We start from the raw sequence: 71,784 nt of genomic DNA, 5'->3' as shown, positions 1-71,784 counted from the left end.
TCATTTTTAAAAAAGTAATTAATTATAGTTGCTAGATACTTCTTGGCCTCATCAGCGACAACGATGAGACCGCCTACAGGGAGGAGGTGGATCGTCTGGCTGAGTGGTGCAACAGAAACAACCTGCTGCTTAACACCGAGAAGACTAAGGAGCTCATCGTGGACTACAGGAGGAATGCTGACCCACATCCACCCATCCACATTAAGGGGACGGCTGTGGAGCGTGTGAGCAGCTTCAAGTTCCTTGGAGTCCACATCTCCCAGGATCTCATCTGGACGACCAACTGCTCCAAGCTGGTCAAGAAGGCTCACCAGCGCCTCTTCTTCTTGAGGACTCTGAGGAAGAACCACCTGTCCTCAGACATCCTGGTGAACTTCTATCGCTGCACCATCGAGAGCATCCTGACCAACTGTATAACAGTCTGGTACGGGAACTGCTCTGCCTCGGACCGGAAGGCGTTGCAGAGGGTCGTGAAAACTGCCCAGCGCATCGCCGGAGCACCACTTCCTGCCATAAAGGACATCTACAGGAAGCGGTGTCTGAAAAGGGCTGGGAAAATCATCAAAGACCCCAGTCACCCATCACGTAGACTCTTCACCCTCCTGCCCTCTGGGAGGCGCTACAGGAGCCTCCGGACTAAGACCACCAGGTACCGGAACAGCTTCTTCCCCGCAGCTGTCAGACTCCTGAACTCTGCCTCCTGACATCTGACCCACGTTAAACACATGGACTGAACATACACACACCCACAACCACTAGCACTTTATCACTATCACAATTATCCACATATCTCACTTATCTTAACTGCACTACTGTATAGTTCTGTGTAAATATAACTTGCATAGTTCACATTTCTGTATAACTGTATATCTCAGATTTCTGTATAGTTTTTATTTCATATTTATATCCTGTTCATAGCTTGTACTCACTACAGCCTGTACATACTTATAGTTATAGAATATTCATAACATACTTCACACCGTGTACATTATAACATACCATAATAGACCCATTTCTGTAATATACTTACATATCTATATTATTGCTAATATATATTGTAATATATCTATATCATGGCTAAAGCACTTCTGGATGGATGCAAACTGCATTTTGTTGCCCTGTACCTGTGACATGTGCAATGACAATAAAGTTGAATTCTATTCTATTCTATTCAAATAAGTCACTTAGTTAGTAACTGAGTTACAAGATTTTAAAAGTAATGAAATACTTGAAAAGTAACTATTGTGTTACTTTAAAAAAAACATTTAACTCTCTGGGCTCGAGGGGATAATTGGCCATTTTTAACTACTTTTGATTTTCCCTTTAAAAATGATTTACTTTGCCTTCTTTGGCATCATTCTTTTCAGCACAACCTCAAGTGGTTGAATTTACAGTCATGTTTTCATTTTGACATACTGTGCTAACACAATTGATCTAAAATCAGACAAAAACATAAATTCCGGATAGAAAAAGTTATTTTACTGTAACAACCACAAACATATTTAATGAATCATACTTCATAATTTTAAATGCAAATATAAAATGACAATTTTAAAATTATATGAAAAAGTTTTGCAAACAACAAAGTTATTTGCAGCAATTTACCTTTTACCCCTTTTTTATAACCATTTCAAACTATTTACAGACCAATCAGCTGTTCTGCATTCAATAAGATGCCATACAAATTATTTGTGTCACTCCAAATCAGGGGTGGGCAATTCCAGGTCCTGAGGGCCGGTGTCCCTGCAGGTTTTAGATCTCACCTTGGGTCAACACACCTGAATCACATGATTAGTTCGTTACCAGGCCTCTGGAGAACATCAGGACATGTTGAGGAGATAATTTAGCCATTTAAATCAGCTGTGTTGGTTCAAGGACACATGTAAAACCCGCAGAGACACCGGCCCTCGGTGCCCATCCCTGCTCCAAATATTTCTGTCCACTATAAAGGAGAACATCACAGCCTGATACCTGCAGGTCTGACAGCAGCAGGTGTATCACTCCTTTTTCTACCTGGAGACAGCAGTCGCCTCATTGTTCTGACACACAAAACAAAACTATCCACAACACTACACAAGACAACACATTAACTACACACTCCAAACACGCTAAATGTCACAAATCTCTCACATCTCAAAACGCGCTCTCTCTCGCCGTCATTCCTAAAACTTCCCTTTTGCTTTTTTTGCTCATAAGCAGAGAGGTCTCGCTGCGCTGTCCTTAGACAGTAAACGTGACAAAACTATTGAGGAAAAAACGCCGCGTATATATTGTTTATCGTGACTCTGGTTTTACGTGGCCTATCAACACAATTTAAAACTGGTATATATCACCTTGTTGCTTTGTCTTTAAGTGGTCATGTAATTGACTTACCACGACTACTTTATTCTTCCTCAGTCAAACAGCAGCACTCATGCGATTGTTTTGCCCCCTGAGCTCCAAGTGTTGTGCTAGACAGTGATCGTGATTACCGTCCGCGGGAGCGCGCAGCTGCTTAAAGCTGTAGCGTCCAGATTACTTACAGCTACTTCCGTGCAACTGATATAAGATGCGGTAAGCTGAACACAGCTTCAACCGTCTGTTTGTTGAAAAATAGTAACGGACCACATTTTCTTGTTAGTAACTGTAACGGCGTAGTAACGCTAGGAATAGTAATTAGTTAGATTACTTGTTACTGAAAAAAGTAACGCCGTTACTTGTAACCCCGTTATTCCCATCACTGGAGATAATACGATAAAGATTGAGGGTCTCAAAAAGACGATTGATTTCGTGTGCGCGGAAATGAAAGACATGAAGGGGAAAATTTTGCGACCTGGAAAAAAAAAACTAACTAAAGAGGAAGGCCGGGTGGACAATGGCCATCAGGGAATATCTGAGCTGGTAAGATATTCCAGGAGTTGGAATCTCAGACTACATGGAGTCAAGGAGACTGAGAAAGAAGACGTAAGAGGAAAGGTGATAGAGATATGCTGATCTGTTCTGGCAGAACAAAATCACAGGCTGCCTGACGCCATCGACACCATACACCGACTCGGAGCCAAGCGCCAGAATAGCACCAGTCCCAGAGGCATCATTGTGCAGTTCACCCCCTGAGTCTACAGGGATGCAAAACATCCCCCTACCTGCAGGACAATCACTACCTTCGTTCAATAATTAGACACAATAACAGTACTTTCATTACAGTTGTTGCGGCTCCTCCAACCTACGGCCGTAGCAGGCTAAACATGAGGACACAGATGACGCGCAACAATAAACGCATAAAATACACGTCTGTACCATTTGCTCCTTTTATTCTGCATGCAACTGTCCAATATACAAATCAGCACATGGGATTAACAATTACACAAATGCACAGACTGCACAAACAAATAACTGCAACTCACCACCAATTACCAATTGGCACCAATTAGTATGCCAAATAACAACTTGGCCTATGGCATCAATTAGTGCACAAATATACAAAAAATCATCAAGTTACAGTCAAAATACTTCAAAATCATTCAAGCTGCGGTCAACAGAAAGTTTTGCCTCATGCTCACCCTACCTTTCTGCTCATCAACATCAGGTGTGGTGAACAGGTGAGTGCAACCACATTTATCCTCTACCACACCCATGAGACACGCCCCACACCCGTGCACCAATACAGTGAGTCCATTTAAACCAACCCACTTAGTCAAAAAAGAGCAACTCATGGCTCCTACAACAGTAAATATATGTGGTTACAATAATAAAACTGAAAATGGTAAATTACTTGACTCCTTAGAAGAAAGAATTAATTTCTGTCTCAGATGGCACAGATGGTTTAAATGCAGAGTTTTATAAATCATTTTCTAATCTCCTGGCTCCGTTCTTACTGCAGGTTTTCATAGAAAGTATAGAGAATAACACCCTCCCTCCTACTCTTACTCAGGGTCTCATAACACTTATTCTAAAGCCAAACAAAGACTGACTTCTTATTGATGATTGGAGACCCATCTGTCTGCTCAATAATGACTATGAGATTATGGCTTTAGTACTTGATAACAGAATTAAAGAGTTTTTGGATAGAATTATCGATGAGACACAATCAGGCTTTATGAGAAATAGACACATTTCTAATGACATTAGACTGGTTTTGGATCTACTTGATTACTCTGATTTGGTATCTGACAATAGCTTCATTCTCTTCCTGGATTTTTAAAAGGCTTTTGATACAATTGAACATCAATTTATTTTTCACACGAATGGCAATAGCTCAATTAAAATGATTAACGGCTCCACGCCGAGATTTGACCTGTTATAGAAGGAATCACCATAGCTGATAAGGAGCTCATCATCAGCCAGCTAGCTGATGACACCACACTCTTCTTGAAGAATGCAAATCAAATCCGTCCAGCCCTTAGTGTTATTAGTGATTTCTCTGAGGCATCTGGTTTATGTCTAAATCTAAAAAAATGTGAATTGCTAGCAATTAAAGGCTGCACTGCAAATGCTATCTGTAACATATCTGTTAAACAAAAAGTCACATACCCAGGACTGTTAATATCCAAAGACCAAAAGTCAAGATGCTCGTCAAACTTCACTCTGATTATACAAAAAACATGACAAAAGTTCAACCAGTGGCTGCAAAGGGATTTATCTCTGACAGGTACAGTGTTAATTACTAAAGCTGAAGGGATATCCCGACTGGCATATGCTGCTCTATCCTTACATCTGGATAAGAAAATTAGTAAAGTCACTGACCGCATGCTCTTTAATTTTATATGGAAAAACCATAAGCAACCATAAGCAGGTCCTCTTAGCGTGGACCCTCATTTATAAACACAACTTCTCACCACACAAATACCTCATCTGGAACAACAGAGATATTTTATTTAAAAATAAAAGATTTTCCTGGAAACTTGGGTCCAAAATGGGATCCTATTGGTGGCTCAGCTGGTTAATAAAGAGGGAGTACTGCTTATTTACAATGAATTCCTTACACTATATAATTTTCCCATCAGTGTTTGGGAATTCTCAATGGTGCTTGGTGCCATACCCTCAGGTACTTTAATGTTATTTAAAAACACTGACAACTCAATATCTACATCAGTCACTCTCCCTGATCCAGCTGAGTCAGCAGTGGGAAAAATCTGCTTTTTACAAGAACTGGCTAACAGCGATAAGGGAATACGTAGTTTATTCCAAGAAGATTTCGTGTCTCTCCCATATATATAATATCTTACTGGAACCGACATGTTCCAGATATCACCTGGAAGACAGTCTGGATGATCCCATAAATATATAATTATAAACAAGGTGAAGGAAATCTCATATAAAATTCTTCATAAATGTTACCCAGCCAGTCACTATATGGTAACATTTAAAAGAGACATAAATACTAATTGAACTTTCTGTGGGGATCATCCAGAAACTGTGGCACATCTTTTTGGTACTGTTCCTCTACACAGAGATTCTGGAAGGAATTTAGCAGTTTTGTTATTGTCCATATTTTAAGGGAGTTTTCTTGATGATGGGAAAATGTTTTATTCTGTTTCTTTAAGTTCTCCAGGAAGAATGATAAATGGGTTTTTAGAATAAATTTGTTAATACTTTTAGCTAAAATTTTTATCCATAAATGCAAGTTTATTAATAAAACACCATATTTCTGCGTTTTTATAAGGATTTGGAATTGTACATACAATCAATATCAGACTCAACCAACAACAAGCCTCTCAGAACAATATACATATGTTGATTTTTTTCGCGTACTCATATGATAATTTTTTTACTCCTGGTTCTGTATGTTCATGGTCTGTTCTTTCGTAAACGTCATCTGTTTGTATGTTGTATACTCATTGTGTGTTCAATAAAGTTCAATAAAAAAAAAAGTACGTTCTAAATGAAGCTTCAGACGTCACTAATCACGTGACTCTGGCCAAACGAATCAAGCCTCGACACAGTGCTTCTGAAGCAGCGTGTTGATCTTTTTGACACACGCACCGGAGCGTCAGCTTCAAGCGGACCATCACTACCTCTCACATCTAAAGGTAAGTGCCAAGGTAACTTTGAACTGAGTTCAGTCAATCTCGAGTTTTTCGAAGTTTTCTGAATGAAGTTTTCTGTTGCTGTCTGTGAGAGAAGACCGTTAAAGGCGAGGCTCTCCAGAGTGTAGCAAAACAGGAAACCACAGCTGGGTGTGTGTAAGTGTGCAAACGAATAGATTAGAAGTGCAAGTGAGCCACGAGTATAGAAAGGTCAAGTTTCGTGAGTTGTTTTTCTCACCACTGATCACGCGCTCAACACTCTACACATACTTGCATCACACGCGCGCTCTCAAGCATCAGTATTGTACAATTCTGGGCGTCACGTGAGTTGCAGGTGTTACCATATAACGGAAATCTCCATTGTTCTGTAGCAGTGGTTCTCAAACGTTTCACAATGAGTTTCACCCTTACGAGCGACATCAAAGCACAGTAGTATAGGCAGCACAACTAAAGCGTGCAATTTACTTTGTGTGCACTCAAATGGAGTCGAGTCAACCAGCGCCACCTGTGGCCAAGTACCATAGCCTACAGCCAGATTAACTTGTGACACACACAGTAGCGGTTTTTGATACGGGCGACACGGGCAGTTGCCCATATCAAAAATCGTAACTTTTTCTGGATAGAGAAATTAAACTATTGCGATAGGCCTCATCTCTCTTGTCCTCTTAAAAAAAAAGAACAGCCAATCCAAATTAAGTATCGCAGAGCCTAACCAATCACAGCCGCAGCCGTGACTTTTTACGTGCAGCACAAGTGCCAAGGCGCACATGTGTATTTGTTTGGGTAGCAGCCAGCAGGGCTGCCCGGGTAATGAAGGAAATGAGTTTGCCGACTAGAGAAAAATCAACCGAGAGCGTGAGCCAAGGTTACCGAAGAAAAAACAGATGATGGTTCCAATGCCGGAGAGATTGTCGATCGGAAGGGCCATAGAAGTTCCGTAGTGTGAAGGTATTTCGGCTATTTCAAGTCTGACAAACAACAGAGTAGCGCGCACTGTAAATTGTGCCGAAAGAAAGTCTGGAAATACAATAAAGCGGTGCATGCTCAATCTCTGACTGAAAGCGCTAATTCGTCATTCGGCTTTTATCAGACTAAAGTAACTGTTAAAACTGTTTGAAAAGCTAAGCTATACAACAAGGAGAGATTGAGAATTTCCTTTTAGTTCTCAGTTTATTTGATATTGACAAAAGTTAGTCAGTTTTGTCTGTTCTTCTGTTATGTATTTATTTTTAGAATTAATATTTTGTTTCTAAGTGGAATTGACAATTTAGTAGTCTGTTTTGTTTGTTCTATTTTGACACTTAAACGCTTTAGCGGCTGCGTTTTGTGTAGTTTGCAATATTTGCCTTTATTTATCTGAAACTGAAGTCTCATTTTCCTTAAGTACATCTACCCTGTTGAACTTATTATGGGAAATAAATATTTAAATTAAAACAAGCTGCTAATTATTTCACATTTTACTTGTGAGCAACGGCACATTTAAATTATTATTATTATTATTATTATTATAGTTATTTGGCTTATATCATGATATATATCGTTATCGCCTGAAATGAAAAAAACATCGTGATATGAAAAAATATTATATCGCCCAGCTCTAGGTGGGGGTTAGTTGTCTTTGCTTAATGATTGGTTTTAGTCTTGACAATCCACATTGCTGGCATTGCATCTTTCAATGCCAGCAATGCCAGGTTTCAGTGCTCAAACCTTTTGTGTTTGTTTCCAATAAGTTGCCCACCTCGGGAAACAAAAATGTGTTCTTTTACTTGTCAGATGAACATATGAGACACTTTGACTCTTCAGTGCAGTGTGGAGCCTAACAAAGATCTGTTTTGTGTCCCAGCTGATCAGCAGGAGGAGAAGAGTCTGACGGAGCAGCAGAGGAACATTTTCAGCTACTTGGACTCAGCTCAGCCACTACAGAGAAAACAATGAGCTCAACACAGAAGGTGACAGACAGAGCAGGGCGATATGACCAAACACATTTAAAATTTGTGATAACAATATAACTGATGATATAATTGACATTAGACAAAATACTTTACAACTCCACAACTTTATTAAAAAACCCGTCAATGTATTTTCACTTAAACAAGCAGCTGTTTTTTATGTGCATTAAAGTTATATAAAAATTTAACAGTGCAAATGCAAATTCCTTGCTGACAGTTTAACCAAAAGGCATTTTCAGTGGAAATTGGCCGACATATCCTGAGCATAACCATGTATAATATCCACAAAACTTAAAAAGAGGTTATACAGTCGTGGCCAAAAGTTTTGAGAATTGCATAAATCCTGGAAATTGGAAAAGTTGCTGCTTAAGTTTTTATAATAGCAATTTGCATACACTCCAGAATGTTATGAAGAGTGATCAGATGAATTGCATCGTCCGTCTTTGCCATGAAAATGAACTTAATCCCCAAAAACCCTTACCACTGCATTTCATTGCTGTCATTAAAGGACCTGCTGAGACCATTTCAGTAATCGTCTTCTTAACTCAGGTGAGAATGTTGACGAGCACAAGGCTGGAGATCATCATGGCTGTATCCCAATTCAGGTTCTGCAGCTTTAAAGTACGCAGCCTCAATGGTCCTCAAGGGCCACGTACTCAAAGACCGTTAAGGTCAGAAGTGCGAGGCTTGTAGGCTTGTGAAATGGGACGGTCTAGCCTCCATCATGCTACCCAGGTTGCCTAGCAACCATGATACTAACAGCTGGAAACGTTTCATACAGCTTTGTTTGACAGAAATGAAGGAGAACATATTTTGTTCACTTGTTTCTACATGAGCTCTGTGTGATTTAATAAGTATCTGAGGCTGAGACCACAAGACTGTAAAACATGATTGTTGGGCTTCATTTCTGTACTGAACAGTTTTAAGATTAGCTAGTAAATAACAATTAGTTAATGTTGTTCATGAGACTAAAGTCATCTCACTTTGGTAATGTAACTATAATATGGCCAATATTATAGTTATTATACTAATCACTTCACTTAAAGACAAGTATCTTTGACAGTGTATATACAGATGTATTATATATAAGAGACAAATATTGTTCTTTCAATATGTTGGCATTACTAAATTTGGCTCAGTGCTTACATACATGTGTAAAAAGGAAAATGTACGAGCTGTGATAACTGTTTCTGATAGAATGAAGAGTAGACTGATACATTAAATATCCCTTTTTTGGGTGAGAAAATCAGACCATGTCATAACTGCTTTAAGTCATACAGAATAGATATCAGAGCCTTAAACAGGCTGACTTCTGCTAAATGGGTCAAACTGGGCAGAAAGTATACAAACACATAACATCCTTATAGAATATGATGTAACACTATAGATCAACGTACCTCAGAATATATAAAGCATATAAACAATTACAGCAATATGATACAACAAACACAGCAGTGCTACTAATCCAAAATACTCAAAGCTTCATAGAACTGAAACAAACATTTATTTTTAGCTCCATTCTGCTGCTGATACATACTTTAGGTTTCTGAACATTAAACTTGTTGCTGCCTTTCATAGTGTGTAACTTGAAGGCCCTGAGTACTTTCTCCCACACTGAAAACACTGGAATGATCACATTATTTGAACATTACCTAATAAGACTGATTCAGGACAGACAATTAGTTATGTTAAACTTTCCTAGCAGTGCTTCACAAACAGGGAACAGTCTGTCTATTCTCTCCATCTGTCAGCTGCTGCTGGCTCTTCCTCCTCCTCTTCCTCACACACTGCTCAGTTTGTCCTGGTGGATCATCAGGGGTGCAAAGCCTCACAGATGATGTGCAGCAGTGGGTCCCTCAGTCTGTCCTCACTCTGGACACTTGCAGTTGTCACACATGGAAATCAAATGTGTGATAAGCTGCAGGATTCAAACACAAGTGTAACTTATAAATACATGTTCATACTTTTATTACACAATCAGAGAGAAAGAAACAGAGAGAGAGTGCAGGACAGACAGACAGGTGACAGTCTCAGGTGTACACACTGCTACAAAACAGCACAAGAGAAGGAGGATTTAGTCTTTGTGTTATTACGAGTGCTAAACAAGAAGAGTTCCCAGATGGTCCAGTGGACACATGTGTGACTCCTGTGATTAAAGCATCTTTCTTTCAGCTTAACGAGTGAACCGTCAGCTCGTTCAAACACACGTTAAAGTCCGTTTGGCTCGACACCACCGAACAGAGGCAGCAATATAACATAGCTAACATTAACAGTGCAGTGAATCCTGCTTGTGCCGTCATATTCAGGACTGCAAACCGAGCAGCATCACTGACTTTCAGCTTGTTGTGTTTTTGGATATATGACTGACTTTAATTATCCATAAAATCATCACATTCTCTGTAAGATTAAGGTCGACCAGCTGGATCCTGACCAGCTATTCTATGGCTTACTTGTAGTTATAAAGAAAGCAATTCTGTTAAACACACCACATTTATTCTGCTCAGCTGCAGTATCCAGATGAAATACATAATGATATTACATGATTTTCAACAAACTGTAATTTAGTAAATGCTCGAGTTAAAAGTAACTTTTTGTAAAACTGTTATATTTAGAGCAACTTTTAAGTGGAATAAATTGCCTTATAAGATTAGAGAATTAGCAAATATTCAAAACTTCAATGAACACTTAAAAGCCGATTTACAGAGTTTTTAGTTGTTGTAAATATTGTAAGAGATGATTTGTTTTTGAAATTTGTATAATGTGTCTCAATGTTATTGATATTATTTTCATTATCATTATTATTATTATTATTATTATTGATTGCTTATATTTTAACAATTGTGAAACCTCACTGTGGATGTAAGAGCCAAATTATGTGGATATCTTGAATCCACTTTATTGTGTAATATTTTATGTGATTGTATTTGACGAAAGACGAGCAACATCTGTTGTGGAAGCTAATGGGGTTCCTTTTGAATAAACAACAAACATAGGATTTATTATCAGTAAATGATAATATATAAATCTATAAAAAAATTATAGAAACAGGAAAACACAAAATAATGTAAATTATAAAATAATATATCTGTGTGTGTGTGTGTGTGTGTGTGTGTACAATCAGGAGGGATGGGCATGATTTTAATGTTTGAACAGTCATGAATTATTTTTAGCACCAGGTTGGATGTAATGTGTTAGAACTACCAGCAGGTGGGGATAAGAGACCTTTAAGGTGTTTGGTGCCACACTCCACCTTCAGGTTTAAAACTAGTGTTAATGGAGGGAGTTTGAAGGTTGAGTTTGTTCCACGACTGCATTTCACTCACTGCCTCTGTTTGTATCTCTGTCACTGCAGGACCAACATGGAGCGAGAAGTCAGCGCTCTCAGGAGGCCGACAAACCTGACAGAAGAAAGAGAGAGAAAACATACACCTGTGACGAGTGTGGGAAGGATTTTACTGTGAAGGCTTCACTAAAACGTCATCAGTTCATCCACACTGGAGAGAGACCGTTCAGCTGTGACTTGTGTGGAAAGTCTTTTTCCTGGAAGGGTTCCCTAAAACAACACAAACTCATCCACAGTGGAGTTAAACCGTACAGCTGTGATCAGTGTGGCAGAGCTTTTACTCGCAGTAGCAACTTACAGAAGCATCTAGTTACCCACTCTGGAATTAAGGCATACAGCTGTGATCAGTGTGGCAGAGCTTTTACTCGCAGTAGCAGCTTACAGAGGCATCTAGTTACCCACTCTGGAATTAAAGCATACAGCTGTGACATCTGTGGAAAAACGTTCAGCCTGAGAGGGAACCGAAGTAGACACCTACGCATTCACACCAGACATGATGTGTACTGCTGTGAACAGTGTGGCAAATACTTTGCTACAGACGCAAACTTACAACAACACATGTTTACCCACACTGAGGAACGACCTTATAAATGTGACCTGTGTGAGAACACTTTTAAATCTCCACTTAACCTGAGACGACACCAACAGATCCACACCAGAAAGAGACTCTACAAGTGCAGTTACTGTGAGGTATGTATTTATATTGTTATCTTGTCATTTTAGCCTGACTGTTTGGAACAACTCTGCTCATTAAACTGTGTTAGCATGTTAGCAATTCTACTGCATGGAAAAGCAGCTCTGAGTGATTATTCAGATTTTCATGTCAGTTATGATTTTAGTATTACTGTAGTATTATGGTGGTAGTATTGTAGTTATTTCAGCCCAGTAAACTGAGTGTGTTAACTGAAACAGTAAAATGTAATTGGACGTCTGCAGAGATGCTCTTTATTTCAGGCGACGTTCAGGATAAAAGTGTTGAAGGACTGACTTACACTGTCTTTGTGTCTTTGTTTAGAAGCAGAACGACACAGATGGATCCAGTTATCAACCCTGTCATCACTGTGGTGGTGGGAAAGACTTTCATTGTGACCTCTGTGGAAAAACTTTCAGTCGGCAAGACAGCCTAAAAATACATCAACGTAGACACACTGGAGACAAACTGAAATACTGCAAAGAATGTGGGAGAAGCTTCACCACATCATGTGACTTAAAACGACATGAACTGATTCACAGTGGGGTTAAAAAGCACCTCTGTGATCAGTGTGGGTCATCCTTCACCACTGCAGGTCAGGTTAAAAAACACAAACGAGTCCACACAGGAGAGAAACCATACAAGTGCAGACACTGTGACAAAAGCTTCTCACATTCAACTACTTGTAACAGGCATGAACGTACACACATGGAAGGAAACTACAGCTGTGACCAGTGTGACAAGAGCTTCAGGAATCTCAGATCATACTCCACACACAAACGATCCCACGTTACTAATAAACTGTTTCACTGTTACCAATGTGCCAAAACATTCACCTCATTGTCTGCTCTGTGCAAACATCAGCGTGATCACTCAGGGCTGAAATCACTCCCATCACTGGATCACAGTGAATCTGAAGAGACAGAAAGATCCTCTGGTTTCAGTGTCAGACTCAAAAAGCTTGAGATCAGGCTCCACAGAGTTCAGATAGAATCATTTAAACTTGTGTTGAACTGAACTGGTTGCTGGGCTGAACTTCTACATAATACAGATTTACATGGGATCTTATTTTCTGTCATTTTACTGAGTCAGTTTTGTCCTTTTTTCTCTGTCCTGGTTTTGCTCGTCTGTAAATAATTGAAACTCAGTCAAATAGTTCATTGTTCTCCAGTGAGGGGTCTGACAAAATGCTTTTGCCATTATGTAATCTGTAACTTCCACATAGTATGCTGATCTGTGTAAGTTTCAATGGTTAAACTGTAGTAGAGATGAGCAAACAGATTGGCAGGTCTGAGAAGAGAGAACCTTTGTTATGAAAATGATTTTAATCTTTTATACATGATTGCATTTGAGCTTATTAAAGAGCTGTGGCTCCTGGTCAAGTGAAGGTCAGAAACTCTTGGCGGGGGTGAATGATCAGCCAACACACGGTGGGGATGACCGGAGCTCTGAAAGGAATTGCAATACACCTGCTTACATGACATATCCCTAGAGTGATGTTTATTTTTATTACATATATCCTTTAGAGCTAAGATTTAAGTTCATCATTTATACTGTATAGCCTTTTGAGTAAGTTTAAGTTTCATTTGATGTTTATTTTAAGTAAGTTTCCTTCATGGGTTGAGGAGCATTTTTTGAGTGTGACATTTAGCCTAGAAGCCACACATAGTTCAGCTGTGTATGTGCGCAGGCCTTATGTCTGGCTAGGATGAGAGGTGTGAGGTGAGCCGAGGTGCCGGAGAGGTCATGACACATACATAGAGTATATAGCAGACACCCACACACTCACACACACACACGTACACACCATAGTAGATTCATTTTAGTAGGTAAAAAGTTAAGATGTGTTTTTGCTGCAATTGCAAGTTCTGTTGGCGTACTGTCAGATGGTTACAGGAAGTGCACCTGATACTCGGGGAGATAAGCCTGCGTTCATGGTGCGACACCGGGATGGAGATGAGACGTAATGTTCTTAAAACTATGTTAAAAGTTCGCAGGAACATTTTGTGGTTTGGGTTGACGTATGTTGTATTGTTTGCTTTGCAAAAGGGGGGGGGCTTTGTTGTCTTACCCATATAAAACCTTTGTCTAATTATTGTAAGTTTTAGTTCGATCACTGACTTTGCCCAGTGGTGGAACTCCGCGCGTGTGAATAATAAATCTTCGCTTTGATCACATCTCCTGGACCAGAGTGGTTATTTGCTTGTGAGCCCTCCGTACTCCTTTTCTCCAATTTTTGAACCTTAACACCAGCAAAACGTTTTGAAAACTCATGTTTAACCTTTAAAACTCTGACATGTTTTAGCACACAAGGCTTCACTCATGATGATGGCCAGAGGGGCCGATGGCGTGACATGGCAGCCTCGCTTCTGTCAGTCTTCCCCAGGGCAGCTGTGGCTACAACTGTAGCTTGCCTCCACCAGTGTGTGAATGTGAGAGTGAATGAATAGTGGAATTGTAAAGCGCTTTGCGTGCCTTGAAAAGCGCTATATAAATGCAATCCATTATTATTATTATCATTATTATCATTATTATTATTATTATTATGATTGGACCATGAGATTAAAGGTTTTTAGTTCTTTCAAAGAGAGTCTTGGAGCTGTTTGATGTTTCTGTTTTTTCTACATAAAGGAAGAAACTATTTTTCTTCCTTTATGTAGTGTGGAAGTTTTTAATTTTTCTTTCATCTGTGATGTTCTTGAATGTGTTCACATGAAGATGGTACAAATAAACTGTCCTTTTAGCTTTAGCTCCTAATTTATTCATTATTTATGGATGTAGCACAGCAGCAGTTTCTTGATTAACACATGGAGGGCTCGGGATCTGATGGTAAATAATGTTTTGTGTCCTTGTACACATCATACAGCTCAGCTGCTCCACAGATGTCAGGTTTACACAGTGGGATGGTTTGTAAGAACGCAGCTCTCCTGTGGATAAATCCTTACTCTTAGCCTCAGGACCTCACACAGTCCCAGCAGGTTCGGTCAGAAGATTTATCCCTTATACCAAAACGTCACAGAGTCTCCTTTGCTGTGCTGTTTTCACACAGAAACGTAAACTGAAGACCTGCACTTACAATGTTTTAATTAGTTTAGCAGATTCAGTGTCTCCATGATCGAATCTGCTGTTTTTGTGCTGCTGTTGGTAGAAAGCTGGTTAATACTGAAATGAACTGGCTGCATGCATCTCTGAATGTAAATTGGTGCACTGTTTAGGATTTCTGTGACTGAAGTAAAGTTCCCTCCATCCATCACTGATCCCAGCTAACCCAAAGTAAAATAAAGTTTCACTCATCTTAAAAAAGCATTACAATAATGGGCATTACCAATGCAAACTGAATAATACAGAAGATGAAAGAATAGACTTTGATCAGTTAATAAAGCTCATGATCTTGATTCATTGTGGCTGCTACACAGATACTTCTGGGTCACTTCTCTCAGTTAGGAACCTTCCTCACCAAAACTGACTGTTGGACCACACCCCTGGTTTCATGAGAAATTGTTTCAGCCATGATTTCTCTTCCTGTATTTCAGAGTAAAGACTGAAGTGACAAATGGAAACATGTTTAAAAAACGCAATGTGAGAGAGACGTTGGGGTCCTTAGAAGTTACCCTGGGTTTTTCTGTCACCCTGCTAGATGTTACACACCTCGTTATTGGACTGATTTCTACTGCTGGACTACTCCTGGGGAGAGCAACAATACTCTTACTAATTAGCTCCCTTTCACACCTTTAGGGATATTTGTTTTTGTGCTTGCAGCGCAGATATTAAGTTCACTGTTTCAGTTATTTGATATGAAATTAGATAATCAGACTCAAATTTACATTTGTCAAAATATGATGCTCTAAGTCAAATGCAAGTTTGAAAAATAGTATTTTTAAAATTCCTTTTTGAAAACAAATGATGTCGTTTTAAATGTCGCAGCACATTTTCACAAAAAGTAACTGAAAATTAAAACCAGTTAAACAAAATAAAACAATTTAAAAATCAAATGTTTTTGAATCATGCTTAACCAAATGCCAGGCTGGAGAGCTGAACCTAAAGTATATGTAGAAGGATTCCAACATTTGAGCAGATTGTCCAGTTTTTAATGTTTTTATCACATATAAATGTCACAGTAGTGGGTCCTGGCCCAATGCTTTGTGTTTATGGTTTAATATTTTTTGACTATTGTTTTTCTTTGTTTTTGTTATTCTTATTTACCACGCTCTCCCTGCTTCAGTGTTCATTTTAACCTGTGTTTAGTTTCTGTTCCCGTGTCCCACGTTTCATCATTTCATGTTGAGTCTCCCCAGTCAGCCGTGCCTCCCTCGGCCACTCATGTTTGATAGAGTAATAAACCTGACTACATTTGCTACACTCTCTTTATTACCTGTTACTTTAAAATTCATACACTAATTATGTCTGCCCATCCCTCTAATGTAAAGGTCAAAGGTCAACTTCACAGTGACGTAAGGATAATCCCAAAGGGGCAAAGGGAGCGGTTAATTTAGCATATTTACCATTAAGGGTACAGCAAGGATATATTTTTACTTATTGTGGCAGGGGTGTGGTCTCTGGCCTGCTGCAGTGGAGAGTGGTGGCGGGACGTTGGACGGCACAGGTGAGGGTGATGGGACTCATGACTCTCCCCTTTATAGTGACTGAGGAGACTGGCGTGGGGGAAGCGTGTAGTGGAGGAAGCCGAGGAGAGAGCTGCTTTCTGGCTACAAAGACGGCGTCAAACCAGAAAAGATCGCTTGAGGTCAAATAAAGTGTCAATCACCTCTGAATCAAACCCTATGTGGGTCAGTTCATTTCACAGTATTGTTTAGTATATCTCCAAAAGTTGATTCTGTTCATCTGGACGTAGTGTTTTGTGGGAGAAACGTTTCGTCACTCATCCAAGTGACTTCTTCAGTCTCAGCTGACTGCAGGTTTCCCCAAATCTTATAAACAGTACATTTGCATAATGACTGAAACCAGCCCACTGAAGGAACAATGGGCTGTGAGGTCAGTTCCTTAATCATAATTATGCAAATTCCCATGACCATTGATCAACAACCACTGACCAAAACCCACTGATCTAAGACACTGATCAATGGCCATGAGTACCATTCACAGAGAGTTGGGGAATGGCTGCAATCACAGCATTGTAAGATGGCGAAAGATGTACCCTTAGGCCCCCTCCTCGATTCAGAGATGGTCTTTCCCTTTTCACGTAAATGGCCTCCTTGACTTCGCGCTCAAACCAGCGTTCCTCCCTGTCCAGGATGTGTACATCCTCATCGTTGAAAGAGTGTCCACTGGCCTGTAGGTGTAAATAGATTGCAGAGTCCTGGCCTGATGAGGTGGCTCTTCTGTGTTGTGCCATCCGCTTCGCTAGAGGTTGTTTGGTTTCCCTGATGTATAAATCCTGGCAATCCTCCTGGCACTTAACAGCGTACACTATGTTACTCTGTTTGTGTCGGGGGACCCCATCCTTGGGGTGGACCAATTTTTGGCGCAGCGTGTTTTGGGGTTTAAAAGCCACAGAGACCCGGTGTTTAGAAAAAATGCGTCTCAACTGCTCCGATACTCCTGACACATATGGGATCACTACAGGTTTTCGCTTGGGCAGCGGTTGTCCTTCTCTCCTGGATCAGCTGGAGCTTTCTTTAGGTGCCTTTCCCGCTTTGACAAAAGTCCAGCTGGGATAACCACATTTACTCAGGGCCTTCTTGATGTGCTGTTCTTCTGCCTCCCTGGCTGCTGTGTCAGTGGGGATGGTGTTCGCTCTGTGTTGTAGCGTCCTGATGACACCCAGTTTGTGCTCCAGTGGATGATGAGAGTCAAACCTTAGATACTGATCCATATGTGTAGGTTTACGGTACACGTCAGCTTTTAGATGTCCCCCATTACCCATTACTCTCACAGTCTGAGAAGGCTAACCTGCCACTTTTCATATCCTCCCTGGTGAATTTGATGTGTTGGTCCACCGAGTTAAATTAAAGATTGTTTAGTATATCTTCACTTGTCTCACCCTCCTTCTGTTCTGTGTCCATCAGGACGATCCTCAGCGCTTACACAGATCCTCCATCGATGTTTTGGATCCAATCAGTGATCAGTTCTACGAGGAGGCCTGGATGTTCACCAGCGCTCGCTACACCTCTATCTACCAGAAGGTGAGTGTACTCCTTTGTATTCAGATGAACTTTCTTTTTTTTAAATACATTTTCATATATGAGCTTTCTATTATTTAATGGACAATTTAATCAGTATTAAAATTATAAGCATATCAACAAAGGTAAAGCTGATAGTTTCCACTTGCTGTCACACAGTCACTTGCTGTCACATAGCACATGAAAAAAAACTCTTAATACACCAAAGAAACACATGATAAGCAGCAGGGGTGGGTAAAGGGTGAGAGACAGCCAATGTCGACAGTACATCCGGGCCTGCAGCCTATGCGCTGGTCTCCATGATCCACCGTCAGCATCGGAATGGAATAAGCATTGAAGGCATTTGGAGGGGGGATGAGTGTATATCTGCATGTGTATATGTCTGTGTGCATGTGTGTGTATGTGTCCAGAGTTCAGCTGAGACAGTGTCCTTCGCCCTGCCAGGCTAAGTAAACAGTCTTCCAGCCAACCCAGGTGCCCTTGCATAGAATGGGAAGAACAGTCTAAATACAGTCAGTAATCAGGGTGTTGTTGTTAAGCTCCAGCCTTGAGACCGCAGCTGGCGCCGAAGGGGTCTCCGTGTGAAGTGATGGTGGTTTTTACTTTATTGCGAACAACTCATATGAATTTCAAGCTGTTCTAACAGTCCAACACTGGTCTCTCAATCTCCCGTTGGAGAGCCGTGAGCTTTCTATGATGTTATCAAACTTACGCCCGTGGTGTTGTCATTCTTGTGCTCAAAGAGCAGATTCTGAGAACTCACGACCGCAGTGAGCTTCCCAAGATGTGATCCAATTTGCACTCAGAGGTGTTATTCAGAGCGAGCCCCTCAAGTTGTAATCCAGTTTGCACTCAGAGCTCTTGTTCTGAGTATTCACGGCAGCCGTACGGTTCTCCAAGATCTCATCTGTGTAATACAAAAAACACGAGACTAGACAAGGACACAAGAGGCTAAGCAGGGAAGCTAAGGGAGAGGAGAGGAGGAGAAAAAAAAGTGTGACCGCCTTCGCCGAGAGCAAGAGAAGAACAATGACATTAAAAGAAAAATGGCCTGTATTTCTATAGCGCTTTACACAACCAGTCATCCACCCATTCACACACTGGATGTGTGTCACATTCACATGACATTAAAAGAAAGTTTTTAAAATCTCTTTTTCACCTAATAGATTAATGTTCATGATATGCATGTTCGCAAGACAGCATCTCCCCAAGGTGAAACTCTCATGAGACATTTACTCTGTCACGGTTGACGATGGCCAACTGTGGGGATGTGGGGAAGGAGGACCCAGGCGCAGAGCTCTGTGTGAAAACAGTGCGTTTATTTACAGACAGAACGTGTCTCTGTGCTCTCAGCTCCCGTGTCTCAGCACTCCCTGTGCTGGCTGCTGGCTGGCGCTCCACACTTCTCCTGGGGAAACAACAGAAGCAGCCAGTGTCCAGTTCTTTTTTTATAGCTGTTTGAATTCTCTGTATGTTTGACCCTGTAGACTGTTTAATGGACTGCTTGTCTTCCTGTTTGTAACCACTGCCTGTTTACGACTAAAGATTTGGATTTTTGACTTTAATACAGCCTCTGCGTGTCGTCCCTCTGTGACCTCGTACTCTGTGAATGTGTCACAGATGTTTTCATTATAATAACACAGCTTTCCCACAGTGGCTTGCAGCAGCATTTATTCACAGCACATTTGAGAAAGGTTCAGATTAACTCAATGATTTTGTATTCAGAATTATTCTGACAGTGGGCCACTGTGAATTATGATCTTTCATGAGGTCAATTTTAAAGTTCAGTATTTCAAAGCAGGAGCTATGAACATGTTAAGATATTCATTTGTGTGTACTCATGTTGTACAGTGTGTTTAACAGTATTATGGTTACTGTTGTTTAACAGAGAGAGAGTATTTTAGTTGTCACCACAAGGAGGCACTGTTTCATTGTAAGGGCACGTATGCTGCGTCATCACGCCCCTAAGAAGAGAAAGTATACAACGAAAAAAATGGCACCCATGAGGAAAGTTTTGCCGCGTGTTGGTGTGGAATAAAGTTCCCAAACTATTAAGGTCATTTTTGCCTTCGTCGTCATTTTCCTTCGAGTTGATCGCTGTCGATGCTGCAATACTCAACAGGTTATGGGCCCAGAGCCGACTCGAAGAGGAGTTTTTTCTTATGAAGATCCGGAGCCGCAACCGATAGCGGGCTAACGGCTAAATAGCATGGATCAATGAGGAGCAAGCAGGCTGCCTCGACTCATGTTTGACGGAGATGAGACCAAATATGAACTTTGGGAAACTAAGGTGCTAGGATATTTGCACTTGTTGGGATTTGCACTTGTTTTTTATCTGTTGTTTTCAATGTCTCTGTAAAGCACTTTGAATCACCTTGTTGTTGAATTGTGCTATATAAATAAACTTGCCTTGCCTTGCCTTAAAAGACACTGTTCTGGAGGAACCGAACAGTGAGGCTGAAGTAGCGGCAGACGGTAAGAGGAACGCTGACGCTTATGCAGAGTTAATCCAATTTTTGGACGATAAAAGCCTCTCACTGATTATGAGAGATGCCCCTGATAATGGGAGAAGAGCATTAGAAATATTGAGGGACTACTACGCTGGAAAGGGAAAGCCCCGAATCATCAACCTGTACACCACGCTGACATCGCTTCAGAAAAAGAGGGAAGAGACTGTCACAGACTATGTCATCAGAGCAGAGGCCGCCATTACAGCACTGCACAATGCGGGTGAGACTTTAGGTGATGGATTATTGATTGCTATGGTTTTAAAAGGACTACCTGAAAGTTTTAAACCATTTGCAATACACGTTACCCACGCTAAAGATGATATGACATTTGCTGAGTTCGAAACAAAGCTACGAAGTTTCGAAGACACTGAAAAGTCAAGCGCATCGGAGTGTAGCGACAATGTAATGAAAACAGGAGTAAGAACCGGGCGTGAGCACACGAGATCCAGCGCACAAGGCAGATACAAGAGCGATGTGGACATTGTGTGTTTCAAGTGTGGACTAAAAGGCTGCCGAGCAAAAGTGTGCAGACGGAGGACGTGGTGCAGTCATTGCAAAAGCAACACACACAGTGATACCACATGTAGACATAAAGACAAACAAGATGGTGCGCGGGAGGTCGCAGATGAGAGCGGCAACGGATTCAAAGCAGAAACGCCGGATTATGCCTTCAGGATTAAGGGCGCAGACATCAAAGTCCAGCAGTCAGCATACAGCATTGAGGAGAAAGGCCTGTTGGTCGACACTGGGGCTACCTCACACATCATTAACGACATCGCCAAGTTCAAGAGCTTCGACGACGCGTTCAGACCGGAGTCACACAGCGTGGAACTGGCAGACGGTACCCAGTGCAGAGGCATCGCCCAACAGAGGGGGGACGCAGAGGTGTTCCTGATTGACAATAGAATAGAATAGAATAGAATGCCTTTATTGTCATTATACAGCTGTACAATGAGATACAGAGCATCTCCTACTCAGTGTAAACATGTTGGGGGGGGGGGGGGGGGGTACAGTTCTGCAGCACTATATACATATGGACAGTATTAACATAGGGAAGAAGATGTATATATATATAAAATGTACAATTTACAAACCGTAAACAATATGTAATAAATAGTGTTATGTATGTACAGTTGAGTTATTGCACATGGAATTGGTATAAATAGTGTTTATGTATATACAGTTATTGCACATAGAATTGGTATAAATAGTGTTTATGTATATACAGTTATTGCACATGGAATTGGTATAAATAGTGTTTATGTATATACAGTTATTGCACATAGAATTGGTATAAATAGTGGTGGTCCATAGAGGAAGTGGGAAGTGGGGGGCTGTGTTATCGGTGCATGTGTGAGTTCAGGGTGGTTATCGCTTTGGGGAAGAAACTGTTTTTGAGTCTGTGGGTTTTAGTGTTGATGCACCTGTAGCGCTTCCCTGAGGGAAGCAGGCTGAACATGTTGAAGCCAGGGTGGGAGCTGTCCTTGATGATGTTTGCTGCTCTGCTGAGGCAGCGGGAGGAATAAATGTCCATCAGGGAGGGGAGAGGGCAGCCGATGATCTTTTGTGCTGTCTTGACCACACTCTGAAGCCTCGCTCTATCCGCCTTGGTGCAGCTGCCGTACCATACCGTGATGCAGTAGGTTAGCAGGCTCTCAATGGACGAGCGGTAGAAGGTCAGCAGCAGGTTGGAGTTCAGCTTGTACTTCCTGAGGACTCTCAGGAAGTGCAGCCGCTGTTGGGCCTTCTTGATGACCGCTGAGATGTTTTCCGTCCAGGAGATGTCAGCAGAGATGAGGACACCAAGGAACCGGAAGGTGTGGACCCTCTCCACACACTCCCCGTTGATGTAGAGGGGGGCCAAGTCAGTGCTGTGTCTCCTGAAGTCAACAATGAGCTCTTTGGTTTTCTTGGTGTTCAGTGCCAGGTTGTTTTCTGAACACCATGCTGCCAACTTCAGGACTTCCTCTCTGTACTCTGCCTCGTCTCCCTTCGAGATGAGTCCGACTACCGTGGTGTACAATACAGGCCAGCGACGCAAAGCAACGCTGAAAGATGCGCTGTTTATTCCATCATACCCCCAGAACATATTCTCCGTAAAGTCAGCCACTGCATTAGGAGCAACAGTCACCTTTAAACAAGGGCAGGACATGTTGACCCACAAAGACGGTACTAACTTTAACATTCATGTGTATAGCAAGTTGTACTATTTGCAGACTGAAGTTGAGGGTAATGATAAGTGTAACACCTGTCATGACATACAGGTATGGCATGTGATATTAGGTCATTGCAACTACGAAGATGTAGTAAGATTGCAAGGTATGGTTAATGGTATGCAGATTAAGGGGAGAACTGATAGACCTGACCAGGAATGTGAAGTGTGTATCCAGGGGAAGTTTGCACAAACTCGAAACAGAGATCCTGATACAAGAGCAAAGGCTCCTTTACAGATGGTACACACAGATTTAGCAGGTCCGATAGCCACTGGATCTATTGATGGGTACAAATACGTACAGTCATTCATTGATGATTATTCAAACTCAGTGTTTGTATGTTTCCTGAAGACGAAAACTGATACAGTGCAGGCAACAGAGAAATTTCTAGCAGATGTTGCACCATATGGCAATGTAAAATGCATTAGATCAGACAATGGGACAGAGTTCACATGCAGAGATTTCCAAACCCTGTTAAGAAAAAATGGCATTAAGCATGAGACATCAGCCCCGTACTCACCCCATCAGAACGGTACAGCCGAGAGGGGGTGGCGTACTCTTTTCAAGATGGGCAAGTGCATGCTAATTGAGAGTCAGCTACTGAAATGCCTATGGAACTATGCCATTCAAACTGCTGCTGTAACACGGAACAGATGCTTTAATAAGCGAACAGGGAAAACACCCTACCAAATGCTGACAGGTAAAAAGCCAGATTTGTCAAAGATGCAGAAATTTGGGTCTGTGTGCTATGCTTACAAACAGGACAAGGAGAAACTTGATTCAAAATGTGACCAAGGTTTCTTTGTAGGTTATGATAAGAACAGTCCCGCCTACTTAGTTTACCACCCTGAAACTGAGAAAGTTCAGAAACATAGACTTGTTAAGTTTGTGAGCAAAGTAAATGTAGAAAGACAAACACAGACAGATGAGGGAGAACTAAATGATGACTGTAGCAGAGTAAGACAGCCTATGGCTAACAGACCTTCAGAGAAAGGTGACAAGGACAATGAGGAGGTTTCAGAACCTATTGTGAGGGACAAAAGTCCACAAAGTGATGAGCGTGAACGAAAAGGCTCAACTGCGGCAAGTGATGGATCTGTCAACAAAAGGTATCCTATTAGGGAGAGAAGAAAACCGGGACATTTAAATGACTTTGTAGCTGCCAACAGTGGCAGCGATGAGATCCACACTACCATAGACTACTGCTACAGGGCAGTGTGTGGTGTCCCAAACACATTTAAGGAAGCCATAGAATCAGCTAACTCAAAGAACTGGATCAAAGCCATGGATGAAGAAATTCACTCGTTACGGGAAAATGACACTTTCACCCTAACCACTTTGCCAAAGGGAAAGAAAACAGTGGTGGGGGGGGGGTTATTCTGTTAAGAGTGACATTGAGGGAAACGACAAATACAAGGCAAGGTTCGTAGCCAAGGGTTACAGCCAACAGCTGGGGATAGATTATGGAGAGACATTCTCACCAACAGCCAACTTAACCAGCATAAGAGTTTTGTTACAGAAAGCAGCGCAGGAGAACCTGTTACTCCATCAAATGGATGTGAAGACAGCGTATTTACACGCTCCCATTGATTATGAAATCTACATTGATCAGCCAGAAGGTTATGAAGAGGGAGAAGGGTTAGTCTGTAGATTACAAAAATCCTTGTATGGGTTAAAACAATCTGGTCGTAACTGGAATAGGATCTTGCATGAATACCTAACAGCGAACACTTTCAGGCAAAACCCAGCAGACTACTGTGTTTATACCAAAGAGACAAAACGTGGCATGGTGATTATGATCATCTGGGTGGATGACCTGATAATTGCTGCTGGCAATGAAAAGGTAATGAAGGATGTGAAAGAAATGCTTTCAGTCAAATTTAAGATGAAAGACTTGGGCAGACTTAAGCATTTTCTGGGTATTGATTTCAATCAGTCTGATGGATGTGTAACAATGTCGCAAGAAACATATGTCAACAAGATACTGATGAGGTTTAACATGCAGAACTATAAACCCAGAGAAACTCCCTGTGATCAGAAGTTGTGTTACACAGAAGGTGCTACTACGATGAGAGATGTGAGGATGTATAGAGAGGCTGTAGGCAGTCTTATATACCTCGCATCAGGTACCCGTCCTGACCTGAGTTTTGTGGTAAGCAAGTTATCACAACATTTCCATGAGCCTACAGAAGAACAGTGGGGAACTGTGAAACATGTGTTGAGATATCTCAAAGGGTCCAAAGATAAGAAGTTGTGTTTTAGGAGAAACACAGATGAAAATTTGGGTCTAGTGGCCTACAGTGATGCTGACTGGGCAGGTGACACCGCCGACAGACGCAGCACTACTGGTTACTGTGTACATCTATGTAACAACAGTTCTTTAGTTTCATGGAAGACCAAGAAACAGCCCACTGTGGCGCTCTCTACCTGTGAAGCAGAGTATATGGCTCTGGCTTCCATAATGCAAGAGTGTATGTCATGATCCTGGGTCTTTTGACCCAGCGTTTTAAGTTTATTTTGATATTTATGGTTTATGTTTAAGTTCATTAGGTTATCTAAGTTCATTTGTTTATTAGATTCCCCTTGTGTATCCAACCCCTGTTAAGTCTCCCTTGTTCTTCATGTGTTTCATGTCTGTGTTTCTTATGTTGTCATGTTTGCGCTTCATTATATTTCCCATTTTATTTTGAAAGAGGTCCTGTGTTCCTGTATTTTGTTATGGCGTTATGTTCTTGTTGTGTCTACTGTGCCTTTCTGTCCCATGTTTCAAGTCCCTATGTTCTGTCTCCCCAGTCTGTTAAGTTTACATTTCTTGAGTTCAGTCAGTGTGTTTCCTGTTTTACTTTCACAGTCTGTGTCCTATGTTAATGTTTCTAGTTTTGCTTCCCTTGTCTCGTCCTGCCTAATTACTCCCAGCTGTGCTCTCCTCCTGTGGCTCATTCCCCCTCGTTATCCCACAGTGTATTTTAGCCCCATGTTTCTCTTTGTCAGTGTTGCGTCTTCCAACAGCTGTGTGATTCTCCCTGTGTTTCCATGTATGATTTAGTATTAGTTTTCCCAGTTTAGTTTTATTTTTTGTTTCCCTTCCACGCCAGCAATAAAGCTGTTTTTTGAGTTTACTTTTTGTCTCTGCGAGTTTGCGTTTGGGTCCTACTCTTGCCTGCACACAGCCGGATTGTGACAAGTGTATATATTTAGAACAGCTTTTGAAAGGTATAGATGACTACAGATACACTCAAACAATAGTGTACGAAGACAACCAGGGAACAATTGCCCTGGCTAAAAACCCTGTGAGCCAACAGAGGTGCAAACATGTGGACATTAAATATCATTTTGTAAGGTCCATTGTAAACGAAGGGAAAAATGTGTCTGTTATATTGCACTACTGAAGAAATGGTTGCAGATGTTATGACCAAACCGGTTTCTAAGCTAAAACTTGGAAAGTTTGCTGATGTTATGTTTGGTGCTTAAAAGGAAAAAAGAGAGAAAAAGAAAAAAAGGGAAGTGTGGTAGAGATTGTACAACTGTTTATTGTAATTTTCTTGAGATTCCAGCAACCTGAGTACAAGAGGGGGTGTTAAGATATTCATTTGTGTGTACTCATGTTGTACAGTGTGTTTAACAGTATTATGGTTACTGTTGTTTAACAGAGAGAGAGTATTTTAGTTGTCACCACAAGGAGGCACTGTTTCATTGTAAGGGCACGTATGCTGCGTCATCACGCCCCTAAGAAGAGAAAGTATACAACAAAAAAATGGCACCCATGAGGAAAGTTTTGCTGCGTGTTGGTGTGGAATAAGGTTCCCAAACTATTAAGGTCATTTTTGCCTCCGTCATTTTCCTTCGAGTTGATCGCTGTCGATGCTGCAATACTCAACAGAACAGTCATCATGTTGGCATTAGAATTATTATTATTTTTGTTATTATTAATAATGCTGTTACTCGTGTATAACTTTTATTAGTATACATGAGACACCCGAGCACGAAGAGCCTTCAAAATTTATCAAATTGTTCAGATGCGAGAAGAATCATATAGAAATGAAAAAGTATAAATATAAATCCAGAGCAAAGATATCGTCTAAATCAGCGTAGCACATGTGCAGCTGCTGGTATCCACTTAAACATTCGGCTCGTTGCTGTTGCAGATTTTTCTCTCGCTGTTCTGGCTCACAGCGCTGCAAGCACAAAAATAAATACCCCCAAAGACAGAAAACTCATAACAACTCTGCCTGGTTGGAATTTCAACACACAGAGAAAACAGCAGCACAACTGACGTGATTATTATAACTGAGATCAAATATGAAGAAACAGATCAGACACAGTTTAGTGATGGAGCTGTGAGATCAGTCACCCAGACAGCAGCAGAGTCCAGATCCACCCTCAGTTAGTTTTTAATCATTCCAATAATAACAAACATGATAATAAAGATTTACATAATATCTTCTGTTATTGTACTGAGTCTATCTCTACCATCCATTGGAGGTAATAGCGCTTGACATCCAACCGGGAGTAGTTGTAAAAACATTACAACAACACAAGAGTAGAAAGAAATGTTGACCAGTACTATACTTTTCTGAGTTATTATATATTTGAGAAGTGGAAATGAGCAGGGAAGGTGACAGCTGAATTCACCGGGAGCAGGAGAACTGTGAAAAAACTCCAGAGACCAGAAACACAGCATGAAAAGCAGAAACAGTGGCTGCAGAGGACACGATTCATTGTTTTTAACACTTGGTTTCACTTCAGCTCTGTGTTTGTTATAACTTTACTCTTCTGTGCGGCTGACAGACCGACAAGAGCACATGCAAGAGAGGCCCACAGACCAGCTGGACCACATATGCTGTATGCTGCCTTCATCAACACCAGAGCTCTAGGCAGGTAGACGGGCTGTCCCCAGACTGCCAGCAGACTGCAAACGTGCTCTCCACACTGAGCCATAAATTATGGCTGTACAACTCATGCTACAAAGGATATTATGCAAAAACATGTTTCAGGCATTGCAGTTGATGAAATTGAGTCAATACAATTAGAGAAGTCAGAAAGACCGATTCATCTTTCTTATTAATGTAACTGCTGCATTTACTCACTGCTCTAATCTCACCCTTCTTCTTCTGCTGAGGCTGTACAACACGAACCTTTTAGATGTGGAAGAACAGGAAATTCTCATCATAGAAGATCCAGGGTTTGAATCCGGTCTAGGGCCTTTCTGTCTGGAGTCTTCCCATGTCTGCTTATGTTCGCTCTGGTACTCTGGTGGCTTCTCAGTCCAAAAACATGCATAGGGTTAGGTTAACTGATGATTTGAAATTGACCATGGGTGTGAATGGTAGTAGGAAGGTTCCTAACTCAGAGAAGTGACCCAGAAGTATCTGTGTAGCAGCCACAATGAATCAAGATCATGAGCTTTATTAACTGATCAAAGTCTGTTCTTTCATCTTCTGTATTATTCAGTTTGCATTGGTAATGCCCATTATTGTAATGCTTTTTTAAGATGAGCAAAACTTTATTTTACTTTGGGTTTCAATTACTTTGAGTTTCAATTATTTACAGATGAGCAAAACCAGGACAGAGAAAAAAGGACAATTCTGACTCAGTAAAACGACAGAAAATAAGATCCCATGTAAATCTGTATTATGTAGAAGTTCAGCCCAGCAACCAGTTCAGTTCAACACAAGTTTAAATGATTCTATCTGAACTCTGTGGAGCCTGATCTCAAGCTTTTTGAGTCTGACACTGAAACCAGAGGATCTTTCTGTCTGTTCAGATTCACTGTGATCCAGTGATGGGAGTGATTTCAGCCCTGAGTGATCACGCTGATGTTTGCACAGAGCAGACAATGAGGTGAATGTTTTGGCACATTGGTAACAGTGAAACAGTTTATTAGTAACGTGGGATCGTTTGTGTTTGGAGTATGAACTGAGATTCCTGAAGCTCTTGTCACACTGGTCACAGCTGTAGTTTCCTTCCATGTGTGTATGTTCATGCTTGTTACGAGTACCTGAACATGAGAAGCTTTTGTCACAGTGTCTGCACTTGTATGGTTTCTCTCCTGTGTGGACTTGTTTGTGTCTTTTAAGCTGACCTGCAGTAGTGAAGGATGACCCACACTGATCACAGAGGTGCTTTTTAACCCCACTGTGAATCAGTTCATGTCGTTTTAATTTATATGATGTGGTGAAGCTTCTCCCACATTCTTTGCAATATTTCAGTTTGTCTCCAGTGTGTCTACGTTGATGTCTTTGTAGGTTGCCTTGCCGACTGAAAGTTTTTCCACAGAGGTCACAACGAAAGTCTTTCCCACCACCACAGTGATGGCAGGGTTGAGAACTGGATCCATCTGTGTCGCTCTGCTTCTAAACAAAGACACAAAGACAGTGTAAGTCAGTCCTTCAACATTTTCATCCTGAACGTCGCCTGAAATAAAGGAGCTGACTACGATCCCTTGACTACGGAGCTGATTTGATAAACAAATCAGCTCCGTAGTCAAGGGATCTTTTTATCACCTACGGATTTTAGCTAAAGTCAAGTCCTACCTGTGCAGGAACAATCTAGAAAGGGTGGTCCATGCTTTTATTACTTCACGGCTGGACTACTGTAACTCCCTGTATGCTGGTTTAGATCGTTCCTGTCTGCATCGCCTCCAACTGGTGCAGAACGCTGCTGCTCGCATGCTGACCGGTTCCAAAAAGAGAGACCACATCACTCCGGTCCTCTGCTCTCTCCACTGGCTCCCAGTTGCTTTTAGGATTGATTTTAAAATTTTACTGCTGGTTTTTAAGGTTCTTAACGGTACTGCACCTCCTTACTTGGCAGAGCTTCTTAGCATTTACTGCCCCAAGAGATCTTTGAGGTCAGCAGACCTGATGCTTTTAGATGTTCCCAGGTACAGATTAAAGACTAGGGGAGAGAGGGCTTTTGCTGTGGCTGCACCCAGACTGTGGAACAGTTTACCCCCTCACATCAGATTCTCCACAAGCCTAGGAACTTTTAAAACTGCTCTTAAAACTCACCTCTTTTCATTGGCTTTTAGCAAGGTTTAACCTATTGTTTTAATTTATTGTTTTATCAGTGAGGTATTTTATGTACCTGTGTTTTATAGTATTTTATATTTGTATTTTATTGTACAGCACTTTGGTCAGCCTTGGTTGTTTTTAAATGTGCTTTATAAATAAACTTGACTTGACTTGACTTGACTTGAGCATCTCTGCAGACGTCCAATTACATTTTACTGTTTCAGTGAACACACTCAGTTTACTGGGCTGCAATAACTACAATACTACCACCATAATACTACAGTAATACTAAAATCATAACTGACATGAAAATCTGAATAATCACTCAGAGCTGCTTTTCCATGCAGTAGAATTGCTAACATGCTAACACAGTTTAATGAGCAGAGTTGTTCCAAACAGTCAGGCTAAGATGACAAGATAACAATATAAATACATACCTCACAGTAACTGCACTTGTAGAGTCTCTTTCTCGTGTGGATCTGTTGGTGTTGTCTCAGGTGACGTGGAGATTTAAAAGTCTTCTCACACAGGTCACATTTATAAGGTCGTCCCTCAGTGTGGGTAAACATGTGTTGTTGTAACTGTGTGTCAGTTATAAACTGTCTGCCACACTGTTCACAGCAGTACACATCATGTCTGGTGTGAATGCGTAGGTGTATATTTCGGTTCCCTCTCTGGCTGAAAGTTTTTCCACAGATGTCACAGCTGTATGCCTTAATTCCAGAGTGGGTAACTAGATGATTCTGTAAGTGGCTACTGCGAGTAAAAGCTCTGCCACACTGATCACAGCTGTACGCTTTAACTCCACTGTGGATGAGTTGGTGTGTTTTTAGGGAATCCTTCCAGGAAAAAGACTTTCCACACAAGTCACAGCTGAACGGTCTCTCTCCAGTGTGGATGACCTGATGATGTTTTAGATTAGCCTTTCCAGTAAACTCCTTCCCACACTCGTCACAGCTGTATATTTTCTCTCTCTTTCTTCTGTGAGGTTTGTCGGCCTCCTGAGAGCGCTGACTTCTGGCTCCATGTTGGTCCTGCAGTGACAGAGATACAAACAGAGGCAGTGAGTGAAATGCAGTCGTGGAACAAACTGAACCTTCAAACTCCCTCCATTAACACTAGTTTTAAACCTGAAGGTGGAGTGTGGCACCAAACACCTTAAAGGTCTCTTGTCCCCACCTGCTGGTAGTTCTAACACATTACATCCAACCTGGTGCTAAAAATAATTCATGACTGTTCAAACACTCTAAAATCCTGCCCATCCCTCCTGATTGTACACAGATATATAAAAATGTATACATATATAATATATAAATATTTACCAGATCTATGCTTTTTTATATTTCCTATTGCTGTTCCCTATTATATATTTCGATAATTTTCTAATTTATTCAATGATAATAAATCAAACGTAACAGTTACCAGCCTGGTTCAGTGAAGGAAAATGTCAGAGTCTGATTGTAGCCTCAGGATTTCTTTTAAACTTTTACTCCCTACACATATCTGTATTTTCTACTCTTTACATTTTCAAAACAGGCTTGTTACTTTTGGTTTAAGCCATTTGAGGAGAGTTATTTCATCGCTGCAGACATCAAACATCAAACTGATTTGAAACTAAACAGTAACACATGAAAGTCAATCCTGATCGTGCACTAACCACCAGGGTATGAAACATAAAAAGAGATGAAAGAGACAAAACTGTGTGCAAAACATAATCAGGAGTTAATGTGGACCAATGTTCTTTTTTGGCACAACACCTGAACGACTGCAGGTGCTCATAAGTTGCAGTCACGGTACTTCAGCATCCAGCTAGCAATACAGAAGATGAGCAAGAATAAATGGATTCATATTTTTTAAGTGGCAGGTAATTTCAAATCCAGCATTTCTATCAGCTCAAAAAACATCAGCAAACACACAAACTGACAATAAAAAAGTGTGTTGCTGGCTAAAGGTCCAGCTGCTGTGCATCACAGGGAGAGAAAAGAAAGAGAGCTAACTTCACTCAGAGATGGAGAAAGATAAGACACACAGGACAGGAGAGGAAGAAGAGAGGTTAGATTTAAAGGGAAGGACTGCTCAGTGGGATTTAATAAACTGAAAATGTAAAGCTTACATGTAAGTCCTCATATGTTGAAATCAGATATTGGGTCTGTACATGTGACATTATGTTTTTTCATATACTGAAAGATGCTGCAAAACAATCTGAGGCAGACCAACTGTGTTATTTAAAGACTGCATGAAGATCCTCTGCAGGTTAGTGCAGGATAAACAGGTTAGTTTGCTGAACTGTGATGGATTTAAAGTAAAGAACAGTGTGTGACTGGTGCACAGTGACTGTGGTGCTCATGTCAGAGTTAGATTACATCAAGTGTAGCAGAGATTCATTTAAACTGAAGCTCATGATGCTGACATTCATTCACTGAGTTCCACCTTCATACCAACAGTATAGTGTCTAATATAAATGGTAAATGGCCTGTATTTATATAGCGCTTTTCTAGTCCCTAAGGACCCCAAAGCGCTTTACATATCCAGTCATTCACCCATTCACACACACATTCACACACTGGTGATGGCAAGCTACGTTGTAGCCACAGCCACCCTGGGGCGCACTGACAGAGGCGAGGCTGCCAGACACTGGCGCCACCGGGCCCTCTGACCACCACCAGTAGGCAACGGGTGAAGTGTCTTGCCCAAGGACACAACGACCGAGACTGTCCGAGCCGGGGCTCGAACCGGCAACCTTCCGATTACAAGGCGAACTCCCAACTCTTGAGAAAAGACAGTGTACTGTCAGTGTAGAGGATGGAAATCAGCCAGGACAGCTCATGAAACATCTGCTGACATCTGGTTGAATTCAGTTGTGTACATCCACAGAGAGCAGCAGGTCAGCTGATCACAGCCTGTACTTTAAGAAAATCTACTGGAGCTCTCAATAGAAATTATTGTGAGCTGTGATTCTTTTCCCCACGCTGAGCCACTACAGCTGATTTTAGGGTTCCCACCTGCTCAATCCCACTTTAACCTCTTCCCTGCTCATGTTCCTGTTTAGAGGCAAAGTCACCCTCTGCAATGTAGGCAACAGAAAATACACATGTTTTATTTTCCTTCATTTTCTACTTAATTGATTCAAACTGAGTAACTTTATTAGAAATAAATAGTTTATATTTGATCTACTAACTTATTATTACATTAATGTAGCACAAGGTTCAGTTAGCTTTGGATAAAAACAGGTGGTAAAAATGTTCTTCAAGGAGCTACTTTTACTTTCTTACTCTGAGTACATTTCAGAGCCCGTACTTTTCCACTTGAGTAAACAAGTTAAATCAGTACTTCAGCTTTTGATGGAGTATTTCTTTACACTAGTATCTGTCACCTTCTGTGTTGAGCTCATTGTTTTCTCTGTAGTGACTCAGCTGAATCCAAGCAGGTGAAAATGTTCCTCTGCTGCTCCGTCAGACTCTTCTCCTCCTGGTGATCAGCTGGGACACAAAACAGATCTTTGTTAGGCTCCACACTGCACTGAAGAGTCAAAGTGTCTCATATGTTCATCCGACAACACAATGGATATATTTTAGCTTCCCTTTCACCTTCATGTTTCCCTCTCACCAGATATCTAAACCAAATTCATGACCAGCAGCTTTTACAGCTGTGGCTCCAGCAAACATCAGCTGATTCTAGAAAGTAATATTAAATAAATTCTAACAACAGCTTATCAAGCGTAAGCGCGCTGCTGTTGTTTAGTGCGACAGTCGCTGTTTTCCTTTCTCTGGCGCAAAGTGGGCGATAAACAAATAAGAGAGACGGGACTTGGACAGAAAAGCCGATCAGCTGATCATTGAACAGTTTCATGATTGAAGTAGCAACAGGAGAGGGAGGGGGAGAGAATGAGAGAAGAGGCAGCTGTGCAGCAAAGACACAGAATAACTCCAGCTTTGTGTCTTTTTTTTCATTCTAGCTGAAGTACGGGACAAATTGTGTTCTTTTTCAGCTCAATAAGGATGTATTGTAATTGGTCCAGCCCAGAGTTGATCATGACCAACTGGCTAATCCACCACCTTTCATTGTTTACACTGTTACAAAAACAAAAACAAACATAAAAATGAAAAGTCACCATCGGCCCACCGGGCAAATCCCCGGTATGCCCAATGGCCAGTCCAGCTATGCGGTCAGCTGGTGGGTAACAGGATCTCCGAAAACATCAGAGCACTTTTGCAAATTTATGTCTTGATAAATGGAGCAGATATTTCAAATTCACACAGCACCATTCTCACCGGAAAATATCTTAAACGTTTACTTTATCATCCAGAAAGAGTAATATTTCAAACTCTGCCACTCTTCATTCCTTCGCCACTGCCTCGTTTGTAGTGATGTGCGAATCATGAACGAATCGTTCAACACTCAAGAGTCTGTTTACTGCAGGGGTCTCAAACTCACATGAGCCGCGGGCCACTTCTGGCACCGTCATCTAATTGGAGGGCCACTTTAGTGTCCAAGTAGTACAAAAAAACAAACAGGAAAACACCCACTAATATTTCCTAAATTGTAGTGCTTGTTTTATTTAATTCCAAATATTGTGTAAGAAAGACAAAATGGCAAACATGAACGGATTTTTTTCTCACTCTTAACTATCTGAAGCCTTCAAGTTTCATTTGTCATATGCAAGTTAGCACAGGATCAACATTGCAATGAAATATATTTGACGAGCAGAAGACAGTCACTCAGCAGTATAGTACAATATAGTAAACAGGGCTCGCAAAATCGCTAGCCCGACGTCCCGGGGCTAGTGATTTTTCCAGTCGGGCTACCAAAATCTATCTCAGCCCTGCCCGTCGAGCTATCATAGGAAGAAAAAATATATGTCAGTGCTTTTGCATTCTTTCGGAAATGTAGCTGGGTAATTATGTCATTGGCATCGGTGAGCCACTGTCAATATGTGACATATTGAAATCGCGTTTGAATTTGCGCTTGTTTTTTTGCTTTCACTTTGCGATCGCACGAACTGTGTATAGAGAGCGGCAGTACTGATTTTTGAGTGACGATAATTTGCGCACCAATTCCTCTGACATCGTCTTATCACTCATTAGCTTACTATTCAAACCTGACAAGTGAAATCTCCCACAGTAAGCTTAAACATGTGAGAGGTTGATTGCGCAGAGGATCGCTGACCGTTATGTGAGTGCGTGTGTAAAAGCAGCAGGATATATATTTTAGTTCTGCTGAGCCAAATAAGGCAGGTCAGGGTGAAGAAGTGACAGCCAAAGAAAAGCTTACCACAAAACGGAAAAGTTATGACAAATCAGACTATGAGGCAAAAAGAAAGTGCAGCTTTATGGTTTCATGGACAAAAGAATGTCTGTGGCTGGAATATGACAAGCTAAATAACCAGGGGTGCACATAAGTGGTCCGCAGGTGCGCATTCGTGTCAAAATAAAAGACAAGCACCAGATAAGAAGTTGCAACGCGCGTTTGCGTACATAAGATTTTCTGGAGGAGGACAGACATTTGTTTAGAACTCTGAACCATAGGCTATGGTTCTTGGCCACAGGTGGCAGCAGTGGACTCACCTCCATTGGAGACTGCTCCAGCTGCTATGTGATAGTCAGTAGATAGATTCCAAATTGAAGATCATATGCAAGTTCTGGGGACTGTTTATTACCAATCACTGTGTAAATGCTGTAAATTCACAGTAACTGCCATCTCCTTACAAATGTTTATTGGATTAACCACACTTATACAGACTGTATATAACTACCACCTCTAAAATGTTTGTTTGCAGAGAAAAGACACAGACAGACTATGCTTACAGGATGTGATGTGACAACACTAATGAAATATTGTTGTGTTATTTTTGTTCAAGACGTTTTGCTTATGGGCAAAAAATATTAAGATCATGATGAACAGGGGTGGTGATTCCTATGACTTTGTGTGTATAATTTGGAATTTTTTTCACAAATGTGGTCCAAAATAGATACATGATATCATTTCATTCATTTCAAAGGTTTCTTTGCATGACGCACAAACAGACACAATTGAAAGGTACAAATGTATTGTGCATGAAACGAATTCAAACGTGGTGCAGATGTGTGTCACGAGTTGATCTGGCTGTAGGCTGTGGCACTTGGCCAGAGTGGTTGACTCGAGTCCATGTTGGTGCACACAAAGTAAACTGCACGCTTTAGTTGTGCAGCAAAAACGCTGAAACCGGAGAAATAAAACTTGGGAGGGGAACGATAACGACAATAAGAGTCTCCCGATCGTTTACTCTTGCTGTCCTGTGAACAACACCGGCGTGGTGTTAATTGTTTGCGGTTTTCGCGATCGCGTCGCGCATGAGGATATCACCAGGTAAACTCGCGACATTTTTAAACATTTTGTTGTTCAACGGCATCAAGACCGACGGAGTGTGTTTGAGATAACCTCACAAGTTTTTTTGGCGTTTTTTTGCTGGTTTGTCGGTAGCAGCTCCTTTAACGCAAGACTGCCACACATCTGTTCGACCAACGCCAGTTAATCTAAACGCCAGTAGATCTGGAACACCGGCTACGAGCCCCCAAAGTATTAGCCAGAGGTCTCCTTACCACGGTTTGGAGCCGCGGACCTGGCCGAGGTAACGAGAGTGCAAACATGTTGAGGGATTGGCTGTGTTAGTTCAGTGACAGATTTACGATGTACAGTCGAGTCTTAATAGCTTACTTACAACTGGGCTCGTCAGGCACTGTTTTTGGCTGCAGTGGTAATTTTTATATTTACATGCTTCCAGCTCCCGTTTCTGCTCGGTAGCACCTCGTACTTTTCGACTTAACTGTTTCTCCCTCCCTCACGCTCATACACACACAGCGGGAGGGGCGGTCCCACACGTTCTCCCTGCAGCAAGGACTACACCGCCCATGAGGCTACAGTCTTAAAGGGCCATGCCTGTAACACTCTACCATCGTATTAAATCATTTTTGTATAATAATTAAAAAAAAAAAATTCTTCAAATGCAAATGCAAAAACTGAGCGAGAGCGGCTGCTATTGTGTGTGTATATGGATAATAGCAAACACTGAAATACATTTTCTTGCACACAGCAATGAATTTTGCTCCCTCAAATTTAGCATTTCTTCGCTCAAAATAAATTTCTCCTAAAAAATGCAAAACTGGCACCTGCAATTTTTTTTTTACGTGCGTTCAGAATAGTGGTACAAATATAACGCCATACTTACACACACACCCAGCTGTGGTTTCCTGTTTTGCTACACTCTGAAGAGCCTCGCCTTTAACGGTCTTCTCCCACCCCCTCTCACAGAGAGCAACAGAAAACTTCATGAACTCAAGATTGCCTGAACTCAGATCAATGTTACTTTGACACTTACCTCTAGACTAGATAGGCCAGAACAAAAAAACTGAGAAACAAACAGCAATGAGCAGGAACTCTGTAGCTGTGTCCCAATCCAGCAACCGCAATCTTCGTAGTATGCGCAGTTCGCGCAGTGTTGCCAACTCCTCAGTAAGGAAAATCGCTATTGGTTGTCCTAAAAGTCGCTAGAAGTCGCTACATGACGTCATCACCTAATTTGCATAACAACAAATTATGCACAGGGGGGACCCCTGTGCATAGCTGCACGGAATCTGAACAGCAATGGCACAAGCCACGGACAGTGGTAATTTAAATGAGGTTAAAGTTTTTGAATTAGTCCATGTTTACATATGAACAGCAACACCATCCATAGTAAATGTGTCTTCTGTTAGGGTGTGAAGCCAGGACCCATCAACTCCATGATCTTCACTAAGCCGGTACCAAATAGGATGGCCCAGACTGGAGTACGGTAATTAGATTTTAAAATTTGGTTTCCTGTGTTACAAATGCATGTTGCTATTTGTTCATACATACATACATGTGTCAGAATAGGTATTAATTTACATACAACATTACACTTTCTGAAGACGGCTAACTCAGTCATGTACATATACATCCCAGTCTCTAACTTATGCACCACTGTTTTACACCTTTTAGTTTTTAGTTTAGTTGTTGTTCAGTATAATAACCTTCTTCCTTACATTATTGTCATTGAGGTTTTCTTTAGGAGTGGCTTCTACAGAGGCATGGTGGGTCCGTTACCAGATCCCTGCTTTTTCAGAATAATGGAGGCATATGCAAAATTTAATATTGAGGACAGACCACTTGTGACCACAATGAACATGAGACCTGATAAGCCCCTTGTGGAAAGTGCCTTTGGGCTGGTGCAGGAGGGCAGTGTTCTGTCATATTAGCAGCCGGTTTTGGCAACCCGGTACATCACACTACACCGTGATGCACCACCAACACCGCACTTGCCTCTGGAGGGGTATGACATCTTGCCATCAGATTGTGTGTTTGTGTGCTCAGAAGAAGAGCTTCTGCATCTGAAAAGCTTGTCTGTAACTCTGGAAATGGCTCACAAAATAGAGGAAGCTACACGTGAGCAAAGCTCTTCGTCTGAGTGGCATCAGCTCCGCAGGCCCAGAGTGACTGCCTCTAGGTTTCGGGAGGTGTGTCACGTCAGAGGCCAGAGCTCGGCAGAGTCACTAGCAGACCGTATATTGAAGGGAACAAGGCAGACAGCAGACATGAGGAGAGGAACTGAGATGGAGCCTGCAATAGCAGCAGAGTATAGTAGGCTAATGAATGTTAATTACTCACCCTGTGGTCTGGTCATTCACCCCATTGCCCCCTGGCTTGCTGCATCTCCTGATGGTGTTGTTTTTGACCCCAATGAATACCCCCAGTTTGGCCTTGTCGAATTTAAATGTCCCAATGTACAAAACTTTATTGACTGCAAATATGTGCAAATGGAATGTGGTACCCCCAAACTAAAAAAGAGCCACGCATATTACTGGCAAGTGCAAGGACAACTGCTCATCAGTGGGATGCAGTGGTGTGACTTTGTTGTGTGGGCACAAGAGGACTACCTATTGCAGGGGTCGGCAACCTGTGGCTCCGGAGCCGCATGCGGCTCTTTAGTCCTTATACTGCGGCCAGTGGCGGTCCTAGCCTGTTTGGCGCCCAGGGCGCCAAACAGGCCTCATTGGCTGCAAAAAAGGTTTGAATATTAATTCAATTAATTAATTGGGCGTACTCAGTAGCGACTTTTGATTTTATAAGTAGTGAAGTAGATTACATGGTGTAAATTGTACTCAAGTATGAGTAAAATTACACACTAGAAAAATTACTCATAAAAGTACAAGTACCCAAAAAATCTACTTAATTACAGTAATGTGAGTATTTGTAATTTGTTACTTCCACCCCTGATTAAATGTCCCAAAGTAAAGAGATCTCTCTGTGAACCTTTAATTCGTCACCCTCTTGTGGCAGCAGCTCGCTACTGTTACTTGCACATGTGCATTGTGGTTTTTTATTATGTTATAATTTAATACAAAACCCTTATTTAAATTAGTGAGTTGAAGTAATATATGAAATATTAGTGTTAGGTAAGTCCCAGAGTTCAGTTTATTGGACATTAGCTACATTTAATAAGAAGATATGAGATCCAAATATAAGCTTATGTCAACACATGTTCATTTTGATGAAGTTTACTGAACAAATTTGAATCATCACAACAACCAAAATGTTAGCAACACATCATAAAGTTTATTATTATAACTATGGCAACCATGTTTATGTTTGTAGCCTGCTAACTCAAATACATTGTGTAGGTGTCACATTCTGAGGACTGTAAGTTCACACACTTTCAGACATTTGCAGAGAGAAGAAGAAGTGTTTTTGTAAAAATTTTACAAGTCAGACGGATTATTTGCTCAAACAGCAACCAGTGCAAACATATTTTGCTGGACTCTAAGAAGGAGAAAGGTTCAGCCTGATATGTCAAGTTTTTTAATATTTTTTTTTTTTTAAATGTGTTTTTGTGCAACACAGTTCTTATTTAATCACATACTGTTTGATTTATTTGATTCAGAAAACAAAGGAGGATACTGTGGGTGTTGAAGAGGAGAAGGCCCCACTGAAAAAGTAAGATAATGATTTGTAAATGTGTATATTTGCTCAATATGTGGAGGTTCAGGTGACTGTTGTGATAATTTGTCCAAGTAAAAAATCCCAGAAATGTCATGTGACAACCTCTTTGGCTTCCAGAATTGTGACATCGCACCCATTTAGAATCTTACCACCACTTTGATCCTTTGAGCCTTTGATCCTAAAACCCATAAATAGGAGTGAGAAGCAACAACTTTTAGTTCGTTGTTCGCAGCATTTATGTTCGCAGCATTGAAACGTTTGACAGAGAAGCCTTTCAAAACAATTGGATCCTTTTCAGAGTGACTTTTTACACATTCCAACATGTCTCTGAAAAAGCACACAAGAAAAGAAAAAGTAAAGCCCAGCTCTCCTCTTCTGGCTCAAGAAGACAATATTCAAGTACAGAAGATGTGCTTGGAAGAAATGCATGAGGAAAATCTCATGAACAAGCACAACAAGCAACACCCGGCCCAGCCAGAGTACATCTATTACGTCTGGCAGAGTTTTTTTGAACAGCGAAAGAAGATTATCTTCCTCAGAGAAGAAAATGAGAGAAAGACTGCTGAAGTAGATAAATTGTTCAGCCAGCTTCTTGAAAAGGAAGATATTCAGAAGGAGAAAGAAATGGAACTCCTAGACATGCGTGGAAGGAACTTTGAGCTCAAAGCAAAGCTTGATAAAGCAATAGAAAAACTCAAAGAAATCCTCCAGCAGAAGAAAAATGAGAAAGACAAGGACAAAAAGGATCGGGAGCTGCAATTAAAGCTTGATGAAGCTCTGCAAAAAAATACAGAAATCCTCCAAGAGAAGAAACGGCAGGACATAGAACTCCAAAACTTGGGGATAAAATACAAAGCATTGCTTCAAGAGAAAAAGCAACAACCGATCAAACAGAAAGAAAGCAAGCTTGAAGACTCGGAGGAAAACTACAGAGAGCTGAAAACAAAGCTTGATAAAGCACTGCAAAGAAATAACCAGATTCTTCAAGAAAAAGAACAACTGGAAAGAAACCAGAGAGACATGCGGTGCCAACTCCAAAGCATGGAGGAAAAATGCCGAGTCCTGGAAGCAAAACTTGATAAAACTGCAGTGCACAAGCAGAAATATCAAGAGCTGCTTCAAGAGAAAATACAACAGGACATAAAGCAGAAAGAAGACAAACGTTTACTACAGGGCTTTGAGAGGGAAAACCAAAAGCTGCAAGAACTTTGCAAGAAAATGAACTACAAAGCAGCCGAAATGGAAGGAGAGAAGGAGAAACTGCGAAAACAGTGCTCAGCGATGCAGAGTCAGCTCAATGACATGCTGACAAAAAACACCAAACTCGAGGAACTTTCAAACACCTTGAAGTGCAAAAACACTGAGGTGCAGGTGATAAAGCAGCAACTCCAGAAAACAAATGAAGACCTGCAGTGCAAACTTCAAGAAATGGAGAGGAAAAGTCAACAGTTAGAAGACACTCACAACAAATTACAAGAGCGTTATACAGAGATGCAGGAGGCAAAGGTAATGCAGGAGGCAACTTCTAATGAGTTGAAAGAAAGGCTCGAAGACAAACAAGCCGAATTAGAAGAAGTGGAGAAAACATGCAGGAGACTTGAGAAGGACAATACAGAAACAATCGATCAGCTGAGAAACCTGATCCTAGAGAAAAAGGTTCTCGTGGAAAAGCTCCTGGAAAAGAAGAAGAAACGCTTCCGCTTCTTCTGGAGGAAGGACACTCATGCTTTGTCTGGTTTTTCCACTGCTGATGTCACCTCGTCTTCCTCCACCTCTGTTCCATCGTAATTTTGACCTCCCCTCTCCTGCCCTCTCCCTCTCTCCTGACACCTTGACACCTCTCCCTCCCCTAGCTCCCTTGAACTCCTAACACCTGTCCCATCTCCCTCCCCCCTCTCTCTCTTTTCACCCTCACCCCCCCAACCAGTCCCGACAGTTGACTGCCCCCTCTAGAGCCTGGTTCTGTCATAGGTTTCTTCCTTTAAAGGGAGTTTTTCCTATCCACCGTCGCCTAGTGCTTGCTCAGAGGGGATTGTTGGGGTTTTCTCTCCTCTATCTCTTTCCTCCTTTCTACCCCTTTCCTTGACACCCCCCCCCCCCCCCCCCTTCTATTTCCTCAATAATTTAATAATAAACACAATTGGCTGCATTTTAAATGTGTCTGATCAATGTCTTCATTCAAGAATGAATTGTCTTTGTCACAGAGTCATGTGTATTTTGTGTTTTCCTCGGGCTGGTGATCCTCGCGGTCGTTCAGCCCAGGAGTCCAGATTATTCGTGTTTTAATCACATTTAGTGTTACATTTTAGATCACCACAATAGGATATCCACAATTTAGGATTCAGGCATTTGTTTTAGTTCGATATTGTAATCATTCTGTGATTAAGTAGTTTACAGAACCAGCAGTTAGCAGCAATAACTTCAAATCAATGACATTTGCAAGCATTCCTTTATACACAGCATTTCAGTCAGGTTGAGGTCTGGACTTCCATGCTGTAGATTTGCTGCTGTGCTTGGGGTCATTATCCTGTTGCATGGCCTAATTTAGAAGAAGCTTTATCTGTCGGACAGACAGCCTCACATTTGACTCTAAAAAACTTTGGCATACAGAAGAGTTCGTTGACTGCAAGGTGCTTTATTGCTTGTGTCTGCAGAAGAAGCTCAAATCACCACACTTGAACCAACATATTTGACAGTGGGTTTGAGGTGTTTAAGTGTTTGAGTGTCTGAAATACTGACATGTGAATATAATGGTGAGATTTTAATGCTGGTTAGATTGCATACAGACTGCACATTATAAGGTTTTACACTTTTGCATCTGTGACCATTCAAACACCAGACAGTACTGAATGTTTCTTCTTTCTTTGTGCAACTTTACAATCTTAATGTCCATTTTTGGGTTTTTGGGTTTTTTAGGGAAAGAAGGGAAGTTTTATTTTTAATGATCAGTGTCAGTGATTAATCACTACAGTGACACAAATAAACTTGAATTATAGCCATAATCCTGATTATCAGTCAATACAAAACACATTCAGAATTCATGTTTTCACAGATTTATTTTGATATTACATCATATTTTTAAGAGGAACATTCATTAGGCTTAAACAAAATCATACAAAAGAATTGTAACGCTTGCATATTGTTAACCTAGAAGCACTTTTAGTCTTTGTTAGGTTTATTGAAAAAGAATTTGGCAAACACCCTTTTTTGAATGTCATGCTCTTGCAGGCTGCAGTAACATTTGAGTTTTGTAAGTGCAAAGGTTCATTCAAACAGGTGGTGACATTACAATCCTTGGTTTATGTACATTTTGGAGCTTGTCAACATTCAGCATTTCCAAAAGCAGAATAAAAATTTGAAAAAAAAAAAATCAGTAAGCCTGAAGATATATTTACATGTACATTTATTTTCCTTCCTTTTGGTCACACAAATTCTGCCTCTGATGCTTCTGACTTCAGATGTTAGTAAAAAAAAATATTGTTAATTGGGCAAAACTGTTTTTTTTTAAAAAAACATATCAGGAGGTTTATTTTCCCTGACATCATCTAAACACAGGTCCTTTGCAATACTGATAAAGTTTCTCTGTACTTTGCCACATTATATTACAGCAGATCTAGAAGTTATATCTAAATGGCGATTCTCCGTTAATGAATTTGTATAAGGTCAAGTCCTGGATATTTTACTAACTGTAACAACAAACCACTGCTTCCTACTGTATGCATTATAATCTACAGCATCTACAAAGACACCTTCCAACAAACGGCTACACTCTATGATCTCAGCTATGATAATTAAAGGTTTGTGCTTTCTAGACATTCCCTGTAATGGAAAGAGGAGAGGGGTGTGGTACTTCATCACGGCCAGAGGGAGGCACTGTGTAACCATCAAACAAAAGACCCCAGTGTTGATAAGGCAAGGTACTGTACGTTACCACAGGGTATGAGGATACAGGTAGGTGGCAAAATCATTCAATCCATCATCAGTCACCGCAAATCAGAATAAATTTGTTACGTTCATTCAGGTCCTGATGTATTTTTATAGCTGCATAAAACTACTGAGAGAAAGATAAAAAAGATTAATCCAAATAGATTCAATTAAATGTCTCTTTTTTTAACCCGTCATGAACTTCAGTGGTATTTTTAAGAGAATAGTAGTAGTTATGAAAGGGTAGTACTTCAGAAAGTCTGAGGATCCATGAGTGCAAGGCCATTCAGAAATAGTCACGATACATCTTGACCCCGCTCTAATTTGTGAGTGAAAACTATGAAGGTGTGGATATTTGACAGTTTATAAGGTCCTTTCTCTTTTTTTTTTCCTTCTTGAATTTGTCTTTCAAGTGGAAGACATTTGATTTCAGACGGGACGATAAGGCACAGCCCCTCACAAGCTCAAGTCGATGATGATGTGCTCAAAGATCTGCGTGTTTCCCTTGAAGCTCGAGGAAAAAATAAAGTCCCTGCGGTCGGTAGATATCACGGTGAAAGAGCGTGGGGCTTGGATGTACACCTCCTTAAAGCGGTCAAAGATTTTGTTGTCCTCATCCCACAGGTAGATCTGTGAGAAGGTGTAGTCGCTTCCCAGCGCCAGATAGTAACGTTCCTTGAAAGAGAACGGCTGGAGAATCATGGAGCCTCGAGAGGGCAAAGCTTGGATCTCAGCAAACTGTTTGGTGCCCCAACGCAGAACTTTAGAATCACCGATATACCGCGTCATAGCCAGGTAGAGCTCCTCCTTGATCCGAAAGTGTTTCACAACCACTACATCCTCCATGTTGGGGATCTCGCCCTGCAGGATGAACTTCTGGTTGCTCCGGCTCCACTGGTAGATCACTGGAACCTGTGACCGGCTCGCTAGAATAAGGTGAGCTTTCCCATCCAAGTCGAGAAACTCTACATCCATGTCGCGGTACCACTCGTGCAGTGACTGGTACGAATAAAAGCCATTATCATTCCACTTGTAGAGGGTGGAGAGGCCAGCTTTTGAGCTGTCAGCAATCACAAAGAACCAATCAGAGCCAATCTGGAAGGCCTCAATATCATTGGGCTTAGAGATCTTGGACACCTCGATATCCTGGAACTTATTGAACCTGCTTTGGTCGTCATCAAACTTGTAAATGCGCTTTGGGGTCCTTAGGGACGATTAAAGCGCTATATAAATACAGGCCATTTACCATTTTTAAATGTGGGAACCACCAAACAGCTGAGCCACAATGACAAACACCTCATTTTCGATGATAACAGATTTGCACCCCACAATAGACTGACCTAAAGGGCAGAGAAACACATGAATCGCGTGAGAATGAAACTCAGCTCAAGCATTCTGGGAGTGTTTGTTAGCCTAATGTGTGATTTAGACTTCCTAACTTACACTGTCACTGGAAACTCCCTTTAACCCTTCACCTAACCTTCCACGTAACCTGACATGCAGAGATGTAACTACACGTTGGGTCGACACAGCCTGCAAGGACTTAAATGGTTAGAAGGTTGTGCTGCAGAATCAAGAGGGGTTTCCAGTTATGTCGTAAGTTAGGACACATTTCCTGCAGAAGGCGAAATCAAACTTTACCTGTGATGTTATCATAAGTCCTGAAGTTCATTTCTATGTGGTCCCACTGGAAAATCATACAGCTCTCTGTGCTGGGAGCAGAAATGGCCACGTAGACATCATTCTTATAGCTGAATGTGTCAACAGACAACGATTCTGAGGCAACAGACTGATGAAGGATGAAATCTGTGGAAAGGAACATTGGGAAATATATTTTTCACAAACCAACAAAGCCACGTTAAATGAATAACCTCTACACTTCTTAGAAAGACTCTGCTGAGTTCTCTGATCCTGATCTCAGCTGGACATGAGAGAAGGGCAGCTGGCTCAGGTGTTTCTCACCTGTGGAGACGCACTCATTCTGCAGGCTGGTCATATCATTGAGGCGCTTGCCCTTCATGTCCTCTGGTCCAGCAAACACAACATCCGACACTGTGGCATTGGTGTTCTTTAACCACGTCATAAGCCACTTGGCTCTGCAGTCACATTCAAAGGCATCGCCTCGCAGGTCCCTGCAGAAAGGGAATATTGTGTTTCACGGCTGAACAGGGAGAAAGACAGACTGCAAGAATTACACAGTACGCTATTTCCCTATTTAACTATGTACAAACTCACAGCTCTATAAGGGAGTCAAGGTCAATGAAGAGGTCCCTGGGCAAGGCTTTAATGTTATTGTTTGCCAAAGACCTGGAAACAAATGCAGTTGATTATGAAAAGAGACATCATTAAATCATGTATAACAGATAACAGTTGTATTTTCAGTCACTGGAACATACAAGTGAGTCAGGTCCCTGAGTCCTCTGAAGGCATATTTGGATGTAGTCTCTAGTTTGTTACTCTCAATGAATCTGTGGATCAACAAGAAGAGAAAGAAAAGTATATTTTCTGATCAATTTCAACATTTTGCCAGCTAGTAAACCAAATGGTAAGTGGACTGGTTCTTGAACAGCACTTTTCTATTGTACCTGCACTCGAAATCCTTGAAACTTGTCTAATTCAGATCAGGACTTTTTTCTATGCTTTTTCTACTGATGTGTTTTCTATCAAACACTGACACTCTGATAGATACAACCGAGAGGAACTTGAGTATCTTGCCCAAGAATATTTGGCATGCAGACTGGAGCTGCTCTACCTCCCTAGCTACAGCCACCAATTAAAAGAAGGTTGAAAAAGCAACTGCACACTTTATATAATGTACATATTTTCTTTTTTTACAATAATAAAACAACTTGAAAACAAACAAGATAATATTCATGTTATTTACATAGTCATATATAACTGGAGGCCTGTTGGGGGGATGTTGAGTGCACTTTCTATATTCTTGCTATTTCAGTTTCAGAAAGAATATTTCTGACATTGTACTGAATCCGGTGAGCTTTCTGGAGTCAATTTATACCATAATGTTTGTAAAAGTTGTGTAAGAGCTGATTGTGATCATAGCTACCCTTGTATTTGATGTTTCTGTTAAAAAGCAATGACTTGATGCTACAGTCACATGTATTTATTCTGGGGCAATGGTTCAGTGAAAGGCTTTGTTTATTTTGTAATTTGCAAGACTTTGGAATATGTGCATATAGACTCACCAGTCACGTTTTAGGTACACCTGTTCCACTATCATATGGCAGCTACTCAATACATTTATCCACGTAGACATGGTCAAGACGACTTTCTGAAAATCAAACTGAGCATCAAAATGGGGAAGAAAGATGATTTAGGCAACTTTGAATGTGGCATGGTTGTGGAGTATTTCAGAAAATGCTGATCTGCTGGGATTTCTCAGCACAATCATTTCTAGGGTTTACAGAGAACTGTTCAAAAAAACCTGGAAATATCAAGTGAGCAGCAGTTCTCTGGGTAAAAATACCCTTTTGCTGCCAAAGGTCAGAGGAGAATGGCTAGACTGCTTAATGTTGATAGGAAGGCAATAGAAACTCAAATAACAACAGGTTAAACTGAGGTGTGCAGAAGACCATCTCTGAACACATGAGATGCTGAACCTTGAAGCGGACAACTGCAGAATACCACATCTGGTGCCACTCTTTCAGCTAAGAGGAACAGGAAACTGAGGCTACAATGACAGGGGCTCACCAAAAAATGGACAGCAGAAGACTGGAAAAACGATGCCTAGTCTGATAAGTCTCACCTTCTGCTGCAACATTTGGATACTAGTGTCAGAATTTGGCGTAAGCAGTTGAGCACATGGTTCCATCCTGCCTTATATTAATGGTTCAGGATATTTTCTTGGCACACTTTGGGCCACATCATTTAAACACCACAGCCTGCCTGAGTATTGTTGCTGATCATGCGCATTTGCCATGTTACAAAACTCAAATGATCAGAATCAGAATCGCGTTTATTGGCCATGTATATGTGCAGACACATACAAGGAATTTGGTTCCGGTAGATGGTGACTCTCAAGCACAGCAATGTAAATCACACACACACACACACACACACACACACACACACACACGTGTCTATATATACACATTACACATGCATACACATACATACACAAAGCTGTGTAAACCAACTATAAATAACCAATCTAAACTTATATACATAGAATACAGGATGACAGAAATGAAATGAGGTGGAGTGAATACTACAGAATGTACATAAGGTGCAGTTGCAGTCTGGCAGTGGGAGCAGTACGACAAGTCAACTGTTTAGGAGGGAGATAGCGAGGGGAAAGAAACTGTTCCTATGTCGGGTGGTCCTGGTCTGCAGGCTTCTGTACCGTCTGCCAGAGGGCAGCGGGTCAAAAAGTCTGTGTCCAGGGTGTGAGGGGTCTGTGATGATTTTCCCTGCCCGTTTCCTGGTTCTTGAGAGGTACAGGTCCTGGATGGAGGGCAGAGGGGCGCCGATGATCCTTTCTGCTGCCCGTACAGTCCGCTGCAGTCTGCTCCTGTCCTGTTTAGTGGCTGCACCATACCAGACTGTGATGGAGGAGCACAGGACAGACTCAGTGACTGCAGTGTAGAACTGGATTAGCAGCTCCTGTGGAAGACTGTACTTCCCCAGTTGTCTCAGGAAGTACATCCTCTGCTGGGTCTTTTTGAGGATGGAGTTGATGTTGGTCTCCCACTTCAGGTCCTGGGAGATGGTGGTACCCAGGAACTTGATCTCAAGCTGGTTTCTTGAACATGACAATAAGTTCACAGTTCTCAAATGGTCTCCACAGTCACAAGGTCTCAGTCCAACAGAGCATCTTTGGGAGGGGGAAGAACAGGATTTTTGCATCATGTGAAACAACAAGTCAGCAGCCACTGCAGCAAAGCTATCATGTCAACATGGACCAACATCTGTTTCCAGCACCTCTTTGAAACTAATCCAGAAATAATTAATGCAGTTCTGAAGGCAAAAAGGCGTCTGAGTAATAACAAGGTGTACCCAGTAAAGAAGCTGGTGTACTTTGGTGTGATGAATGAAAAGAGAAACAAAGACTGTTTTCTAGTTTTACTGGAACCACTAGAGGGTGTGTAACCAACAACTGCCTACCCCACTGGAAAAATGCCAGCATCCAACAAAAAAGCCTCATTCCCATTAAAACAGCATCATTTTTCACAAAACTGATGTAGAGCTTTATTGAGGTATGATAACTTCAATTTCACAGCATAACTTCATCATGCTGTGAAGCCTCTGTTCTTGTCTTCGAAGTACTTTGATTAAAAACAACAACAACAACAAAGAAACTCACAGGTACTCCAGATGTGGTAGCCCTGAGAATGCGTCATCTCTTACAGTTGTCAGGGAATTGGAATTCAAAAGCCTGCAAAAAATAAGCAAACAAACTACTACAGTGCAGCCAACTGCAGAAATGCAATGCTTCAGGCTTTTCTCTAAAACATAGAACAGATTAAAATGTTTCATCTTCACAGTAACACAATCAGTTTGGTTCCAAAAACAGAGCCAAATGCTGTTAGCACAATTCTTATAGCAAAGTCCAAATAAAATTGAGTTAAATTAGGTATTATACCACCATAGTTTATGGCCTCTTGTCATTTAAATTCACAGTTTTAATGAAAAATGCCATCATTTTTTGCGGTATGTGGGTCATGTGTAAGCGCATTGTGTGGGCCAGATCCGGGCCATACCAATTTTGCTATGTGGGTTGTTGGGTTCTCCCACTCAGCTGTGTTCCTTTTTTGTGTGTTATCTGAGAAAAGTTATTGTTTTGAGTTGTTGCTCCTAAACCTGCTTTTAATTTCTTTAGAAGCTTAGCAATAAAGCTGTTAACTCATTAATCTTTGTGTAGGCCTATATCATTAGAGTAACATTTAAGTGTAAACCAAAATCATACAAAAGAATGGTAAAGCTTGATATCATTCACATTGAAGCATTTTTCTACAGTCATTGGTAAGGATCCACTGCAATCAGTGACATCAGAGTGACGTCTTTTCTATTTCATTTTTGGACGTACAATTTTGATTCACTGATGCGCCAAGCGGTCTGTCTACGGAACGTCTAATGTTGACATCCAGAGGACCTCCGTGTACCGGCTAATTATAGTCCAAATGTGGTCGTTGTGGATGTCTTTTCAACATCAAATGTTTTTATACTGCTTTTATCGGCTCTGTAGTCATGTTTCCAAAAGGTGGAGGGCATGTTTTCTGTACATAATATGCAAAATATGCACATCAACAAAGATTGTCAAACAGATGGTCCAGTTCATACATACACACTTACATATACACAAACTTCTTGTACTTTCCGTCACAACTTCTGTCAATCCAGCTACTGATCACAAACACATTCACTTCCCTCGTCACAGTAAAGCAGCATACTTGTAAAAATGAACCATATATAATTCAAATGCTCTTTTAAACCCATTAAACATATTGTATTAATTTTAAAAGGAATTACAGAATTTTTTAAAGAACTTCAAACATTATTATTTTACATTTTAACATGGAACTCATCATTTTTATTTTCTTGTAATTATAACAGCGTTCATAGATGGTCTTACCCAAAACTCCCTAGAACATGTACAGAGTGTAATTTAATAGTTTAAACACAGTTTTTAGTACAATAAGTGAAACACCAAATGAGCCTGAGCTAGCTATAGTTCTCCACCACTGAGATCTGGGAAAGAGTTGCTAACATGTGTGAACACAGAAATCAAAGGGGTCCTTTTACACATGAATACTTTAAATCACAGTTAAGGTTGTCAGTGTTTCCAAGTTATTATTTTTGCTTGAATGAATCTTTCAGTGTGGCAGCCTGAACAGAATTTTATTTTCTGAAAACATTAACAAACTCAGACTAAAAATAAAATGAAAAACTTTGTCTTTCAACTGCTCCCTTTAGCATAAAAAGAGTCAAAAAGGCAAACTCGTGTGCCTTAGTAAGGGGTGCAGAACGACAGGTGGTTGCTGTACTTCAGCATCTAGCCAGCACTACAAAAGAGGAGTGAGAGGAGGATAAAGAGGGCAATGATTTTAAGTAGCAGGTCATTTCAGATGCAATGTTTCCATCAGCTCAACAAACATCAGCAAACACAATCTTTGTGTGCAGTGTGCTGCTAGCGAACGGTCCAGCTGCTGTTTTTCACTCAGAGATGGAGAAAGATAAGAAAGACAGGAGAGCAGAGGAAGGAGAGAGGTTAGATTTAAAGGTAAGGACTGCTGAGTGGGATTTGATAAACTGGAAATTAAAATATTACATGTAAGTCCTCACGTTTTAAAATCACATATTGGATCTGTACATGTGACATTACATTTTTCTATGTATTGAAAAGTGCTGCAAAACAAACTAAGCTAGACTAACTATAAAGGCTGCATGAAAATAATCTATAGTTCAGTACAGGATAAACTGGCTTGCAGCTCGTAGTTTAAAATAAAGCAGTGTGTGTGACTGGTGCACAGTGGCTGTGGTGCTCATGGTGAGAGTTGGGTCACATCAAGTGCAGCTGAGATGATTTTGAAGTGAAGCTGATGATGCTTAGATTTATTCACTGAATACCCTTCATACTGTTTAGTATAAACACGAGACAAATAGTGTGCTGTCAGTGTAGACAATGGAAATCAGCCAGGACAACTCATAAAACACCTGCTCACATCTTGTTAAATTCAGATGTGTAAATCCACAAAGAGCAGTAAACCTCAGTGCACCAGCAGCCCAGATCAGCTGATCACAGCCTGTACACAAAGAAAATCTACTGGAGCTCTGAATAGGAATTGCAATTCTTTACCTCTTGCTGCGCCACTGCAACCGATTTTAGAGTTCCCCCACCTGCTGAATCCCACTTTAACTCGTTCCTTACTCATTTTCGCTCTCTACAATGTAGAGATTCTTTAACATTTTTCTTCTTTTTCTCTGCTCATGTTCTACCAAACTGATTCAAGCTGAGTATATTTATGAGAATTAAAATTTAAGGAAGTAAAGTTTTTATTCTCATGTATTAATGTTACTTTAATAATACATTAATATAGAACAAAACCTTGTTCTATATTAATGTATTATTAGCTGTGCACAAAAGTATCTTGTAGAAAAATCCTCCAAAGAGCTACTTTTTACTTTTTTTACGTTGAGTACATTTTAGACTTTCACACTTTTACTTGAGAAAACAAGTTGAATCAGTGCTTCAACTTTTACTGGAGTGGTTTTACCACTAATATCTGTACTTCTGAGTCAGTACAGAATGTCTTTTTTGCCATCTCATGCCAAGGGTATTTAAACTGAGGAATCTCTCTCATGTTTGAATCCATCTTTAATGGGACCACAGAGAAAATATTTGCTGGAGCACACCTCGTGTCCCCCAGAATCCTTACTTTGTCAATATGAATGTTAAACAATCAAATCTTATGAAAATGGCCACAACTTGTATATTTAACACAGACTTAATGCTTCTCCCACAGCAGAAAGGCTGTGTATGTCTTTGCTGTTGTAGATTAGATTTAAGTTCACTTCTTTGCAACACTGCAAACTGGCACAAGGCAGACACTGAGAGGGGAAGCAGGTTCAATGCTGAATGCTGTGGTAGCCGTTTTGGTTCAGGGTGCCTCTCACTCTGTACGAGTCACCGACCCTGGATTCAGCAAAACAGCCCCAGACCATCACACTTCCTCCTCCATGTTTGACAGTTAATGCCACACACTGTGGAACCGTCCTTTCACCTATTTGATGGCATACAAAGATCCTGTGTGATGAACTGGACTGTAATCCCAGCCCTTCCTCGAAACCATCCATCATTTCTACTACACTGTTTCGCTGCCCTTATACATGTCCTGCACCACTCTCAATTACTCTCATGTGAAAAAGTTTTTTCCCCTTTCCTGACTTCGTATTTGTTTTGTATGTTTTTCAGAAGAAGAAGTTTTGTAAGAAGAACAAGCATACAGCACCTGCAACACAATAATTCTTGTGTGTGTGAGTGTGAGAGAGAGAATGAGAGACAGTGTCAACTGTGAGTGTGTCTTTGCCATGAAATGTACTTGAAAATGAGGCTGGGAAACAGCAATAATGCCCCCCACGAGCAAGAGACAGACAGAGATATATTCAGGATAACCGAGCCATCGGCAGCTCCACAAGAGTACCAAAGGCCTGAAGCCACACATATCTGCGCACTCATCTCTGCAGGAGCAGGAGGGAGGTCCTGAAAGGGGCTCCCATGACCAAGAGTTGGGAAGCCCTGATGCAATGGACAGCCAACCCCACTAGAGGCCGGCTAACCCGGTGCAAGCCGAGATCAAGGTCCCAGAGGTCCCAGCACCCAAGACCCGCCCCCTGAAAGAGCCCCGCCCCGACAGGAAAGAGGTCCAAGCCACCCCAGACACCCAGCACTTGCTGACAGCAAGAGCTTAAAAAACAGCACTTAGTTCTCCTGCAAACTGAATGTAAATTGATGATTTTGAAGGGAAATCCTCTTTCGTTCTGTTATTTAACCTCCTAGGACCTGGCGTCCACATATGTGGACATCACATTTTGGGTTATTTAGACCAAAATACTCTGTTCTATCAAAATTTTAAACAAATATCCTCATATGTGACTCTCATTTTTCTTAAAAAAATAAATAAATCTGGTAATTCTTTGTTTTTACATTCATCGGGCCCCAATATGCCCAAATATCAAAGAGAAATTAAAAATGCATGCTGTGGAAGAGTTCGGGTCTTAGGAGGTTAAACCAGTTTACAGAAGGATGACAGGATCACATCATATATGCAGTACTGTGCAAAAGTCTTTAGCCAGACCTCGTTTCTTTACATTTTGAAAATGTATCACACGATACTTTACCACTACACAATGTAGGGAAAGTTAGGATCTTGGCCTTATGTTCTCTAGGAATCGACGAAGGAGCGAATGACACACAGCTAAAAGAACAGTTAAGATTTATTTAAACAAAACCATAAACAGTCATTCAACAGTTCACAACAGTTCCAATAGTCTATATTTGTCAGTCCGTGTATTCAGTTTCATAGTCCAGAGTTCAGAGTTCTTTTCAGTCTTTTCAGTTCAGGTGTGTGAAGTGTGTGTGTAGTGTTAATGTTAGTGGTACTACCCGGGTAGTGTATTGTTTTGAGATCTCATAAGCTTATCTGTCAAGAAGTAACAAAGTTGTCACTTCTAAGTAGGCTGGAAACCTTCCTGCATCGCAGCTGGGGATCCTGAATCCTGGCTCGCAATTTTAGACTCCAACAAAAACACCAACCTGCACAGGGCAGTGAACACATTTCACATGAATATTATAAAACAACTTAATCAACACTAAGGATCAAATACCTCTCACTCTTTGTATATAACGATGTAATGCAAAGCTGGACTTTTTCCTGTTTCTTAAAGACATGACTTTCAGATGCTATTCGGCTATTGGTGGAGACAGTGTGGGTGGTTTAGACCTGAAAAATCTTTTGTCCTCCACTCAAACAATTTCATGAATTTCTTTTAAGGACACCCCAGTCTGAGATATGCTGCAATAAATTTTGGGTACTGAAGAGAAAAACTTTGAAAGAGCTTCAGAAAGCCTGGAGGAAAAGCAGTGCTTGTTTAATCGAATGTAATAATACACATTGATTAAAAGTCCCAAAGTAAAGCGAACTCTCTGCTTTCTTATCAAACAGCTTCTGTAAAGCTTTGCAGCAACTTTTACTTCGCCGCCATCTTGTGGCAGCATCTGGCTACTGTTATTTGCACATGTGCATTGTGTTTTTCTGTTCAACTATATTTTAAAACAAACTCCTTGAATTGATTAGTGGATTGAAGTAGTATATGAAATATTAGTGTTAGGTACGTCCCCCATTTCAGTTTATTAAACTTTTATATTGCTGACATGTCTTGGAGATTTACACTGACAGCAGGTCTGCATTACATCATTATGTTGGAGAGGCTGATGGAGGTTTAAACTCCCTCCACTACGCTGTTTATTGGACATTAGCTACATTTAAGCACAGTTTTCTCATTTGTCTGAATATTTGAGCTGAATCAGTTTTCAATGTGTAAGTTGTAGATTTGTTCCCTCTGTGGAGTCCACGGCTTCATGCAGTCCTTTCAGCTGACTTTCTTGAGGCGCTGAGTGCAGTTTGAGTGCATTACAGCAGACTGATCTTCTGTGTTGTCGTTGAGTTTCCAGTGTGAGTGCACGAAAGGATCTCACAAATGAACATGTAGTCCCTGACACTCCAGCCACCTCTGCTGCCCCAGCCTCACCTCCAGCTGAGGCTCAGAGGAACACAGCAAAGAAGGCTTCCTGGTGGCGCAAGAAGTCTGAGGATGTTGTCTGTGAAGGTTCTCAGTCATCCAGGTCATCGTAGTCAAAGGAGCTTGCAAAGAAAAGCATCTGGACTTCTTTAAGTTGCTTGAAGACGTTTCACCTCTCATCCGAGAAGCTTCTTCAGTTCAGAACTGAGAAGCTTCTTCAGTTCAGCAACTTGAAGCAACTTAAAGAAGTCCAGACGCTTTTCTTTGCAAGCTCCTTTGACGAAGTCTGAGGATGTTCTGGAGAAGGACTCAGCAGGTCCGAAGCCTCCAGTCTCAGCTGTACCTGATAAAGAAGCCGTGGCACGTGAAACATTCCTGCCACCTTCTGCTACAGATCTGAGGTATGAGGTCATTTTACTGTGTTCCTGTTTAAAGCTGATTTATTGCTTTGTGTCTCTTCTCCTGTAATTTCATCACTGTAACTGCACTGTTTGTGTCTTTTTATCACGGTAACATCAACACTGACAAATGTGAAGTCAAGGACGCTGGTGTCCAGACAGAGGTTTCGTGCCCTCCCAACTCGCTGCTGTTTTTCTGCACAGTACGTTCTACAGAGCCGAGTGTGACACGTGAACAGCTGTTATAGGAACATGTGGAGTCTGAATGTTAGGATTGACACTCACATGTTTTGATTGAACTAACTGGTGATGTGTTCCCCAAAGAAAAAGGTGACCTTCGATGATGAGCCGCTCTGTCCTGAAGTCCCTGAGAGAGATGAGCCAGTTTCCAGGCCGTCTACCCCAGCAGGTCATGGTGGGAGCCAGGGGGCTACGTTGGACACAGAGTATGGATACCGCTCAACGTCTCTGACCTCCTGCACAAACATCCTCTCCCAATGAGAGCTGGACTGCCTCAGGTAAGAGTCATGCACACACACTGAATATGGAGCCAGTGTTCAGATGAATATCAGGTTAAAGTCAGTGATTTGAAGAACAACAGAGGAAAATCCTCTGACTTGCTTCCTCTTTGTGCTCGTGTTTAAGATTGCCTAACCTGAAGCATACATGCTACATGGGCCCTGCTCTGCAAACTGTCCTCACACTGAGAGTCTTTACTGAGGAGCTCTGCAGCCAGCTGCAGCTGTGGAGGTTTCACCCAGAGTGCCTGCACATCAGGTACAGCGCAGACACCGTCGCTCTTTGGTTTCTCCACCAATTTGCTGATCAATGTGAAACACAAACTAACTTTGTCTCTTCTTCACTTCTGCTGTTTGCAGTCAGTTTGTGGACATCAAATTGAGCCGCTTCAACAACGACAGCTGGCACAAAAGCTCTGTCCTGACTGCCTTTAGAGACACGGTTGCTGCGTCTCATCCAGAGTTTGATGATGATGATCAGAAAGTGAGCAGCTGTCTTTTTGCACTACGCAGCACACTCATCTCTGCTATAGTTTGTACATTTGCACATGAAACTGTGTTTTGTTCTGTCTGTGTCTGTGTGCAGGACGCCCACGAGTTCCTCGTCTGTGCTCTGGACGTGCTCCAGTGTGAGTTCTCTAAGCTGCAGGCTGAAGCAGCTGCCTTGGACAAACCTTCCATCTGTCCAGTTAGAGCTCACATTGGCTTCACGATTTTGAGCAAAGAGCTGCAAAAAGTAGGAACACAGTAAACTTTGAATGTTTTCATGATGTTGCTGATATTTCTTAATCACCGTGAGTCTGTAATGTTTGAAATGATGTGATTCTGCAGATGTGGTGTGCAGTTCTTTGGGCGGGAGGACTAACTCCACCTCTCCTTGGACCTGGTACATCGAGGCTCAGTGAGCCAGTGCCTGGACTCATACCTGAAAGTAAGAGCTCGTTTAGACTCCATTCTGTGAACGGGCTTGCTCCCACAAATATATGAATTCATCTGTGAAAGAGTTCAACTCTAATGAACCTTTTCCTCCTGCTCCCTGCTGCAGGGTGGCCTGTTGGACTATGAGTGCCAGTGCGGAGCCAAGAAGATGAAAGAGGAGCTGTCTTTCTTGAACCTGCCCAAGTGAGTAACATCAGATCGGTCCCCAAAAGCCTCAAACCACCACAGTTCAGTCGGTGTCGGCCTAACAGTTTCTTTCATGTCATGTCCTCCTTGTGTCTTCCTCTGAGCCTCTCCTCTCCATCTCATCTCTTCCAGTGTGCTGATCCTCCAGCTGAAGCGATTTACATTCACTCCATCCTTCACAGTGGAGAAGAAGAACAGTGCCATCGTTCTGACGCAGCAGCTGGTGATCAGCAAGGACTCAACCTTTAGTGAAGAGGTAAGGGAAAAGGCACACAGTTCATTTCAAGTACAGATGGAGCCCATTTCTAAGCTAACGAGCGGTGCCGCTGCTCTCTCCCAGGAAACCGCTCGCTATTCGTTGGTCAGCCTGATCAGCCATTTGGGCTCCTCAGCTTACAGCGGTGAGTGTGTGCTTTCAGACACATGTGCTGAATGCAGGTCAGCTTGACGGCGCTCATCAGATTAGCGGAAGAGACGACGTCACAGAGAGCTGGCTCTCCCAGCAAACAGTCAGCATGTCTGCGCAAATACTCAGTGTAACTTTTAGAAAAACACTCACACTCAGTTTATTTGTGTTTTCTTTGCAGCACCAAAAAAGGCTGCAGAGTCTGGACTCAGGGTCGAGTTTCATCCTGCAAAACAAAAATGAAGTTCTACAGAAGTCTAATGATAAATTTCACTTCAAGGGATCTTGGATTAAAAGAATGAAACTCAGTAGATAATGGCAACATAGTTACACCAGTTTCCAAAAATGACAAGTCCTATCAGATATTTAGATATTTATCTAGTGTAGTGTCAAAAGTCGTAAGTAAACAGTTTGGCATATGTAGAAATTGGCTTCAATGTTTCACTCAGTCCAATATCTACCTAATTTATTTTGACCCTGTATTTTAGTATTTGACACGAACAGCAACTGTGCCATGTGTTCGTTTCCAACGCCACCAGGATCAGGACCTTCGATGACAAATCAGGTGAGTTGAACACTACTTGAAGTTTGGAAAAATGTGCATCAGTGTTTGAAAAGTAATTGTATTTCATAACAGGAAAAAATAAAATAAAGGTAAAGTTTTGAAAAGTTTGTGTCTTAACTCTTTTAAGCCAACAGTAATATTTAGGGAAATTGTGATTTCCAAAATCAGATTGACTTGACATGGTATCTCTGTGAGGGTGTATACTGTTGATATAGACTGCAATTATCTTATGGAAACACAAATGTTCCTTTTAAGAGCATTCTGAAGTCTTTGAAAGAGTAGTTCAAAAATGAGAATTCGGAGGGCTTTTACTTTTAAAATAAATATGAGGGCTTCAGGTACATATACTGCTGCAGTCCTCACTGTTCAAACCTTTACTTTGTTCTCTGTAATACCTAAAATAAAATTGTAGGTAAACACATGTGTTACTAATTATAATAATAAAAGTTTTCTTTGGGTACAGAGATTTTATTAACATGATTAGCGACACCAGTAGAAACAGTGGGCTCTGTCTGCTTGATTAAGAAAACCACACCGATGTTATTGTTTGATCACAGCAACATAAATCTTGGTATACATGTCAGCTGGGTCATCATGAAATCAAGCAAGCCTTCTACTCGACCATCTCCAAGTTACAGAAAAATGGGAACATTATAATGATTGCTGTGAAAAATTAGCTTGACATGTCAAATACATTTGAAGATGCACACTTTCAGACCTTTCTTTCACACACTGAAAGAAATGTGTGAAATATATACATGAATATATTTCCCTAAAATAAGACAGGATCTGTAATTTGGGACACATACATCAAAAAATGTCTTAAGTTTTTCCTAATTATAACATGGGGAAAACGGCCAGCACTTCTGCAAAATCCCATATTTGGTTACGTATTATTAAAAATCTCAAATTACAGAAGACAACTGGTGATAATTTCTGAATGCTATATAGTTTTATTACACAATTCAGTAAAATAAACAATGGAGAATACTTTTTAACAGGAAATTCAGTCACAAAGAAAATGTTATTTTCATTCAATTTTCATGTTTGATAGAACAGCTATAACTAGTTATATCACAAAAACAAAGTATCGGTAAATTGTCCTGTCCACGTAGAATAAAATACTGGCGTTTCGAGATGGAACTTACGTCACTCCAGTCTCAAATCCTCATAACATTTAGAATATTTTGTGCTCCACTATCTCTGATTTTTATGATTCAAAGTTTGAATATCACAGTATACAGTGATTTCTGTTCATTTTACCTTTACCTGTAGATATCTTTTTTTTAAAGGCCCACCAAGCCACATTCAAGCCATTTTTCTTGCACATTGTAATTTGAGCAAATATTTGAACATGACTGTCTCAAAAACTATTAAAGATAAATGCAGAAAGTTTAGTTATAACAAAAACAAAAGTGATGAAATTGATGAATTATAACTAAGGATGTCAGTGTTTGCATGTGAATTATATATAATATACATGAATCTTCCAGTCTGGTAGCCAAAATAGAATTATTCACTTCTGAAAACCATTATAAACTGTTAATATTCTTTAAACTCAAATTTTATTGATATTCTTTTAGCTTTTCTTAAGATTAAACTGGAACCAGATTTTGCATTACTTGGCTAATTTCAGTGATTTCTCTTTCACAGGTAATCTGAAGGAAAAAAATGAGTCTTATCCCTGACGAGCAAGTGGCAGTCGCCCCATCAACATGCATTCCATTGACAATTTTAGCTGTCTGTTTTCATTGCATAGTGTTAGTGTTAGTATATTGGAAATTAAAGAGCATTCTAGTTAATGGAGTTTATCCATTTAGAAAGTGTGGGGAATCAGAAAAAAAAAAACTGGCTTCCAGTCAGCAAGAGGTGGAAGGACAAACTGGAGAAACTTGTTGGCTCAGATGACAGTAAAATATCCAGAATCAGAAGCATTATTTATGTGAATGATGCAGAATTCAGAATAGCGAAGGGAAGTGATGGCACTGAAGTCTTCTTGGGGCTGAGAGAGGACGGCACAGAAGTTGCCATCAAGAGAATGTCTAAAAGCAACTATGAAGTGCTGAAGAACGAAGAAGGAATCCTACGACTCCCTGAACTCGATCATCCTTATATCGTACGATATGTTGATTTTCAGGAGGACGAGAACTTTGAATATCTTTGTCTGCAACTTTGTGAATACACATTGGAAGAATATATCAGGAACAATGACCATGACCCAATGATGTTAAAGAAACTTATCAAACAAATTCTTGAAAGTCTAAAGGTGCTTCACTGTGGAAATCCTAAAATTCTTCACCGAGATCTCAAACCCCAGAACGTTTTGATTGGTAAGACATGTTTGAAATTCAGGGAAAAACTAAACAAAACCTGTCTGGTAAATATAAATTAATGATTTAGTTTAATGAGTTTTGTATGTTGTTCCTCCTGCAGATGTTACTGGGAGGGCAAGATTAGCTGATTCTGGCATAAGCAGACGCTTACTCAAAGGCCAAACAACTTTACGTACACGCAGTGCAGGAACCAGATGCTGGATGGCCCAAGAGACTTTAGCAGAAGAAGCAGAAGAATCTGTGATATCATACAAGTCAAGCACTGACATCCAGGTAAAGTCTGCTACACAAACTTTATTAACTGAAAAATGACTAAACGTACCTAAACTGATAATATGTGTTATTATTAAGGTGGCAGGCATGCTGATTTATTATATCCTGTCTGGAGGCCACCATCCATTTGGTGACATATCCTTTAAATGTGAGTCCAACATTTATGATGGGAAGTACAGTTTGGATCATGTTCAAGATGTGGTGGCAAAGGATCTGATCGAGTGGATGATCAACAAAGAGCCAAAGGACAGACCCAAAGTAGAAGAATGCTTAAACCATCCCTTCTTCTGGACGTCTGAAAAGTAAGGAAGTCATGCTGATCGATGACTGATAAATAATTTTTCCTGATTACTGGAACAAGTTGGTAATTTTTGCTGCTCCAGCCAGCCAGAGAATCCCCCGCCGCCCCGCCCTCTCCTCCCTGTGCCGCAAGCAGCAGGCGCACCTCGCAAACGGAGGGCGCCCTTACTCCCAGCAAATGGGCGATAGAAAACCGATCAGTGCCTATGCCATTCCCAATATGCGCTGGCATGATGTCGGGGCAGCATGAGTACGAGCAATTTTTTTTTTTTGCCGATGCCCGTGATGCCGCCCCCCACCACGATACCGCCCGGGCAACCGCCCGTGTCGCCCGTATCTAAAACCGCTACTGACTGCGGCTCCGCGTGGTTTGGGAAAATAAATTAGAAGTATTTAGCTGAAGTGTATTTTATTTATGTTAGTTCTTTTTTAACTTGCAGTTCTAAATTGGAAGATTATTGTGATATTGAAATATAAAAATAAAATTATATTCTATTATTTTTTCATCGCTCAAAATTAGCGTCACATTCGCGGAAGCCGGTATACCCGCCGAAACGCCGTGCATTTATCGAGACTTTCAACCCCAGGTAGGCCAATTATGGACCTTTAGATCCACATTATGTCAGCAGCCATTCTCCACCGTGAACTATGTTAAAAACAAACACCGCTCACGCCTCACAGATGACAGCCCACAGTCCCGCGCAAAGACGAAAGTGACCTCGCACAGCCCCGATCCGCAGACGCCGCGTGCAGAGGCCCAGGAGCAGAGGTCCCACTGTAAACACATCACGGCAGACCCGACGATGTCCGCATGAACACGCTTTTCAGCATCTCTTTATTGACCACCTTTCACACACGGTTGCTGTACGCATACAGCCGGCTGCAGCCCACAGCCCGACACACACCAACACAACAGCACAGACGTAAAGGCGGCGAGGCGTGATTGCGGGTCCCGCTCAGGTGCGTCCGCCTCCCCTGCAGCGGCGCTGCAGACCACGCCCCGCCGCACACATTAACCAGGTAAAATACATATTTGGGCAGAATTTTGCAAATATCTATTTTTCATCTTTTAGCAGCATAGTGCTTTTTTCCAATTATTTTTTAAAAGTCAGGTCAAGGCTCCAAAATCCCAAAGGCGACATAAGGGTAGCGGCTCACAACAGTTTTTGTTTGCTACATGGATCATTTTAGTTTAGCTGGGTGTCTTTGCTTTTGTTATATTTCTTTAAGAGTTCAAAATGTGTTGATTACATAAATAAAATGTAATTTTCTCTCAAGCACTTCATGAATTTTATAAGCAACACACCTTAGTTGTTCACACAAAGCATAAAGGTAAAAAACAATATATACAGTGTTATCTTCATTTTAGATGTCAAAAAGTATTTGCGGCTCCCAGTGTTTTCTTTTGCGTGGAAACCGGGTCCAAATGGCTCTTTGGGTGTTAAAGGTTGCAGACCCCTGACCTAGTGCAAAGAATATACATGGATACAGATGTGCACAATGCAATCAGAGAAAAGGCTGACTACTTCTTTTTTTTACATATATATGCCAAGATACCTGTGTTTGGAAAAATGAACAGTGAAAACATAGCAAAAAGGAAAACAGATCCTTCAGGCTGGCTGGAACAAAATAACTGATGTTTTATTTGCAATATATTTCATGAATTCTTTTGTTGTTACTTGTTGTTACATGTTACTTTTATGTGAAATCAATAAACTGTTATTTAAGCAATGGCATCAATTTCATTTTTTTTTAAAAACACACATTAAAACATTGAATTTCTGTAGAACTTATTTACATGGTAAGTATTTAACACTCCACTTTAGACAATAACACAACTGAGGGAAGAAAATGACAAATGGTATTTTGGATGTTACAAAAGCATTATGTCACTTATGATTTTAAAACGATTTAGTGATTTACTTTATAATTTTGATAAACAATTTTGTTGAATCTGAATAGTAATATAGTAGTATAATTAAACAGTATTATTAACATTCAACATTTGCAATGAATTAGAATGATCAATAACTGGAACTCAACTATCAGCATTCAAGTACCAGTTCTGTAATCAAGTTTTGTCAGCTGAGAAGGAAGAAATGCAACTGTAGTGGCCTCAGCTGCAGGTCATTTTCCATAAGTTGTACTGGCACTGGTGTCTTGGGAAAAGTCCATCTTGTTTCACTTAACCCATTTTTTAACTAATGCTGTGTTCTGGTAATTTGACAGCATACATGCTACTGCAAACAGTTGGTTGATATTGTAAACATGTGACATGGTAATGATGCTATCAAAAAGTTTGTTCTGTTTTATCCTCCTAATGACTCGCTCCACATGTACCCTGAGTCTGGCTATGGCCTGCGTCTCCTTAACCTGGTATGCTGGCATCTGCTTCTGCTTAGATACAAAAGGTGGGCAGTACACTTTGCATTTACAACAATCGGTGATTAGGAAGCCCTTATCTACCATCACTGCCATGTCTTCAGTCAACTTCTCAGCAATGCCTGATTGTTTGAATAGTTCCTTGTCACTAACCGAACCAGCATACAGATTAGAGATGAATGTCACTGGACCATGTGGAGCTATGCCAACCAGGGCTTTCATCGTGCAGTGGGATTTGTACGAAGAGTACATTTCACTTTGGAGAAGTGGTGAGGATGGTGTCTGACACCTCAGCTCTGTACAGTCAAGGATCATCTGGGTGTCTGAGAAATCTTTGAATTCCTCAGGGAGGTAAGCTTGCACTTCTTCACGTGTAAGCCAAATGCATTGAGACCCCAGTGCAGTGGCAAGAAAATTCGTCCATGTTGCAATAATGCGGCTCACTGTGGACTGGTGTATGTTAAATCTGTGTGCCAGGTCCCTCTCCTTCAAACCAACTGACAGGAAAACCAGGAAAAGAAAGAACTCGTCAATTGGCTGTAGCAGCTGCCTCTGGAAGGTGAAAACAAAAGGGAAAATGTTACTCCTTAAGCTATGAACTAGTAAAATTATGCTTTTCTTGGCTAAATGTTTTGTAATGGTTATGCATACCATACTGTACCATGGGGTAAACAATGAGGTGCTGTAGTACACAGGTGTATGTATGTAAAGGATGCTGAGTCTAGTATGCTATTGTACATTATGTAATGTTATTGTACATAAATACAATAACATTACACCTCTAGTTCTAACTACCAACAAACCCATAACCTACCGTTGATGTGCGTGCAGGTGTCAACACTTCTTCGTTCCTATTGGCAGCTGACTTGGCTCTTGAAACCCGGATCATTTTATAGATGCAAGGCTCAATCAAAAACCAAAATGCCATCAAATGATCATAGCTTGGAAATCTATTCATGAGAGAGACATACATCGTGTCAATCATTAATTAACATTACACACTGACGTAAAAATAATGTAAACTGTGACAAATATGCTAATGGTATGCTGTATAACATAGTCTGATTAAGAGTCTATTTGGTGTTGTATTTTACCTGTAGCATATTGTTTAAATACTAAAGCATCTACATGAAACACACAATCAGCAGAGAAAAAGTAAATATCTATTTTGTTTTCATTAAGACTGGAAACACTTTCGAAATTTAACTGATGGTGACTTTGGTATATTTTAAACAGTTAGCTTGAATAGAGCTTAGGTGTACCTGGTATAGAATCGGATGTCAGTGTCGGAGCCAGCAAAGCGCTGTAACCCAAATTCTCGCTGGACACGTAACTCCTGCATTTCCTTCCTCAGAGTCTCCACGTCTTTGGACAGGTCTTCTGCAGCTGATGCAGATATGTCCAATGCAGACGGCTCAGGGACTGAGCAGTAGTCATGATCTATTGTAAGACCGTGCTCTTCTTGATCGTCAGGAGGAAATAGTTCAGGGCGTCGCTCCGTTCTCTCCCAAACACTACGCCGCGGTGGTTCAACTTTATAGCCATTCCACTCAAAAAGTGTTGGTACAGCACCTTTAATAAGCCGCCTTCGACCATCAAGGGTTGTTGGCTCTATGAGTTGATCACTGGCAAAGTGTCTGCTGCAGACCCTGGTGTGAGAGGTAATCGCGAAATGATCCCAGGGTATATTTACCAGCCATTGTCTTCTCAAGTCGGAATGGGTCGGAAAGGCATGAAAACTTAGTATGCCGTTAAATTTGGCTGAAGCCGAACAAAGTGGGACACAGCAATGCTCGGAGTATTTCTTCTCCTGTTTTTGAAAATGTTCTGTTTTAAATATTTTTCCTTTTTATACTCATTCTGAAGTGACATTAGCATAGCTACCGATAGATAAACAAACATACCGGAAACGCCCAAGCGGTAGTATTTGGAAACGGAAATACGTCACACGCCCTAGTGCAAGTAGTCCATTGATGAAGGCACGGACATTACAGATGTTGCACAACTGGCAATTTTCATCCGTGGAGTTGATGACACATTGACCGTCACCGAGGAGTTTGTGGAGTTGGTACCGATGACAGATACAATGACCGCAGCTGATATTTTCACCGCTCTCGTCGGCACGCTGGACAGGGTCAGAGTGGACTGGTCCCGCGCTGTCAGCCTGGCTACAGATGGTGCGCCCTCAATGATCGGGAAGAAAGCAGGCGTTGTAAAAAAGTTCAAAGATAAAGTGCAATCTGCAAATGGAGGACGTGATTTTTGGACTTTTCACTGTATTTTGCACCAGGAGGCTTTGTGTTGCAATTCACTGAAAATGGATAACGTCATGAAGGTGGTCATCCAAACTGTTAATTTCATCCCATCCAGAAGCCTCAATCACCGTCAGTTTGACAGCCTTCTCAGAGAGAAAGACCACATCTATGGCCGCCATCTTGAGCCGAGGTGCTGTGCAGAGGCGTTTCTTTGATTTACGAGATGAAATTGAACAGTTTATGGAAGAAAAGGGCAAACCAGTGTTAGAATTTCATTCCACAGAATGGATGCAGGACCTTGCATTTATGGTGGATGTTACAGAGCACCTGAATAACCTGAACAAACAGCTGCAAGGACGCAACAAAGTCGTCACGCAGTATTATGACAGCATACGTTCTTTCAAGTTGAAGCTGTTATTGTGGGAGACGCAGCTCGCTGGTGGTGATGCAGCTCACTTCCCCTGTCTGAAAAATGTGTGCACGATCCAAAGTGTGGCAGATATGAAGCAGTTCAAAGATAAAATAACGGGACAGTTTGAGCAATTTCAGATTTTTGGTGAACTGGAGAAAGACTTCAAAGTTTTTTGCTCGCCGTTCACCGTGAAACCCTCTGATCTGCCCGTCAGGATCCAACTTGAAATAACAGACTTGCAGTGTGACTCGGATTTGAAGGGCAAATTTGCCGCAGCTGGCTTGAAAACATTCTATCAGAATCTCTTGCCAGGTTACCCCAACTTGACAGCCCTTGCTGCAAAACTGTTGTGCATGTTCGGAACCACGTATCTTTGTGAGCAAGTTTTCTCTGTAATGAGCATAAAGAAAACAAAGTGCTCAAGGCTCACGCACAGGCACTTGAATCACATCCTGAAGTTAGCTGCTGCTCAGGATGTGAAGCCTGCTATTGATGAGCTGGTAAAAAGCTAAAAGATGCCAGGTATCAGGAGTCAAATAAACTATGCAACCCCACTTAAAGTGCTGCATGAGACACCCTGATGTAGTTCTGTGATCTGTGAAACAGTTCTGTGAATCACTGAGGCACTGTGTGCTTGTGTGTTCTTTGTCCTCAGAATTTTCAAATAACTTGAGGTGTTTTATGATTAATAGCTATGTTGTGCCTGTACTATTTTGAACATACTGTCCACAGGCTCTAGCTTTATTTTTACGTTGATCGTATTAAAACAAAGAAAACAATCTGAAGTTGTTGTTTTTAAGTTATATATACAATGACTTTACCAGTCCGGCCCACTTGAGAATAGACTTTTCTCCATGTGGCCCCTGAACTAAAATGAGTTTGACACCCCTGATTTAATTCCTTTGCAACTCCAATCTGGAAAGTTTATCATATTATTGTTTTGTAATATGCCCGGATTGTTCCAGCTAGGTGTATGTTTGCATGGGATTAATGAAGACTCTGTCATTTTTAGAAACTCCCACCATGCTGTCAGAGAAGAGCTGATGTTGATGTTTTTAAAGCATTCATGTCGTTTGATGTTTGAGCTGATAAATGGTAGGTCTGAAATTTCTAGATTATTACATAGTGCCTGTTCTACATCTATCCAAGGTTCATCTAAGAAGGTGTGTTTAAACCATCTAGAGATGAACTGAAGCCTGTTGGCTAAAAAATAGTGATTAAAGTTAGGCAGATCTAATCCTCCTTTATCCTTGGTCCTTTGTAATGTTTTTAAGTTAATGCGTGGGGGTTTGTCTTTCCAAAGGAATTTAGAAATATATGAGTCTAGAGATCTGAACCAATCTTGTGATGGCTTATTTGGGATCAGTGAAAATAAATAGTTATTTTTGGCAAGACCATCATTTTTATAGCGGCGACCCTTTCCATGAGTGATATGGGTAAAGATTTCCATCTAGCCAGATCGCCTTCTACTTTCTTCAAAAGTGGGATGTGGTTTAATTTAGTTAATTCTGAAAGCTTAGGAGAGACATTAATACCTAAATATTTTATATTTCCAGATTGTAGTGGGGCAGAAGAAGAATTATGGAAGGAGCAGTTAATTGGAAGAACTGTAGATTTTGAGCAGTTAATTGAATAATCTGAGACTCTTGAGAAAGAATTTATCAATTCAATCACCCCAGAGATATTGGTTTGTGAGTTTTGGAGAAAAAGTAACACATCATCCGCATAGAGACTGATTTTATGTTCTACATTCTTGCATTTTATGCCCTTAATTGTTGTAGCCTGTCTAATTGCTGCTGCTAGTGGCTCAATAAAAATTGCAAACAGTGAAGGGGAGAGTGGGCATCCCTGCCTGGTGCCCCTCAGGAGACAGAAGCTGGAGGATGTTTGGTCATTTGTTCTGACACAAGCTGTTGGGGAATTATATAATATTTTTAACCAGTTTATGAAAGAGGTTCCAAAACCAAATTTGTTTTGTTGCAAATAGAAATTTCCAGTTAACTCTGTCAAACGCCTTTTCTGCATCAAGAGACAATATTATGGTTTCAATGTTTTTACTGCACGAGTAGTCTATTAAATTAAGTAATCTACGTGTATTTGTTGATGAGTGCCTACCTTTTATGAAACCAGTTTGGTCAGGATGAATTAAAAGGGGGGTTATTTTCTCTAATCTCTTCGAGAGAGCTTTGCAGATTATTTTAAGGTCTACATTTATAAGGGATATTGGACGATAGCTTGAGGGATATACAGGGTCTTTGCCTGGTTTCAGTAAGAGACTGATATTTGCAGAGTTCATATTTGGTGGTAGTCTACCATTTTCTTTGATTTCCTGCAACATTCTGTAAAAAACTGGTGCCAGAATCGTCCAGAATTCTTTGTAAAAATCTGTTGGAAAGCCATCTGGACCTGGAGCCCTGTTATTGGGCATACTTATCAGGGCTTCCTGGAGTTCACCTGGCGTCAGTGGCGAATCCAGTGCCATTGCTTGAGTGTCTAATAATTTTGGAAGAGTTATGTTGTCGAGAAATTGATCAATTTCGTTTTTAGATGGGTTTATTTGTGGTGTATTTCATAGAAATCCCTAAAAATGTTGTTTATTTTTTGAAGATCATATATTGTATTCCCAGATAAATCTTTAACAGCACATATAGTTGTTTTTTCTTTATTGATTTTTAACTGGTTAGAAAGAAATTGTCCGGATTTGTTACCGTGTTCATAATTTTGCAGGCGAAGTCTTTGTACTAAGAATTTAGTCTTTTTATTAATAATTTCATTTAATTCTAGTTTTGTCTTGCATATTTTGTTTAATATTTCTTGATCTTGGTGTGACACATAGGCTTTTTCTAAGGATTTGATGGTTTTTTCTAGTTGAAAATATTTTTGTTTTCTTCTTTCTTCTTATGTGATGAGAAAGAGATTATTTTACCTCTCATCACAGCTTTCCCTGCTTCCTATAGAATAGAAGCAGATGTTCCGGGAGTGTCATTAAAGCCTAAATATAGAGTCCATTCTTTTTTAAAGTATTTGATAAACTCTTCATCTTTGAGCAGTGATGTATTAAATCTCCAGTTTTTACTTGGCGTAGTATTATTCTTGTGCATTAGTGTTAAAGATACAGGAGCATGGTCGCTGACAGCTATAGGATGAATCTCAGTGTCTGAAATGTCCCTCAGCAGTGAGCTGCTGACCAAAGAATAATCCAGACGAGAGTAGGAGTGATGGACATGTGAGAAGAAAGAATATTCCTTACTGTTGGGGTGAAGGGAGCGCCATGCATCGCAAAGACCAAAGTCGCTCATATACTGTTTGATTATATTTGTGGACTGCCAATTACGCTGAGTTCCTGCTGTACTGAGCCTATCCATTTCTTCATTTAGTCCCAGGTTGAGGTCGCCTCCAAGAACAAGTGTGCCATCTAAGTGTTCAGAGAGTGCACTGAAAAAAAACGTGGAAGAATAAGGGGTCATCAACATTTGGACCATATACACTTACAATACATAGCTTTTGGTTAAGTATAGATAGTTTAACGATTAGTAATCTGCCCTCTGGATCTATAACTGTGTCGAATATTGTGAAATTAATATTTTTATGTATTAAAATTGCTACTCCCCTTTGTCTAGAATTATAACAAGCTGAGAACACATTAGGAAACTCAGGTGTTTTAAGTTTATTCAAACCTGTGACAGACAGTGTTGGTCAAGTTACTTGAAAAAAGTAATCAGTTACTAATTACTGATTACTTCCCCCCAAAAGTAATCCCGTTACTTTACTGATTACTTATTTTCAAAAGTAATTAATTACTTAGTTGCTCAGTTACTCAGTTACTTTTTAAAAACACGATTTACAACCTGAATAGGTGATAAAGCGATAGATCGTTCAGCCCAATTCTACTTTTTCTGCATAATCCATCATACAAAATGTAATCAAATGGAAAAGTCTCTTTTTAAAACTTTAAACTTTAAATCTTTTAACTTTATGCATCAAGCAAAAACTTAATTATATGCAACATTCTCTGACTGGAAGAAATTTGTTTAACATTTAAACCTATTTTCTGCACATTCCAGCACATAAAATAAAATATTTTTTTGTGTTTACACTCACTCTTTCAAATAGATGCAAGTAAAACACAGCAGAAAATAAATAAAATCAAAGACTAGCCGTCCTGTTGCTCTATTTTCACCTATAAAGCAGGACTGGGGTAGGCGGAGGTTTACCCTGGTGCAGGTGTGCTGCAGCGGTCAGTGGAAGAATCCGCGAGTTTCTCTGTGAATTTCTCATTATGTCGTAGCACACTCGCTGCTTGCTTGGAAGTTTAGGGGGGTTTTTTTGCTGTAAAAAGAAGTTTTCTTCCCACGCACAATGGACACTAATGTTTTTGTCACTTTTTATGGAATTAAACTCAAAATAAGGTCAGTACTTCCACGCTTTAAACGCTGCATGCTACACTCTCTCCCGCACTCGATATGTTATGATCTGCAGACAGCTGTTGTCACTAACGTCGCACTCGCTTACGTCACTGTCATGAGACATTCTCGCAAAAAATCACGGTTTTAGTAACGCAGTAACGCAGCGTTCCTACGGGAAAGTAACGGTAATCTAATTACCGTTTTTGCAATAGTAATCCCTTACATTACTCGTTACTTGAAAAAAGTAATCAGATTACAGTAACGCGTTACAAGTAACGCGTTACTGCCCATCTCTGGTGACAGACATGTGAGTCTCTTGTAATACAACAACATCTGCCTGTAATTTTTTAAGTTGGTTAAGTATTTTTAACATTTTTTCCCTAGAGCCAGCTCCATGCACATTCCATGTGACAAACCTTAGTGTGCCCATAATTGTGTGTTTGTGGCTAATGACATGTGTGTCTCGCTTAGACGGGTGAGGAAAATGGAAACAAATCATTTTTTTGTAAATAAAGAGAAGAAAATGTGCGGCGAGAAGCTCCATAGGTCTGACTATGTATGTGCATAATAACTAAAATGAGCAAATGTGTACGTGTGTGTGTGTCCTATATCTGTGTGCGCTGTGTCCTGTTGTAAATGTGTTGCCTTTAAACGCAGGTGTGTGCGTGATCGTGCAGAGTGAACATGTAGAAATAGAGGGTGTTGTTTGTGGATGGGTAGGGAAACAGGTGATTGCCGCAGTGATAGAAAAGAGAAGCAAAGAAACCAAAGAGCAAGGTGAGCGACAAGAGAGAGAAAGAGGGAGAAAAGAAATAAAAACGGACACATTCCAATTAAGGCACTGGCAGAGAGTGACGGTGACGTTATACTAAATTAGCAAACTGATATTACAAAATTCAACAGATGTTAATGCAAGAGAGTGTGAGTGAAAAGAATAGTGTAGCAGATTCTTATCTGGTGTGCGGTCAATACACCCATGGAGTGGTGCCGGGGTCGCGGTAGAGCTGTCCGTCCACATAGAGCTGGTCCATGGCAATGACAGCCCGGGAGCCTTTCTGGATAAAACTACGTCGGACAGGGAAGAGGACCCTGCGTCGTTCCAGGATCTCTCTGGGGAACTGGTCATTTACGCTGAAATCCGTTCCTTTCAGCTCTCTGCCACGACTCTTCACCTGCTCCTTCTGCTTCCACGTACGATTGTTGGGTTTTTCTCTTTATCTATTATTGTAGCATCTACTGTACAATATAAAGCGCTTTGAGGCGATTGTTGTTGCGATAGAATTGAATTGAAGAGATGTCATCGTGGATATCCCTAATCACGGCACTAGGTTAACTTAAGTAGAACAACGTGCGAGTAAACTTGAGACAGAAAAT

General features: G+C 40.9%; 3 protein-coding genes and 1 pseudogene across 7 annotated transcripts; 2 read left to right on the top strand and 2 right to left on the bottom strand.

Annotated features, from left to right (window-relative positions):
• Positions 1-36,005: 36,005 nt before the first annotated feature.
• On the top strand, positions 36,006-41,804 carry LOC109200420 (trichohyalin-like). 4 transcript variants are annotated; one of them, XM_025904407.1, is made up of 4 exons: positions 36,006-36,209; positions 36,324-36,471; positions 37,595-37,671; positions 39,799-41,804. In XM_025904407.1, the coding sequence occupies exon 4, from the start codon at positions 40,179-40,181 to the stop codon at positions 41,643-41,645; it is 1,467 nt and encodes a 488-aa protein (XP_025760192.1). In that variant the 5' UTR covers positions 36,006-36,209; positions 36,324-36,471; positions 37,595-37,671; positions 39,799-40,178; the 3' UTR covers positions 41,646-41,804. The 4 variants fall into 4 exon arrangements, with proteins under 4 accessions (XP_025760192.1, XP_019211541.1, XP_019211540.1 ...); XM_019355994.2 differs by lacking the exons at positions 36,006-36,209; positions 36,324-36,471 and adding an exon at positions 37,368-37,506 and having other exon boundaries at positions 39,799-39,851; positions 39,975-41,804; XM_019355996.2 differs by lacking the exon at positions 36,324-36,471.
• Positions 37,942-65,734, bottom strand: LOC109200421 (uncharacterized). 2 transcript variants are annotated; one of them, XM_019355998.2, is made up of 5 exons: positions 65,242-65,734; positions 64,600-65,147; positions 64,152-64,287; positions 62,419-63,889; positions 37,942-38,794 (listed from the first exon to the last, which is right to left on the bottom strand). In XM_019355998.2, exons 2-4 carry the CDS (start codon positions 64,677-64,679, stop codon positions 63,137-63,139), a joined length of 969 nt encoding a protein of 322 aa, XP_019211543.1. In that variant the 5' UTR covers positions 64,680-65,147; positions 65,242-65,734; the 3' UTR covers positions 37,942-38,794; positions 62,419-63,136. The 2 variants fall into 2 exon arrangements, with proteins under 2 accessions (XP_019211543.1, XP_025760193.1); XM_025904408.1 differs by having other exon boundaries at positions 64,600-65,734.
• On the bottom strand, positions 41,993-50,469 carry LOC109200419 (leucine-rich repeat LGI family member 2-like; annotated as a pseudogene).
• Positions 55,318-61,145, top strand: LOC106097552 (serine/threonine-protein kinase/endoribonuclease IRE1). Its single transcript, XM_025904409.1, has 14 exons — positions 55,318-55,638; positions 55,760-55,953; positions 56,081-56,212; positions 56,314-56,437; positions 56,540-56,689; positions 56,785-56,884; positions 56,999-57,075; positions 57,211-57,334; positions 57,419-57,479; positions 57,666-57,882; positions 57,973-58,049; positions 59,703-60,379; positions 60,483-60,655; positions 60,734-61,145. The coding sequence occupies exons 12-14, from the start codon at positions 59,851-59,853 to the stop codon at positions 60,959-60,961; spliced, it is 930 nt and encodes a 309-aa protein (XP_025760194.1). The 5' UTR covers positions 55,318-55,638; positions 55,760-55,953; positions 56,081-56,212; positions 56,314-56,437; positions 56,540-56,689; positions 56,785-56,884; positions 56,999-57,075; positions 57,211-57,334; positions 57,419-57,479; positions 57,666-57,882; positions 57,973-58,049; positions 59,703-59,850; the 3' UTR covers positions 60,962-61,145.
• Positions 65,735-71,784: the final 6,050 nt, after the last annotated feature.

The sequence above is a fragment of the Oreochromis niloticus genome, unplaced genomic scaffold (genome assembly GCF_001858045.2).
Source record: "Oreochromis niloticus isolate F11D_XX unplaced genomic scaffold, O_niloticus_UMD_NMBU tig00001462_pilon, whole genome shotgun sequence".
In the NCBI taxonomy this organism is placed as follows: domain Eukaryota; kingdom Metazoa; phylum Chordata; class Actinopteri; order Cichliformes; family Cichlidae; genus Oreochromis; species Oreochromis niloticus.
This window is presented reverse-complemented; position numbering and strand designations above follow the sequence as displayed.

What these genes read in the sequence shown, in the direction of transcription:
- LOC109200421 (XM_025904408.1), bottom strand. Translation starts at nt 64,679, where the DNA reads ATGCAGGAGTTACGTGTCCAGCGAGAATTTGGGTTACAGCGCTTTGCT. An exon ending in GACATCCGATTCTATACCAG is followed by an intron (nt 64,288 to 64,599) that starts GTACACCTAAGC and finishes TCTCATGAATAG; the next exon opens with ATTTCCAAGCTATGATCATT. An exon ending in CACCTGCACGCACATCAACG is followed by an intron (nt 63,890 to 64,151) that starts GTAGGTTATGGG and finishes TTCACCTTCCAG; the next exon opens with AGGCAGCTGCTACAGCCAAT.
- LOC109200420 (XM_019355996.2), top strand. Translation starts at nt 40,179, where the DNA reads ATGTCTCTGAAAAAGCACACAAGAAAAGAAAAAGTAAAGCCCAGCTCT.
- LOC106097552 (XM_025904409.1), top strand. Translation starts at nt 59,851, where the DNA reads ATGGAGTTTATCCATTTAGAAAGTGTGGGGAATCAGAAAAAAAAAAAC. An exon ending in ACCCCAGAACGTTTTGATTG is followed by an intron (nt 60,380 to 60,482) that starts GTAAGACATGTT and finishes TTCCTCCTGCAG; the next exon opens with ATGTTACTGGGAGGGCAAGA. An exon ending in AGTCAAGCACTGACATCCAG is followed by an intron (nt 60,656 to 60,733) that starts GTAAAGTCTGCT and finishes GTTATTATTAAG; the next exon opens with GTGGCAGGCATGCTGATTTA.